This window comes from Xenopus laevis, chromosome 7S (assembly GCF_017654675.1).
Source record: "Xenopus laevis strain J_2021 chromosome 7S, Xenopus_laevis_v10.1, whole genome shotgun sequence".
Lineage (NCBI taxonomy): Eukaryota > Metazoa > Chordata > Amphibia > Anura > Pipidae > Xenopus > Xenopus laevis.
The window spans coordinates 8,669,339-8,741,427 of NC_054384.1; the positions used below are offsets into that span (position 1 = coordinate 8,669,339).

At 39.1% G+C, this 72,089-nt stretch overlaps 1 protein-coding gene across 1 annotated transcript; it reads right to left on the reverse strand.

Moving 5' to 3' along the window:
• Positions 1–21,480: 21,480 nt before the first annotated feature.
• Positions 21,481–46,409, reverse strand: tmem26.S (transmembrane protein 26 S homeolog). Its single transcript, NM_001094042.1, is given in 6 exon segments — positions 21,481–22,489; positions 26,692–26,768; positions 30,613–30,824; positions 31,066–31,155; positions 33,094–33,172; positions 46,118–46,409. Coding segments are annotated over 6 exon segments (1,077 nt in total). The 5' UTR covers positions 46,309–46,409; the 3' UTR covers positions 21,481–22,061.
• Positions 46,410–72,089: the final 25,680 nt, after the last annotated feature.

The following is a 72,089-nucleotide window of genomic DNA, read 5'->3' on the forward strand; positions in this document are numbered from 1 at the left end:
AGCTTTATTGAGGAAAATAATAAGGGATACATACTGCCACCTAGTGGCCACTGTTAATGACAGATAATTCCACAAATATACAAACAATAGAATGAGATTCTTATTTCACAGGAACAGCATTCTATCTATCATCTCTCTCTCTCTCTCTCTCTCTCTCTCTCTCTCTCTCTCTCTCTCTCTCTCTCTCTCCCCATCTATCTATCTGTCTGTCTGTCTATTATCTATCTATCTATCTATCTATCTATCTATAATCTCTCTCTCTCTCTCTCTCTCTCTGTCTCTGTCTCTCTCTGTCTCTGTCTCTCTGTCTCTCTCTCTATCTCTCTCTCGACCCATCTATCTGTCTGTCTGTCTATCTATCTATCTATCTATCTATCTATCTATCTATCTATCTATCTATCTATCTATCTATCTATCTCTATCTATCTATTTATCTATCTGTCTGTCTGTCTGTCTGTCTGTCTGTCTATCTGTCTGTCTATCTCTCTATCCATCTATCTAGTTCTCTCTCTCTCTCTCTCTCTCTCTCTCTCTATCATCTGTCTGTCTGTCTGTCTGTCTATCTGTCTGTCTATCTATAATCTCTCTCTCTCTCTCTCTCTCTCTCTCTCTCTCTCTCTCATCTATATCTATCTGTCTATCTATCATCTATCTATCTATCTATCTATCTATCTATCTATCTATCTATCTATTTATCATCTATCTATCTATCTATCTATCTATCTATCTATCTATCTATCTATCTATCTATCTATCATCTGTCTGTCTCTCTCTCTCTCTCTCTCTCTCTCTTTCTATCCATCTATCTAGTTCTCTCTCTCTCTCTCTCTCTATCTCTCTATCTCTCTATCTGTCTCTATCATCTGTCTGTCTTTCTGTCTGTCTATCTGTCTGTCTATCTAAAATCTCTCTCTCTCTCTCTCTCTCTCTCTCTCATCTATATCAATCTATCTATCTATCTATCTATCTATCTATCTATAAAAAAAACTTTTTCTTACATGCTGCTTGGCAATGACTATGTACCACTGGGACTTTAATGTGACATCGAAAGGTTTTTTATTTAAATTAAAGCAATTCCCCTTGTTTAAAGGAGAACCACAGACTAAAAATATTATGCTTGGAAATGCTGAACATGCTGTACAGAGTATCAGTAATAATCCATGAAGCCTTTAAGGTCGTCCACAGCAGCTTCCTTTCTTTGATCCTTTTAGACCATCTTTTGTGTGCCAGTGGCACTGCACATGCTCAGTAGGCAGCTGTTGAGAACTAAGCTTTGGGGGCCAATGGAAATCATCATGAGTCTTAGGAGCTGATGCTACAGGGCTGATTTCAACAATCGGGATGTTATAGAATGGCCAATTCTAAGCAACTTTTCAGTTGGTCTTCATTATAGTTCTTGAATTATTTACCTTCTTCTTCTCACTCTTTCTAACTTTCAAATAGAGGTCACTGACCCCCTCTGAAAAACAAATTCTCTGCAAGACTAAGGGCAGTGAAATACGTGGAGATTCGTGGAGTTTTAGTCGCCCAGCGACAAATCGTCTTCTTCGGGCGACTAATCTCTCCGAACTGCCTTAACGCCAGCTTCGTTTTCCAAAGTAACCCGAAGTTGCCTTACGAGGAAAGTTAGGGCGACTTTGGAAAATGAAGTGCTCTGATTGCCATCCCTCTGGCGATTTAGATTCTAGCTGACGGGAAGGCTTTTCGGGGAGATTAGTTACCCAAAGAAGATGCGATTTGTCGCTGTGACTAAATCTCCCCGAATCTCCATTTGTGTCTCTGCCCTAAGACTACAAAATTTATTGCTACTTTTTGTCACTCATGTTTCTATTCAGGCTCCTCTCTTATTCATATTCCAGTCTCTTATGCAAATCAAGGCATGGTTGCTAGGGGAATTTGGAGCCTAGCAACCAGATGGCTGAAACTGAAAAATGGAGAGTTGCCCAATATAAACCTAAATAACTCACAAACCACAAATAATAAAAAATTAAAACCAATTAAAAATTGTCTCAGAACATAACTCTATATACATCATACTACAAGTTAATTTAAAGGTGAACAACCCCTTTCATAAATGTGCCCGGATTATTTATTTAGGCATAGCGTGAAAGCTGAAAGAGGAATGACTGCTAAAACACGTGTGGATATTAAATTCAAGTATAGAAATCTCATGTGTTGTTACATCTTTACAGCAAATTATTGAATCATTTACAGGAAATATTCTTTTTATACAATCATTTGCTAATGATATTTGTTGGAAACTACAAGGTGCGCCTACTACTCATACATTTATATCAATAACCAGGAATAATTCCTTCTCTATCTCTCTTAATTCCCCATTATAAATACAGGGCGTTTGTATTATCCTTCCCCTGTCTGACTTGGCAGAACGCGTCTCAATTTTCCTGGCAGTTCAGGACGGTGAATGTAGATGTTCCTTTGATGGATTATCTAGAACGTTTACCTTAAGAAAACCAACAACAATTTATCTTTGTGCCGAGATATATTTCGCCTGAAAGCAATTTTAGGATGTAGCTGACATTCCATCTTTCCAGCGGGTTTAGATAATACACAAACATTTCGGCACCTGCTTTTTATGTCCCACAGCCGAGGACATCGCCGAGTTAATAGAACTGAACTTTTGTTTTAAATTCTTTGTTTAGGATTGGAGACTTTTTCTTTTTTTAAAATGTCCTGGTGGGTTTTTAGAATATTCCTGAAACACTAAAATAACCGAAAACACACAAAAGCCAGAATCAATAGCACTTAGTGATGTCATCAGGTGCATTCATGGCATAGTGATGTCATTTGTGTGACATCACTATGCATTTTAAAAATGAATGTTTTTGCTATAATTACGAATAATCATGTTTTCATGATACTTGGCTTCAACTTTAATTACTTAGAATGCTTCCACAGTTCCCTTTGTACTCTTGCATCACTCTAAAGTACAGGTATGAGATCCATTATCTGGAAACCTATCCAGAAAGCTCAGAATTACGAAATTGACTCCATAATAATCAAATAATCCAAATTTTTAAAAATGATTTCCTCTTTTTCTGCAATAATAAAACAGTACCTTGTACTTGATCCCAACTAAGATATAATTAATCCTTATTGGAAGCAAAAACAGCTTATTGGGCTTATTTAAAGTTTACATGGTTTATTAGTAGACGAATTTACGAAAATTTTTCGTCGTGTTGAAACGGGACAAATTCGCCCCATCACTGCTGAATATAATTTGGGTGAATACAGAGGATTTCTTGTCTTTATCAATACAATTTTTGTAGTCACTAGGACCGAACAAATATTTACACCGGGTAAAGTTTTGCAGTTAAATTCAGGGTTTCACTAGCGGTGAATATTTTCGTGAATCCACTCTAGAATATCACTATACATTTCATTTATTCGGGGAAAAAACATTTCATTTATTCTCCGACGTTATTAGAATTTCTCCATGGGATTTTTTTTGGGCTGGAGAAAAGGCAGCATTATTAGATGATTAGAATTTGTATTCCATTGTAAAATTTTGAATTTTTTTTTTGGTGAAGTGAAAGTAGACAGTTTTGCTCATCATAGTGGTCATACCCTCATTCTACACCTATATAAATAATTAATAATCAAATTGTTTTGTGGCAAGGACAACTTTCCCTTTTGCTTTCAAAGACATGACCAGTAAATGTGAACTCCTGATTTGTTGTTATAGTCCTCTGGATCTGTTGAGAACTTTTTCCCAAATCAGGGTGGTAGAAATTGCTTCAGAACTCCATGGCCTGGATCATGTGATCCAAAAGTGATCAAATGCCGGTCCCACTAGGTCAGGGGTCCCCAACCTTTTCCACCCATGTGCAATATTCAGATGTAAAAAGAGTTGGGGAGCAACACAAGCATCAAAAATGTTCCTGGGTGGTGCCAAATAAGGGCTGTGATTGGCTATTGGTAGTCCCTATGAGGACTGACAGCCTATAGGAGGGTCTGTTTGGCAGTGCACCTGGTTTGTATACAACTAAAACTTGTCTCCAAGTCTGGAATTCAAAAATAAGCCCATGCTTTGAGGCCACTGGGAGCAACATCCAAGGAGTTGGGGAGCAACATGTTACTCACGAGCTACTGGTTGGGGATCACTGCACTAGGTAATCCAAAGCAATGGCCGGAGGAAATGTAGTTTAGGTGTATTTTTAGGCAGAAATTGAAGGTGAGTTTTTCTTTATCACCCTGGAAATTGTTAGAAATGTACAAAGTACCTCAAATATGAACCCAAAAGTTTGGAAACCATTGATCGATCGAGGATGGGGATTGGAGTGCGATTGGCCCCTCTTAAGATTTTTTTGCAGGGGGGCCCTGGCACACTCTAGTTATGGAACTGTTTCCGAATGTGTCTATTTATAGGTGTGCGCCTGCCCCGCCCCCTTTTGTCAAATCACAGATGGGTGGGTTGGCCATGTTTTATTAGAAACACAAATATACACACCGTATATACCGTAGTCATATACACCAACTGAGTGGTCACTATATGCTCCAGGTTTCTTGATAGAATGCAGAGTTTAGTACAATACCCATCTCAGCACACATATCAGATATACTTATACTCATGCTATATTTATATATATCTATAAAGCCCATGATCAAATGTAGGAGTCTGCCCCTGGCCCCCTTGTCTACACCAGGGTGCATTCTCCACTCCAGATTTAATTAGTAGGAAGGATCCACTCCACTCCAGATTTTATTGATAGGGAGGATCCTCCAAGGATGCATCCTCCCTCCAGATTCTATTGATAGGAAGGATACCCTGAGGGTGCATCCTCCACCCCAGATTTGTAGAACTCTACTTTAGGGATGTTTCCATTTATTGGTAGGATCCTCAAAGGTTACAAGTTCCACCCCAGATTTTGTTTTATTGTAAAAATCTACCTATCAATCCATAACAGAAAGAGAAAAGAGAAATAGGGGGCATCTGCTGATAGGATCTAGTGCATCAGAAAATGTATTGTTGAACTATAACTAGCCACTTCTAATTTTATGAAATAGAAAATCAGTGTTGTTGTTTGTAGAAAATATTTCACAAGGGAAATCCTAAAATAAGTTGAGGTTTCAGGTATGTCCCATTTGTTACACTATCCAGACAACCTTGCCAATCTTTGTTTTTGTCTAAATTAATATTCGGGTTCTAGTCTTGTGTGTCTTAATGTGCATTATCATTATAATATCAGCACATGTTTATAAATCTAGGACACAATACATGTTTTGTTGTTTCTTCTTCATAAATGATTCACAGCTGCGCTATATATGCACAGTAAGGAAACTATTCTGGCCTATTTTTACAAGTAAGCAATAATTCTGCTGAATAATAGATCATATTGTAGCTTTCTTATTGTTCCAGATCCATGGGGGATGCAGTCATTTCTCAAGAATTTTCTGTACAATTTTGCTTTGCCCGAATGGTCTTAAAACAGCACAAAACACACAAATAACCAGAATTGTACTTTAGTCCGATTTTTCATTACTGCCTTAAAACTTGGTCAGTGTCGTCATAGGATAATATCCTCAGAGAGGGCAACATACATCCCAGATTTTATTGGCAGGAATTATCCTCTAAAGTGTTTATTCTCCACCTCAGGTTTTATTGGTAGGAAGGGTATTCTGAAGGTGCAACCTCTACCCCAAATTGATAGAAATTTTCTTTAATAATTGTTTTCATGAATGAGTTTCATTAAATTGCTTCTACATTTCGACTTAAAGAGATACTGTCATGGAAAAACAAATATTAATAGTGCTGCTCCAGCAGAATTCTGCACTGAAATACGTTTCTCAAGTGCAAACAGATTTTTTTATATTTCATTTTGAAATCTGACATGGGGCCAGACATATGATCCATTTCCCAGCTGCCCCCAGTCATGTGGCTTGTGCTCTTATAAACTTCAGTTACTCTTTACTCCTTTTTTCTGATCACACCTACTTCCGATCTACTTCTGATGATGTCGCTTCTGGTTTACAATGACAGCACTTCCCAATTCTTGATGGTCAGCGTGTCGCTAATCGGGTTGTGGATAAGGTACTTGCGGATCGGGTGGCGGGTCCAAGCAGGTAAGAAATCGGGTTGCGGGTCTGGTGCTCGTTGAGGATCCCAGGTTGGGTTCGGGTTTAACAAATTGGTTCTGCTCAGGATACTACATTGTGATGCAGGAAAGTTATTGCCACTTTCCTCTATTTTATGTTTTCAGCAGTAAGAATATACCACTGCTTCCTACAATGTCTGCAAAGGCTTAATCATTGGCACCCAGACTGGCCCTCTAAAGAATTAATTTTATTTTATCTTTCCATACTTAGGTATTCTTACATTTCTATTATCTGTGGGCACTGGACGCAGTCCTAAAGGGATACTGTCATGGGAAAAAAATGTTTTTTTCAAAATGAATCAGTTATTAGTGCTGCTCCAGCAGAATTCTGCACTGAAATCCATTTCTCAAAAGAGCAAACAGATTTTTTTATATTCAATTTTGAAATCTGACATGGGGCTAGACATATTGTCAATTTCCCAGCTGCCCCAAGTCAACTTCAATCACTCTTTACTGCTGTACTGCAAGTTGGAGTGATATCACCCCCCTCCCTTTCCCCCCCAGCAGCCAAACAAAAGAACAATGGGAAGGTAACCAGATAACAGCTCCCTAACACAAGATAACAGCTGCCTGGTAGATCTAAGAACAACACTCAATAGTAAAAACCCATGTCCCACTGAGACACATTCAGTTACATTGAGAAGGAAAAATAGCAGCCTGCCAGAAAGCATTTCTCTCCTAAAGTGCAGGCACAAGTCACATGACTGGGGGCAGCTGGGAAATTGACAAAATGTCTAGCCCCATGTCAGATTTTAAAATTGAATATAAAAAAATCTGTTTGCTCTTTTGAGAAATGGATTTCAGTGCAGAATTCTGCTGGAGCAGCACTATTAACTGATTCATTTTGAAAAAAAAATGTTTTTCCCATGACAGTATCCCTTAAGGTCTCATGGAGATGGTCACAGTGGGCAATAACTATTTAGTTGTATGAAACTTTAAGATTTCTCTTGGGGGCCTTGACTGTCTAACAGTCTACATGTAACAAGCCAGTTGTCTTCAAAGTTTAAAACTGCTAATATCTTTAAAAAATATTATTGCAAATTTTAAAAGTGCTTAGAAGCACACTCTGAACAATTATGTTTTCAAATTACTTTTAAGTTTTCGAAACAAACCAATTATGTAGCAAAACGTCAAAATGAATACCCATATTGATGCAACTCTATATTAAAGAAAGCTACATGGTTGTAAAGTTAATACAGTTTACAATAAGAACAAATAAATAATAAGGACTCAGCAATTTTGCATTCATTTGTTTTAAGTGTCTACATTTTCCTTTTTACAAATAGTCATTTTTATTTTTCTTAAGTTTTGAGATATAAAGAGTTTATTGGTAGTGAAGGTGAATTTGTGCGTTTCGCTTCGCTGGATAATTAGCGAAACTCTCGAATTTCCCGTGAAAAATTTGCGTAATGGCGAAAGCGCCTCATTTTTGATGCCAGCATCCGTTTTTTTGGACGCCAGCGCACATTCGCTGGGGAAAATGCGCTGGTGTAAAAAAAACAGCGAATTTTTGCGGCGGTTTCGCATATTTATTCGTCGGTGGCGAATCAGGGGAATTTGCCACAAATTTGCGCCTGGCGAATAAATTCACCCATCACTATTTATTGGTATGCTTCCTCAATGTTTTTTTCGACTGCAAACAACTGTTTGTTTTACTGTTTGTTAGTAGTAAACAGCAAACTGATGACTCAAGCTGGAATCCGCCAATTAAATCTTATGAAATCAGTCAGCGACTCACAGCATGAGTTTGTGCAGCCAGAAAAAAAATGATAGGTTGAGGAACACACAAATCGGTCGTTAAACTTAAACCACTTTTAGACAAAATGCTATTGCGAAATAGATCTATTAAACATCCAATACCGTGGATTTTTTTTTAAAAAAAGTGATAGTTTTCCTAAGCAGAAGAACATCAGAGCAGCCTCTTTCTTTCTCCTGACAACTTCCTTGACTACTTGGTGGTCAGACTGGTGGGAAACTGACCAGCAGGTGGCGCTGTTGGAACAAAAATGTATTCATATTAACAGATCATGTATCCCTTAATATCTTGGAATTAAAAATTAATAAATAATGAATGTAAATTACAAAAGTGCTTAAAATAGCCCCCTCATCAGTTTTACATTCACTTATTTTTAAGGTTTACTTATCCTTTAAAAGAATTCAAGCTTTCTGAAGAACTGTATGTAACCTTGCATAACGGAGAAACATAACTCTGAATTCCTGAGAAACGTATTATGGATTTTTCTGGTGAAATCGCATTTCTTTTGACCTTACTGCTAACGTTTTTTTTGTGAGCTGTCTGCTTTATATTATTTTATATTTTTTTTAAATGTAATAACTAGAGATAAATTGCCTTCCAGCAGTTACAGATGTTGATGTCATTCCAAAGTGAATAAATGGCTGTTCTTCTGAATGGCTTTATGTCAACCCCTGCCTCTGTGGTCTCAATTTGCCACATGTTAAACTATGGATATGCCAGATGTCCAAAAATGGCTGAATTACTGGAATTAACAAAGTAATGAGATATGAAGTCAAATATAAAATAATTCAATCATTTGGTAGCCAGTGTTCGTTTCCCTCCCTGCTGCCTGGCACGCTCTTAAATTATTAGCGCTAAGGGTACAATACTGAAGGTCCCTTTATCATCCTAGATAAAGTATTCTAGTCTACAAAAAAAAAATACGGCCCCTAAAAGGTACTTTATTGTCTTTCTAATAAGATTTTTTTTTTCTCACCGACTGTCAGCAGAAGGCTGAAGAAGATGAATTCGACATTGAAATCGGTTGAAATCAAAACTCGTCTTTGAAACACTGGTCTAATTAATCACAAGTCAAAGAGGTGCACTGACTATGTACAATTTTTATGCTTTAGCAAGAAGCCCTACGAGCCTTCCCATAGATTCTGCAGCTTGATTGATTGATGTCTGAAGGTTGAAGATTTAAATATGGCTCCTGGAGATATTTTTCTTTATGATAACAAAAAAAAAACCTCACTCCGCATTATATCTGAAAGCAAAGAAAGATCATAACACAAGTCACAAAACGGTGCTATTTTGGAATATAATTATAATGGGCTCCTGTATATCTTGTTAGCGGTCATCTCTGAAATCTCATTGATTTCCCTTACACATAATTATGAACACAATCTTCCCCCTCTATTATGTGAGTATTGCGGCCCACTGGATTATGTTGAGTTTGAAGTCAATATATTGAAATATTAGCTTAGGGTTAATCATCTAATGATCTAGATCCAAGATTCTTGTAGTCACTGGGGGGAACACGAAACTGCTGGTTATAGAGAATAATTAATCACATAGAAATAAGATATTGAGAATGATTTCTCAATATTTATTCCAACTTCTATTTCAACTTCCAGCTGTTATGGATTAGTGAAACTGGTCACACTGTTGCCATGCAGTGAACTCCCACTGATAAGCAAATTCTTAATCAGAATTAATACTGCTCATATGTTGTGCCTCATTATATAAATACTGTAATAGTTTAAAAATTAAATTAATGTCAACCCTATTAATATCCTAGGCAAGTGTCTTCCATAATGTTTGTGGTCCATGTGAATAGTTTTTCTCAGTCAAGGGGTCACAATTTTTTTATTTAATGGGTCAGACTCACCGTGCAGTATGAGGTGGGTCACCTAAATCCAGTGATTCCCCCCTTTTGGTGGTAGGTGGGTTAAGATGAAGGTCACTTGAGAAAGGGCACCAGTAGCCCGAAACATGTAGTGTTAAGCAGTGGGAATAATAAATAATTATCAGTAGTTAATCTGTGGGTGAGTGCTCTCCTTTCGTTCATCGATAAAGTGGAAGGTCAGTTAAGGTTCAATTTGCTGTCCTTGAGTTGAATTAGGGGGATTATTTACTAAACTCCAAATGCAAAAATCACAAAAAATTTGTGATTTTTTTTTTTATAAAATCATGAATTTTTCAGAATTTATTAAACAAAAGTCCAGATTAGAAAATCCGGCATCTCAGACCTGGGGAGGTTGCATATAAGTCAATGGGAAAAGTCCCAATGGTTTTTTGATGTGTGTTGGGTTTCGTGCAATACCCCAAAGTTTTCGGGCAAAAATCATAGTAATGTAATAATAAAAAAAATGTAATAATAAATAAGCGTAAATAAACAGAGAGGATTTGATCGGCGTTTGTAGCAGAAAACTTTGAGATAAATTCAGACTATGATAAATAACCCCCTAGGATTAGAGTTAGGGTGAAAACCTAATGATGCCTTATATATTCTTACGATATGTCTGAATGACTAATACATCAATGTTTTCCTATATCCACCACAGTAGCGTATACCCTTAATGGGACTGCACTAGGCAAATCCATTATGGAAAAGGATCTTGGAGTCCTTGTAGATGATAAACTTGGCTGTAGCAAGCAATGGCAGTCAGCAGCATCAAGGGCAAATAAGGTTTTGAGTTGTATTAAAAGGGGCATAGAGTCACGGGAGGAGGAGTCATACTTCCACTGTATAGAGCACTGGTAAGGCCCCATCTAGAATATGCCGTACAGTTTTGGTCTATAAACTATAGTAGTACTTATCTGTTATCTACTGTGTATCCTGTACTTGAATGGCTGCCCCCATGGCTACACAGCAGCTTCTTTATATAAACTATAGTAGTACTTATCTGATCTACTGTGTATCCTGTGCTTGAATGGCTGTCCCCATGGCTACACAGCAGCTTCTTTATATAAACTATAGTAGTACTTATCTGATCTACTGTGTATCCTGTGCTTGAATGGCTGCCCCCATGGCTACACAGCAGCTTGTTTATATAAACTATAGTAGTACTTATCTGATCTACTGTGTATCCTGTGCTTGAATGGCTGCCCCATGTCTACACAGCAGCTTGTTTATATAAACTATAGTAGTACTTATCTGTTATCTACTGTGTATCCTGTGCTTGAATGGCTGCCCCCATGGCTACACAGCAGCTTCTTTATATAAACTATAGTAGTACTTATCTGATCTACTGTGTATCCTGTGCTTGAATGGCTGCCCCATGGCTACACAGCAGCTTGTTTATATAAACTATAGTAGTACTTATTTGTTATCTACTGTGTATCCTGTGCTTGAATGGCTGCCCCCATGGCTACACAGCAGCTTGTTTATATAAACTATAGTAGTACTTATCTGTTATCTACTGTGTATCCTGTGCTTGAATGGCTGCCCCCATGGCTACACAGCAGCTCGTTTATATAAACTATAGTAGTACTTATCTGTTATCTACTGTGTATCCTGTGCTTGAATGGCTGCCCCCATGGCTACACAGCAGCTTGTTTATATAAACTATAGTAGTTCTTATCTGTTATCTACTGTGTATCCTGTGCTTGAATGGCTGCCCCCATGGCTACACAGCAGCTTCTTTATATAAACTTTAGTAGTACTTATCTGTTATCTACTGTGTATCCTGTGCTTGAATGGCTGCCCCCATGGCTACACAGCAGCTTGTTTATATAAACTATAGTAGTACTTATCTGTTATCTACTGTGTATCCTGTGCTTGAATGGCTGCCCCCATGGCTACACAGCAGCTTGTTTATATAAACTATAGTAGTTCTTATCTGTTATCTACTGTGTATCCTGTGCTTGAATGGCTGCCCCCATGGCTACACAGCAGCTTCTTTATATAAACTTTAGTAGTACTTATCTGTTATCTACTGTGTATCCTGTGCTTGAATGGCTGCCCCCATGGCTACACAGCAGCTTCTTTATATAAACTATAGTAGTACTTATCTGTTATCTACTGTGTATCCTGTGCTTGAATGGCTGCCCCCATGGCTACACAGCAGCTCGTTTATATAAACTATAGTAGTACTTATCTGTTATCTACTGTGTATCCTGTGCTTGAATGGCTGCCCCCATGGCTACACAGCAGCTTGTTTATATAAACTATAGTAGTACTTATCTGTTATCTACTGTGTATGCTATGTTTGAATGGCTGCCCCCATGTCTACACAGCAGCTTCTTTATATAAACTTTAGTTGTGTTTCTGAAGCAAATACCCCAGTTTTACCAGTGCAGAACAACACTAAATTACATTGTCTTTCCTTTAAAACAATTTAAGTTTTTGGTGTTACTGTTCCTTTAAGTTTTTGGGGATCCAGCAGCGTGGGAGTCATCTTTCTTTTGTCTGCATAATATTAAGATTCTGACTAAGGTCACAGGCTGTTGCAAGTGGATCCAGATGTTTCATCAGAAACTCATGAGCTCAGAATGAAAAAAAAAAGCTCTGAACTATGATTAAGCACTTTGGAGCTTGTATCCCAAGCTATTAACCAGAAACTGTCAATAAATACACAACTATTTAAAATAAATCAAATAAATAAATAAAAAATCATGTGTATATATATTAAACAAAAAAATAAACAATGGTGAAAGAAAAAATATAAACACAACAGTGTATTATACTATTGTAAACTATGTACTTCAGAGTTTGTATTACTGAGAATAACAAGAAACTGTTAATAGATCTATGACTGTTTCCTAATAAAAACATATAGAATATGTATACGTATAATAAAAAACCATAAAAATGTATGAAAGAAAAAATAATATAATATAAAACAGGTATGGGACCTGTTAGCCAGAATGTTGGGGGTTTTCTGGATAAGGGGTCTTTCTCTAATTAGGATCTCCATACTTTGTCTACTAAAAAAACTTTTAAACATTAAGGACTCTTAAACAAAGGCATTCTTTTCAGCATTTTTATATGTTTAACATGCATTAAAACGCAGGTTTGAGTGTGAAAAAACACATTCGCTTAGTAATTCTTTTATATTCTGCCTCGTTGTACTCATTGTATTTTACTCCATTTGCGTTTCAGTGCGTTTGTTTAGAAGCAGTTTGTTGCATTTTCTTAAACTTGATGGGCATTCAGCTATCGATAGAATAGAGGGTTATGTTTGGAATGGAAAAAAAACAACTTTTTTTGTTCTTTTTTGTGCAGAGAAAGGAGGAAATGATTGTTTGTATTACTGTTATCCTTAAAGGGCTATCAAGGCAAAAATCTAAAAATCCCAAACCTGACTGTATGCAGTGAAATTCTCCCTTCATTTACTGCTGTGGATAGGAATTGTCAGACAGTCCCTAACTGCTGAGCAGGGAAACAATCATACTTATGAACAGCAGGGGGAGCCCCCGCCTTACTTCCCAGCCATGCAGAACTCAAGCAGCTTTGGTTGTTTCCCTGTAGAGCAGTCGACGACTGTGTAGAGATTTGTATTGGATTTTATTTCTGCCTTTACATCCCCTTTACTGTTTCCAACTCCAGCTGCAGGGACAAAGATCATGGAGCCAGATTTAAACAGATAAACTGGGATTCTATTTGGAGGATTATTTTGCTGCAGCCACTGGCTCTGCAGAGTTGGAGAAAGTTTGTATTAAACAATACAAAAACTATAAAATCCACATTAGATTACATAACACAGGACCCAGTGCTGTCTGTGTATTCTGATTATTAATCAGTCTTGCTGTATCGGCTTCTGGCAGATATTATTTGACTTGTGCTGTTTTGATACTTTATGACGATCCCTAAGCAGCCGAGACCACACTGAGCATGTGCACAGTCTTGGTCTTGCAAAGATGTATAACAAAGTTACAAGATGGTGACCCCCTGTAGCCAACTTTGAAAGAATAAATTATTTGTTTGATTAGGCTTGTGGTACAGTAAGTTCATGTTTATGTTTAGTATACAAAATACAGCATTTCTAGCCTTATTTTATTTTAGACTTCCCCTTTAAAGACTTTTATTCTTAGTATAGACATTTGAAGCAGATTTTTATATATATAGGTATGGGATCCATTATGCGGAAACCCTTATCCAGAATGCCCCGAATTACGGAATGGGCATCTCCCACTTTTATCCAAATAATCCAGATTTGTAAAAACGATTTCCTTTTTCTGTGTAATAATAAAACAGTCGCTTGTACTTGATCCCAACTAAGATACAATTAATCCTTATTGAAATTAATACTCCCCTGTTGGGTTTATTTAATGTTATCTATGATGAAGTACTTTAGCGTTTGTATCATTGAAATTAACCAGAAATTGTTAATAGAAACATGGAGGGAAAAATATACCCCTATAAAAATAAAGTGCAATAATTACACATAATAAACACAGGAAACTATTAAATATAAGAGCCTTCCTAAATTCTGTCCAGTTTATTATCAGAGTATATCAAGAGTTCAATATGTTTTCCATGTTGGCGGATTCGTGTTGAACTTAACGACGTACATTTTTGTCTCCTGTCCAACCAGTAATAAAACTGGTGCTGATTAAAATGAAAATCCAGAAGTACAAACAATATGCCGTTATATGAGAGAATTTACACTGATGCTGAGTGGGAAATGTTCCGTAACAGGGCTGTGCACAAAATCATATTTTTTTATTGCCCGATATTTAATTTCTATTTTTATCTATGAACAGCTTGCCTTCCTAATCCGCGTACTGCTGAGAAAATGTATATGGAGGCCAAGTGTAAAGTGTAAAAATTGTGGATTATTACCGTGATGCAATTGTTTAATAAAACCAGATGGCGTAAATTAAACATTTTTCTATTCGTTGAGACATAACAATGTCCAGAGTAGTAATGATTATATTCATTTGGAACAATAGGAAATAATCTGCCTAGTAACAGGACTAATGAAAAGCTGATGGAGTACGTCTGGTGCTCATTAATTGATCCTAATTTATAGGGATGCGGCAAATCCAGGATTCGGCTTTTTTCAGCAGTTGTGTTGTGCCTGGCCCAACCGATTCAGAATTTGCATATGCAAATTAGGGGCAGGAAGGGAAATCACATGACTTTTCGTCACATAACAAGGAAATAAAAAAAATGTTGTCCACATTTTCCTTTCCTGCCTCTGATACTGTACATATTTGGCCGAATATTTCATGAATTATTTGAGGATTTGGCCGAATCCCAAATAATGGATTAGTGCATCCCATTTCATTTATCTTCATATTTTTGCGTTTTAAAGTAATTTTCTACGTTAGTGGTTTCAGAGATAGTTGCAGTTTTAGTAAATTTCCAGCTTTCGAGGCAATATGGCGACAAAGGATGGTAAGAAGGTAACAGTACAACACTATAAGGGCAGCAGGACGAGATGGTTTTCAGGCGGTTCTGGAAGTTCTGGGGGTTATAGTCTAAAATGAAGGTCTATGGGTTGGGCAGTCTTATTTTGCATAACTATGACTTGTAGTCCCACATTGTCTGATTTGGCCGAGGTCTTAACACAATTAAAGACATTAATTCCACTTTAAGGAAGTGTGTGTAGCATGAAAGCATCAGTTCCCCATCCTCTACACGGACAGTGATAGATATAAGGGAGTAGAGTAGGATGGTATTAAAGGTGAAGGAAAGCTATTGAAAATATACTGTATTAACCAGAATAGTGCAAGCTAGAATGCTATGTTTATTCTGTAGAATGCTTTACCATACCTGAGTAAACAGAACTAGAAGCTCTCTGTTTGTTTAGGATAGCAGCTGCCATATTAGTTTAGTGTGACATAATTTCCTGCCTGAGCCACTTCCTGCTCACTTATTGCTCTGGGCTCAGATTACAGCAAGGACGGGAGGGGGGAGGAGGAAAAGGGAAGAGGAGAGTGGAGCAAACTGAGCATGCTCAAGCCCTAGCCCTGGAGGTTTAAGCTGAAAACAGGAAGTCTGATACAGAAGCCCATGAGTACACAATAGAAGGAAAGAAATGTGGTGTTTCTTTTGACAGAGGACTCAGAGCAGCATTACTTTGAGGGTTTACTGGTGTATTTATATAGACCTTTTCTGATAAAGCTTACTTGGTTTTAACCTTTCCTTCTCCTCTAAAAAACTGATTTTGCTAAGTTTGGAGGAGGAAGTTTTCTTGCACAACATTGTGCACAACAGCCGCCGTCTGTGAGCTACAGCATTTCCTTAGGGCAGCCCATTGGACTGTTCATACCCCTTGGAGAGCTGGATCTGGCCCTTAGGTCTTCAGATGGCAACTCTTACCAAAACCATGCTTTCCATCTTAAAAGTGTTGTACAGTATCTCTACAGGCTTATTGAGAGTAAAATAAAATAGTTTATTTTCCCAATAGCAAATCTTTTGTTGTAATGAAAAGCTAAACCTTGTAATGTAGGCTCCTCATGTGCACAAACCCAAAGCTTAAACATTCCCACCAAATATTTCCCAGACCTCATTTTGGCCCATGTAAATAGAGAAACTTGTAAAAATTTTACACAATTGGAAGCTTCAAATAGCAAACATCTCTGCTTAAATGACAAGGACTGATTTAGGCATAAAACCTGCACTTTCAGCCAAACATCCTTTTATATTGTGTATAAGTAACTCATCATGCTCATTGGCTGGAATCCTATAGATATTGTTAAAAACTATGAGCCAACAAAGCAGCAGAAATCACATTGGATATATTTCCCATATGTTTCTCGATAGCCCAGCATGTAACGTGTATGTTGCTGAGTATTATTCCAGCCCAGGCACAGTTTTCCAACTGAGGAAATAACATCTGTGCGGGAAACTTGGCACACGCTCCCTAAAAAGAAAAGAAACCTGATTCCTCCCTTTGCCTTTTAGGTGTGAAGTATTCCAAAGTCAGCTTTAACTTTAATTAAAAATAACAATCCATTTAAACTGAAAGTGTAGCACGTTGTGAACTTCTACATTATTTATACCTGGGGTTTCCTTGGGTCTTAAAGAGGAAACTGGTGTTATTTAGGGGCATATGTTACAGAACTGGTCCATTTATAGATATTGTGCTTGGAAGCTTAGTATTTATATCGCTTGCATAGACTGAAGCAGGACAGCATCACAATCTCTTAGTTAACAGCAGATCATAAAGGGGAGAATATTGTAAGTAATGGATCAGTGTCTGCAAAATTATACAGCCCAATTCTATCCACGATGTTCAATGTTGATAAATGTAAAGTCAACGCACCTGGGATGTAAAAATATCCACTCATACCCTTAATGGGACTGCACTAGGCAAATCCATCATGAAAAAGGACCTTGGAGTCCCTGTAGATCAGGGATCCCCAACCTTTTGAATCTGTGAGCAACATTCAGAAGTAAAAGGAGTTGGGGAGCAACACTAGCATGAAAAATGTTCTTGGGGTGCCAAATAACTGCTGTGATTGGCCATTTGGTAGCCCCTATGTGGATTGTCAACCTGCATTGAGGCTCTCTTTGACGGTACACCTGGTTTTTATACAACCAAAAATTGCCTCCAAGCCTGGAATTCAAAAATAAGCTCCTGCTTTGAGGCCACTGAGAGCAACATCCAAGGGGGTTGGAGAGTAACATGTTGCTCACGAGCTACTGGTTGGGGATCACTGATGTAGATGATAAACTTGTAAGTTTTGTAGCAAATCTATGGGCGTTTTTTTCTTGGCACCTTTTTTCTGCTTTGGGGCTACCAATAAAAATTGGGAGGGCAAAATCACATGCATTTTCACTACTACTACTACTACACTATGTTGCTTTTTAAGGAAACAGTACCATCTATAGATTAAATCTTACTACTAGCCAGGGCCGTATTTATATTTAGGCACCCCTAGGGCGGCAGGTTTTGGGGGACAGCCCTCGTGCCCAGGGCTGGATTTACATAGTGGGCACCCCTAGGCCCACTGCCGTGCGTCGCCCCTGTCCCCTCTCCTTTATTCATGCAAATTTTCATCATCTGGACTGGAGCATTGGGGATTGGCGCACAGGAAATTTAAAAAATGATTGTATCTCCAGTGTATCCCCGATGTTTTTGAACCAATGTGGGTGTGGTTGGGCAGCATGTCGCCCCCCTAAAATCCTGCTGCCCTAGGCCCGGGCCTAGATGGCCTTTCCACAAATCCGGCCTTGCTCGTGCCTATAAATGTATTTTTTCATCTAAAAAAGAAAAAAGAAAAATTGCCCAGCCTCTGGGGGGGTGAAGGGTAGGGGGCCGGCTGGTTTGCGGAGTTACGTCACTTCCACGCAGAACATAACGTCACCTCTGACGTCACTTCTGCGATGTCCCTGAGTGTGACATCACGTGCTGTGCATAGGGGCATGTTTAGGTCCACTGCCTAGGGCAGCATCGGATCTAAATACAGTCCTGCTATGAGCTCATTTTTTTTGTCGTGTGTGGCGAATTTTTGACTCAGGGCTGGATTTACATAGTGAGTGCACCTAGGCCTGCTGTTTTTACAAAGCTAATCATTGTAAATGAAACCAGGGACACTCTCCAAATGCCTTAAGTAGTGATAGGTGAATTTGGGGCATTTCGATTCTCCGAAAAATTCACGAATTTCCAGTGAAATTCATGAAACACTGAAAAATTTTCATTCCATTTTTTTTGACGCCGGCAAATTTTCACTGGCGAATTTTTGCTGCGGTTTTGCGAATTTATTCGTCACCTGACGAAGGGGGAACATTGTGTGACGCAATAAACACACCAGGAGTAGGACCCTGGTTTAATTTGCTCTGTGTGCCAGCCTGTTTTATCTTCATATAGGGTCGGAATGGGGCAATGAGGCCCACCCGGGACTGTGACTTCAAGAGGCCCTTTGTGTGAACTGAAGGGCCCTACTCTCAGTTTATTTTAACATGCTGTGCCCACACACTGTTTCTTTTGTGCTAACCAATTGGTGTGCAAGAGATGGCTATGAAATGCTTGTGTTCTTCAGGTATGATACAGATGCAACTATAGGATTTATAAACACAAGGATCATGTCTATATCAGTACACTAACCCCCATATACCACTAACCACACTGGTTTTAGGGCACCACTTCTTCACACTTAAAGCACAGACTACTATTTCTTTACCTATTTCTTAACAAATGTTAAGTGGTAACTGATTTACAATAAGTTCTCTCTTGCCAACAAGGTTCCGGCCAGGTCTTCTTGAGACCTTTCCCCTTATAGTAACCATTCTCACAAACATGGATGCCACAAATGGTGCTTCTTCTTCTGGATTCTGTCACGACCGGCACCCAATACCAGAACAAGTGCTAAGCACCCTGGTCTCAGCTCGGCGTCACCAGTAGTGTGACCACCGTTGGGCTTCGGTAGGAGCCCTCAGCTTACTTGGGTGCCACCTGGACTTAACGAGGGGTACAAGGCGAGATGTTCTGGCTGGCAAAGGGGCACGGCTGTTAGCAGAGTCTTTTGGGCCAAAGGTCACGGTACAAATGGAGCAGGCAAGAGAATCGTCAGATAGGCTGGGTCGAGGCGGGCAGATATCAAGTATCGTCAGGCAGGCAAGGGTCAAAACCGGGTAATCAAACAGATGGGATCAGGCAAGAGAGTGGTCAAAGTTCAGGCTGGGTCAGGATACAGAGTTCAGAGTAGTCAGGATACAGGCAGGGTCAAACACGGATACACAAGATAATCAGAATAACAGGATCAGATGCACTAGGCTCAGAAACCACTAGAAACAGAGTTCTATCACGGGCCAAGGGCTATACACAGAATGGCCCTTAAATAGTTTTCAAAATTCGCGCCAAACGTGCGCCAAAACGGGCTGGCGCAAACATGCCAGCGTGCCTGCGCCTTTAAGAGGCGCGCAGGCTCGCCGCGCGCGCCCTAGAAGCCAACATGGCGCCGGCTCTAAGGACCATGCGGCGGGCGACCCTGCCGCACAGGTATTTCTCTTACAGATTCTCTTAATTAATAATGCTTGCTTATATTTTGTTAGGAATCTCTGTCTGGTAATCATAAGCATATTTGTCCTTGTTATTTATACAGAGCAAAATGGAATCACAGTTCTCCATGATGATGCAGAGCACTCAGAAATGATTCTGCCAGCTCGCTAGCTGAGACAACGGACACCTTGTCCCTATCAGAGACTCGCTACCAGCAGGATGCCGAGACATAGCAGATACCATTATCCAAGTCTCTGATGTCAATTCTAGATTCCTATTTCCTGGGTTTAGGAAATATTCCAAAGTTCTGATTTCACCCAAAACAAAAGTACCTCAATAAACAATAGCAGCAACATGTAAATGATAATTTCTCAAAGAACAATGATCAGAGCTTCAGTCCTCAACACAAGTGCGCCTTTCTCATAATGCCTTAAACTCTCTAACAATAAGATCTCTTCATCATTATTCAGAGCACTTGAAGATTAAATTATGATATAATAAAGCATTAGTAATAGGCATTTTAATGAAAGACTGCCAGCATGCCCCCCCATTGTGATTGAAACGGTGCTAACAATAACTCAATGTTATTAAACACAATGGAACACTGTTGCAATGGCTAATGAAATCCTTGTTCATAAGATACGATGGAGTAAACAAGACAAATATGAATGGCTGAAGACCGCATATCTGATCTCACTCGAGGATCTTTTGTTGTTTTCTTTCTTTTAATTAGAGATACTTATCAATATCTTAAATTATAGATAAAGTATCTAGTAGGTGTCTTAAAGACACCTACTACACTCTGTGGGGAAGACATATCTGGGTGAACAATTGTTAAGCAACATTCGCAATGACATGGGTCGTATAGAGTGGTATAAAGGTCCTACTGTTGGAGCAGTGGAAACATGTTCTGGAACTATGACTCATGGGTCAACATCAACTGGACAGGAGACTATTGGTTTGGGAGTAGTGATGGGCGAATTTCTCCCATTTCGATTCGCTGAAAAATTTGTGAATTTCCTGAAAATTTGCAAAACAGCAAAAAATTTGCAAAGAATTCGAAACTCGAAATTTGATGCCTGCATCCATTTTGAAGCTGGCTTTAAAGTCAATGGGTGTCCGAACAGTGTTGACGGACAACAATAGTGACGTGAGCAACTTTTCAGACGAGCGTCCAAAAGTTCGCGAATTTGCTCACCGGTGGCTAAACGTGGAAATTTGCTGCAAATTCGCACCAGGCGAATTTATTATTTGCTTACTTTGGCCTAGGACCCTAGGAAATCTTAATGCTACAATGTACAAAATCATTCTTGAAAATTCAATACATACTATTTTTGGCAAGAGTTTGGGCAGTGGGGGTAACTAGATATTACTGGGCAAATTATTTTTCAGAGGTTGTTAAGAGGTCGACTTTGTTTAACAATATTTATGGAAATTGTATATTTATTAGGGTCTCTCATGGGGCCCCTATACCCAGTAACGTAATCTATCTGATATCTGCCTTTGTGGGCTATGCTCACAAACCCCCTAACCAGATCCAGGATCCAGAGGCTATTTGCTGTTCTTCCGCTTTTACTTTTCAGATAAGTGTCTGAATATAAAATAAAATTATACGAAATCGAATATCCTTTTATAGATTCAAATTGTGTTTTTCATTTTAATAGTTCCTTGTATGTATATGTAACACACAAACACTCAAAACTACAACCGATTCAAAAACAACATTTTATTCTTTTTAAAATTACGCAGTACTTTATTTTTCATGTTTTTGTAACCTTTTATCTAACAATAATGGCAAATGATGTCCGTTGTATAAGCCAAATATAAGGGGATACACAAAGCCTTTTTGTTCTTGGGTTGGACTTTTTTTTTTTACTGTTGACCCACTGTATTTGGTAATAGGTAAAATAATGGTTTCTTGCGCTGCTCAGGGTCACAGTTACACATGTAGGTGCCCAAATTTAAGAAAACAATACATGTGTATGTCTTTCAATGAGCCATCAACCATTGGAGAACCCCAAGTTGGACATCCTTTTCAGACAGGTTGACCAGTGGCTCACTATCCTGGACTCCGCTCTCACAATTAGATATGGCTAGTGTTAAATGTTATAGGTGTTAAATAGTTCTAAAGGCCTATGAGAAAAGGGCTGATGGGATTTTCCTTTCCTTGAGCCCACTACGAAGTTCAGTTGATCTTCTAGTTCTCTGCAGGCCAGTCCATCCCTGACCAAAAATCTAATATCCCTTTGGTATTCAAGCAAAGTCAGAATGTGCCATCCCAAAATGTGAAAGTGTCACACAGTGTTGGGTTCATAGACTTCCACCTTCAGAATCTTCAAGGGCAACCACAGTGCTGCTGTTTTCCAAACTCTTTGTTTCTACATCAGCATTGCTCACGGTTAAATTCCCCTCTTCATTGCTTGATGCACATGGACGATAGCTTTCTCCTCCTTTCCTATTGTCTTTTTGCTTTTCCAAGGATGAACGGAAGTCAATCACCAGGACTACGAGACGGTAAAGCTGTAACATCACTACCAAAATATTCTTGGCAGTGAAAAACACCAACATCTGGTTGATGACATTGAAGTAAGCCATGAGTATCAATCTGGAGACAAGGAAAGGGCCGTCCTGAATCAACAGGCTTATTCCTATATTCCAAAGGTCAGCGCTGTATCTGCAGACCAGCATGTGCAGACGGTTCTTCATTAAAGTAGCTGGTTGGCATGCAATGTTTTGCACTGAGAATAAAAATAGGAAATGTTATAAAATATCTATGGTTTAAACATTAAGGAGGTTATTTAGGGGCAGATTTATTAAATGTCAAATTTCGAAGAAATGGGAGTTTTTTTTAACTTTTTTGAAATTCGAATAAAAAAAGACCAACCAAAATTTATTTAAAAAATCAAAGTTTTTTTTGCTGTTGAATAAGGCTGTATTCGATCGTTCGAATCGAAGTAAGATCGTATTCGCTCGAATTCGTTTCGAAGTATTTTTTTTTAAAAATACTTTGCTTTTTCAGTGTCCATCAGTTGACTCCACATAAGCTCTAGGAGGTCCCCCATAGGCTAAAACAGCAATTCGGCAGGTTTTAGATGGCGAATGGTTGAAGTCAAAGTTTTAAAGAGACCGTACATGATAGATTTTGATATTTGAATTATTTGGACTATTCCCTAGTCGAAGTACTCAAAAAAATAGCTTGAAATTCGAAATTTTTTTACTTTGAATTTTCACTTCGACCCTTGATAAATCTGTTCCTTAGTAAAGTCCGAATGCTAAAAACTTTAAAAATATGGTTTTCTTTCACTATAAAATCAGAATTTCTAGTGGGGGAAAAAAACCCCTAAATTTTCAGGATTTATAAAAGCAAGATGCTGCAAAAAAGGGGTGGAGGAACCAACTTTAAAGGGCATGTAAAGGCAAAAAAATAAAACCCCATTTTTACTTTCTTTAATGAAAAAGAAACCTATCTCCAATATACTTTAATTAAAAAATGTGTATGGTTTTCATAAGAAACCTGACTGTATGCAGTGAAATTCTCCCTTCATTTACTGCTGTGGATAGGAATTGTCAGACGGTCCCTAACTGCTCAGCAGGGAAACAATCATACTTATGAACAGCAGGGGGAGCCCCCGCCTTACTTCCCAGCCATGCAGAACTCAAGCAGCTTTGTTTATGAGGATCCCTAAGCAGCCCAGACCACACTGAGCATGTGCACAGTCTTAGTCTTGCAAAGATGTTTAACAAAGTTACAAGATGGTGACTCCCTGTAGCCAACTTTGAAAGCATAAATTATTTGTTTGATTAGGCTTGTGGTGCAGTAAGTTCATGTTTATGTTTAGTATACAAAATACAGCTTTTCTAACCGTATTCTATTTTACACATTACATGCCCTTTAAAGGGGTTATTTATTAAAGTCCAAATACCATGAAATCCAAATTTTTAGTGGAAAAAAAACCTTGAATTTCTCTGGGATTTATTGAAGCCCGATGCTGCAAAAAGTTTGAATCCGAAAATCTGCCATCACAGACCTGCCTAGGTTGTAAATCAGTCAATAGGAGAAGCACCTATCCTGTTTGGAAGTTTCTGTGGTCTGTGCTAGAATTAGCCTGAAAATTCAACTATTTCAGGCTTTTCGAGCAAAAAAACAAAAAATTCGGGCTTTTCAGGAAAAAGCCTAAAAAAATGTTATGATTCAGGGTTTCGCTCAATTTTATTGTGTTTTCCCCCGATCTGATTAAATTGTGCTTTTTAAATAATAAATAAGGTAAAATCGTGGATTCTAGTTTGGTCTGACTTTTTTATTTAAATCTGATTTTGATAAATAACCCCATAAATATTCATAAACAGAAACTATTTGCAGAAATATAAATATATTTAATGATTTTCATATTAGGTCTGTAAAGCCTATCTAACAAGCTGCCCAGACTGACTTTTTTAGTCCATGACATCACTTGGAGGTGTAGCCAACTTATTTGACTTTCCCTCTAAAGTCACAATATTATCACGGGAGCTTTCTTCGTATTCTTGGCGTCATCACTGTGTCTCAGACCTTATATAGGCAGTTCCCAACCAAAGCTAGCTACATAGCTATTATATGTTGAGTGACATAGTCACATGTGATGCCCTAGCCGAAAACCAAAATGAGATTTATACCCCCTTGTTCAACATAAGTTCAATGAATAGGGCTTGTGCTGAACACATACAACTGAAGCTATATCATATGTGGTCCTTGTCAGGTAGGTAATTAGATTACCAGCAGGGCCGCCATCAGGGGGGGACAGGCTGGAGAGTTGTAGGGGGCCCGAGGGTAAGGGCCCGGCCACACCGCACTTACTTGATTAGCCGGGCCCCTCTGCTTTCTGAGAGCTGCCGACTTCGGGAAGGCAGGGCAGGAGCATAGGGGGAGGTATCTTCTGTCCATTACTTTCCCTCATTGGTCACAGTCCCGGCTGAACTGCTCAGGGATTGGATAGCTGAGGTTTGAACTTCCCCTCCAGCTCATCCAATCCCCATGCAGCTTTATCGGGACTTGAAATTCTGTGACCAATAAGGGAAGAAAATGCTGTCACTGGAAGAAGATGCAGCCACCTGTGCTCCCCTCCTCCCTTCTGTAGTTGGCAGCTCACTGACAGCAGGTGGACCACACTAATGAAGTAAGTGTAACATGGCAGGGCCCCCCTAATGGTAACCCTTTGTGGTCCCTGTTGTGTGGTGGGGCCCTGGGCACCAATTTTTTTTTAAACTTCTGGGGGGGGCAAGTTTTTTTTTACATGGACATTTAAGGGGGGCCCTGGCCACCAATGTTTTTTTATGGGGGCCCTGACCTCAAATGTTTTTTTTATGGGGGGGCCCTGATCACAAATGTTTTTTTTATGGGGGGCCCTGACCGCAAATGCTTTTTTTAATGGGGGGCCCTTACCGCAAATATTTTTTATGGGGGCCAATTTTTTTTAATTTTTTTACTGTGTGGTGGGGGTGGACCTGTGGGGTGGGGAGGGCGGACTTGTAGGTGGGGCTTGCAGTGGGTGCAGCCCAGGGGGCTAGGAAATTTTGTCGTATGGGGCCCTGTGATTTCTGATGGCAGCCCTGATTACCAGTATACAACCCCTTCCCTTCACCCTTTTGTTGTGACCGTTTTGTTAGCAAGTGTCTGCAGAGAATTTATCTGTACACGGGGAATCTACAGACCAAATACGGAGTAGCTTCAATTTCCCTGTTTGCCATGTTCAGCTCAAGAAATTACAAAAAACATAGTTTTTTTTGTGATTAAAACAATGGCCAGAAAGTATGTTCAGCACAAGCCCTCTTCTTTGTACTTATGGTATACTACCCCTGTTAGGCGAAAAAAGGGAGTAGCGTCTCTGCACTTCACATTGAATCTATCACCCACAGGACACAGGCATTTTGGCTTCAGAGATTTCAGGCACCTTAAGGTAAGGGCACACGTGAAGATTCAGGGAGATTAAGTTGCCTGCCGATAAATCGTCTCTTCTTCGGGGCGACTTATCTCCCTGAATTGCCTCCCACCAGCTAGAATGTAAATCGCCGGCGGGATGGCACTCGGAGTGCTTTGTTTTCCAAAGTCGTCCAAAGTTGCCTCACGAGGTAACTTCGGGTGACTGCGGCGAGAGGCAGTTTGGGGAGATTAGTTGCCCCGAAGAAGAGAAGATTTGTCGCTGGGCGACTAATTTCCTTGAATCTGAGCGTGTGTCTCTACCCTTGGGGCCAGATTTATCAAAGGTCGAGGTGAATTTTCGAATGAAAAAAAAATTCAAATTTCAAGTTATTTTTTGTCTGCTTTGAGTAGGGAATAGTTCAAATTTAAATTTGAAAAAAATTAGAAAATTCTAATTTATCATGTACTGTCTCCGACCATTCGCCATCTAAAACCTGCCTAACTTCTGTTTTAGCCTATGGGGGACCTCCTAGAACCCATTTGGAATCAATTGGTGGACATTGAAAAATCTAAGGTTTTTTTGGGAAAAACTTCTAATCGAATGCGTTATTCTTACGATTCTTACGATTTGAATTCGGCCAAATACGAACCTATTCGATCAAAAACGGACCTATTTGACCAAAAAAAAGCTTCAACTTGAGTTCGCGTTCGATTCGAATACAAGTCGTTCGACCATTCGACCATTCGAATTCCTTCGACCGCTAAAATCGAACGATTTCCATTCGTTCGAACGATTGTAAGCATTCGATCGAATGAAAAGCATTCGATCGAATGGCTTCGATCGTTCGATTCGAATGAAAATCCTTCGATCGAATGATTAAAATCCTTTGATCGTTCGAATCGAACGATTTTAGCGGGTGTTCGAAGTTCGCGAACTGTTCGCGAACGTTCGCATTTTTTGCCGGTGTTCGCGAACGGCGTTCGCGAACACCAAATCGGCAGTTCGCTACATCCCTATTAGGGGGCAATTTAAAGAGAGATTACCAGCAAGGTCAAGAGGGAACTGCAGCATACTCCATGTCCAGACAGCAAGGATAGAATAAACCAGAATCATATTATTTCTGAAAGAGAAATAACTTGTGTTAAAGAAAATGAAAATTGTACAGTGATACAGTAAGCTCAATTGTACAACAAATTTCCAACTCTTGAACAAACCCCTTAATGCTCTACACCTCTTCACTTCATTAGACGATCGCTTCTTTTTTTACCAATACTGTTTTCAGCATCAAAATGGACACTGCAAAAAAAATTGCGCCTTAATAAATAGCACCCTATGGGGCAGATTTATCAAGGGTCGAATTGAAATTTTGAATTTTTAAATTTGAATTTCGAGTTTATTGTAGTGTAATTCAACTAGGGAATAGTCCGAATTTGATTCAAGTTTAAAAAAAAAAATCGAAATTCAAATTTCATAATTTATCATGTATAAAACCTGCAGAATTTATGTTTTAGCCTATGGGGGACCTCCTACAATCAATTTTGGTAAAAAGAAAAGTTTGAGTTTGCCGTTTGATCCTATTGTGTTTTTTTAAATAAATTTTGGTTGTGTTCGATTTCAATGTTTAAATTTTGGTTGTTTTCGATTTTGGTTGAAATTCGATCCTTGATAAATCTGCCCCTATGTGTGTGGCCTCTCATACAATATGGGGGTTATTAAATAAAGTCCAAATTATTCTGGTCGGACTTTTAAAGGGGAAAATACAAATCCATAGGAAAAAAACCCCTAAAATCTTTCGGGTATTATTAAAGTCCGATAGTGTTAAAAGTCTGATGAAAAAAGTACTCCAGCTCAGACCTGCCAAGAACATGTAAAAGTCAATGGCAGATGTCCCGTTAACAATTGGAAGATTTTCTGAGTTGCCAGAATAATTGTAGCTTTCAGGTGATTTTCACAAAAAAAAACGTGATTTTCTAGAGCAAAATTCCGAAAAAATCATAGGATTTCAATTTTATTATGATTTTTCATGCACAAGAAAAATTCATGAAAATGTATTGATAAATCGGAGGAGGGAGCCAGTGCGGATTTGGTTGGAGTGGTTTTCAGAAAATAGTGAGAAAATTTCAGATTTTGACAGATAACCTTCTATTAGGGTTGGCACCTTCCCACACGACAGAGACCGGGCAGGGGGATGGCGCCATGACATCAGGGGTGATGCCGTGACGTAGATGAGAATGGTTGTGACGTCAGGGGCTGGGTTATGATGGTGATGGCCGATTGCTGTGTCAAACAAGGGAATCCTGCCCGGTTTTCCTGATTTGGAAAACCGGGCATGAAGTTTTGATCCCGGCAGTCCTTCAAAATACCGGGCTGTCCGGGTCAAAACCGGACAGGTGGCAACCCTACCCCCTATCTGTGTAGTATTTTGGGCACATTTATCAAAGTTCGCAATTCGAGTTTATGGGAGTTTCTAAAAACTCGCATCAACTCCCATAAACTCAACATTCGAAAAAAAAAAACAGAAATCAAAATTTATTAAAAAAAATTGAAAACGGGTGTATAGGATCAAAGTGCAAATTCTAATTGAATTCAAATCAGATTCGATTGAATTTGATTCGAGTTTTTTCACAAAAAAAAAAAGTCCACCAAACTACTCCAAATTGATTGTAGGAGGACCCCATAGCCTAAAACACCAATTTGGCAGGTTTTAGATGGCGAATAGTCAAATTCAAATTCTTAAATGGACAGTACATGATAAATCGTAAAATTTGAATGCCGAATTTTCTTAAATTCAGATTGAATTTGGACTATTCCCTAGTCGAATTACACTAAAATGAACTCGAAATTCTAATTAAATTAAAAATTCAAATTTTCAATTCAACCCTTGATAAATCTGCCCCTTAAACATTAAATGAACCCAATAGGATTGCTTTGCTTTTAGGGATGCACTGAATCCAGGATTTGGTTCGGGATTCGGCCAGGATTCAGCCTTTTTCATAAGGATTCGGATTCGTCCGAATCCTTCTGCCCGGCCGAACCGAGTCCGAATCCTAATTTGCATATGCAAATTAGGGGCAGGGAGGGAAATTGCGTGACTTTTTGTCAAAAAACAAGGAAGTAAAAATTGTTTTCCCCTTCCCACCCTAATTTGCATAAGCAAATTAAGATTCGGATTCAATTTGTTAATTGGCCAAAACTTTCGCAAAGGATTCGGGGGTTTGGCCGAATCCAAAATAGTGGATTCGGTGCATTTGCTTTAGATCATTAGCCTTTAGATCAAAAACGGTAATAACATCAATCATGAGAAACCTCAGCCTGCTGTTTTCCAAGTGAATCTACAAGACCCTGAACCCAACAAGAATCCATTTGCAAATCTACTAAGCTTTCTTTCACTGTGGACCCTTTTAATATTGAACAGAAGATTGAACGGAAACTAAAGTTTGATGGATTAGATATTTCCTCCAGATTTTGGATATCATTTTAGCATCGTCCTCCCTCCATGCTGAAAGGGATGGGGAAACCAACTTTAAGGGGGTTTTTACTATAAAATCCGAATTTTTAGTGGAAAAAAAACTTGAATTATTCAGGATTTAGCCTGATGCTGCAAATAGCCAAATCCGAAAATCCAGCATCTCAGACCTGCCAAGTTGTAAATAAGTCAATGGTAGAGTTCCCTATACTATTTTGGAAGTTTTTTGTGGTCTGTGCTGGAATTAGACGAAAAATCCAACTATTTCGGACTTTACAGGCAAAAATCTGAAAAATTTTGGCTTTTCTGGGAAAAGCCCGAAAAATTGTATGATTCAGGAAAAAACCTCGTACAGTTGGATTTTCATTTGATTTTTGGTGTTTGCCCCTGATCTGATTAAATTGTGCTTTTAATTAATTAAATAAAGTCCAATCGTGGATTCTAGTTTGGTCTGACTTTTTTTTTTATTAAAATAATAAATATGGCCTCCCCATTTAGAAAAATCCTCCCGCATCCCAGTGGATACTGGTGTAGTGTAGTACCTCTACCTCTACCTCAAGCTGAACAAAATAGTTCTTTACAAATGTCAATCCTACAGATTGCTAGTGATTTGGTACAGGTATGGGATCTGTTATCCGGAAAACCATTATCAAGAAAGCTCTGAATTATGGAAAGGCTGTCTCCCATAGACAGCCTTTCCTTGAATTTTTAAGAATTCTCTGTAATAATAAAACACTACATTGTACTTGATCCCAACTAAGATATAATTAATCCTTATTGGAGGCAAAACCAGCCTATTGGGTTTATTTAATGTTTACATGATTTTCTAGTAGACTTAATCAATGAAGATCCAAATTGAGGAAAGATCCATTTTCCTGAAAACCCCCGGTTCCGAGCATTCTGGATAACAGATCTCATACAGGTATGGGACCTGTTATCCAGAATGCTCGGGACCTGGGGTTTTCCGGATCTTTCTGTAATTTGGTTCTTCACACCTTGTCTACTAGGAATTAATTTAAACATTAAATAAACCCAATAGGCTGGTTTTGCTTCCAATAAGGATTAATTATATCTTAGTTGGGATCAAGTACAAGCTACTCTTTTATTATTACGGAGAAAAAGGAAATCATTTATTTGGATAAAATGGAGTCTATAGGAGCAGAATTCGGAGCTTTCTGGATATCGGGTTTCCGGATAAGGGATCCTATATCCCCTTTATTTTTTGTTTTTGGCTGACTGGTCAGCTCAAAATGGATTTTGTTTAAAAAAGAAAACTTTGCTCCGCTTAGAATATGAAGAATTAATTAAGACTTTCTTTTCCTCAATAAGTTAATTTTCGGCTGACTGTAGCCAGTCAAATGAAATGAGCAGTATGTAGAGTTCAGTACCTTTAAATTGCAAAAGTTCCCAGTTGAGCACCCGGATCAATTTTACGTTAATTCGTTTTGAGGGTTTCAAATTTTTGTGATAATTTCAAACTATACAAAATATTTTGTACCTTACATTGTCTTGTTCAAGGGTCTCGCTGGTGAATTCCAAGATGTCGGCTGCAGTTCCCACAAACATGAGAAGCAACTGAGAAAGCTGCTCCCGTGTTGTTCCTGTCCCTATTGGAAGGAGCCATTTACCAATGATCAGAAGCAGGAGGAATGTTTGGTGGAGACCAAGAGTCCAAACTGTTTCACAAATGGCGCTAACAAACGCCACGGCCTGTGATTTAAGAGACAAAATAAGCATAAATACATCAGGTGCACCAAGGATTTGCCACTTCTCGTGATCAATGCACAGAAAACGGAACCAGAATCATTTCCGGATGAAAGGGTGTTTTCTTCTACGTGTAGGTTAAAAACATCATCAATAAATTAGGAGAGAGAGAGGAATATAATGATATCACCTGTCTATAAAATAGAATTCAGCCAAGTGTTAAAAAGCAGAGCAGTTACACACTTACCGTTTTAACAACAGTCACTGGGTCTCCGTTCAGATTTAAGTTGTTCTGTAACATTGGGAGACTGTCCAAAGATCTGTTTTTACTACACGGCTAAAATAAGTTAAAGTAAAAAAATACTGTTAATAGCATCACTGGGTGATCTTTATTAGCGCTGGTCACATTCATTTTACAAATTAGCTATTTTACCAAGGCCCTTCAGCCATAATCCCTTGTATTTTGTATATTATCCCACTGCTACTATAGACAATATCTCTCCGTACTATACCCGCTATCCCACATTCACACTCCCTTCCCAGAGACTATTATCCACTGTTACTATAGGCACCATCTCTCATTACTATACCTGCTATCCCACAGCCACACTCCCTTCCCAGAGACTATTATCCACTGTTACTATAGACACCATCTCTCCCTACTATACCTGCTATCCCACAGCCACACTCCCTTCCCAGAGACTATTATCCACTGTTACTATAGGCACCATCTCTCCCTACTATACCTGCTATCCCACAGTCACACTCCCTTCCCAGAGACTATTATCCTACTGTTACTATAGGCACCATCTCTCCCTACTATACCCACTATCCCACAGTCACACTCCCTTCCCAGAGACTATTATCCACTGTTACTATAGACACCATCTCTCCCTACTATACCTGCTATCACACAGCCACACTCCCTTCCCAGAGACTATTATCCACTGTTACTATAGACACCATCTCTCCCTACTATACCTGCTATCCCACAGTCACACTCCTTTCCCAGAGACTATTATCCACTGTTTCTATAGGCACCATCTATCCCTACTATACCTGCTATCCCACAGTCACACTCCCTTCCCAGAGACTATTATCCACTGTTACTATAGGCACCATCTCTCCCTACTATACCTGCTATCCCACAGTCACACTCCCTTCCCAGAGACTATTATCCCACTGTTACTATAGGCACCATCTCTCCCTACTATACCTGCTATCCCACAGTCATACTCCCTTCCCAGAGACTATTATCCCACTGTTACTATAGACACCATCTCTCCCTACTATACCTGCTATCCCACAGTCACACTCCCTTCCCAGAGACTATTATCCACTGTTACTATAGGCACCATCTCTCCCTACTATACCTGCTATCTCACAGTCACACTCCCTTCCCAGAGACTATTATCCCACTGTTACTATAGGCACCATCTCTCCCTACTATACCTGCTATCCCACAGTCACACTCCCTTCCCAGAGACTATTATCCCACTGTTACTATAGGCACCATCTCTCCCTACTATACCTGCTATCCCACAGTCACACTCCCTTCCCAGAGACTATTATCCACTGTTACTATAGGCACCATCTCTCCCTACTATACCTGCTATCCCACAGTCACACTCCCTTCCCAGAGACTATTATCCCACTGTTACTATAGACACCATCTCTCCCTACTATACCTGCTATCCCACAGTCACACTCCCTTCCCAGAGACTATTATCCCACTGTTACTATAGACACCATCTCTCCCTACTATACCTGCTATCCCACAGTCACACTCCCTTCCCAGAGACTATTATCCCACTGTTACTATAGGCACCATCTCTCCCTACTATACCTGCTATCTCACAGTCACACTCCCTTCCCAGAGACTATTATCCCACTGTTACTATAGGCACCATCTCTCCCTACTATACCTGCTATCCCACAGTCACACTCCCTTCCCAGAGACTATTATCCCACTGTTACTATAGGCACCATCTCTCCCTACTATACCTGCTATCCCACAGTCACACTCCCTTCCCAGAGACTATTATCCACTGTTACTATAGGCACCATCTCTCCCTACTATACCTGCTATCCCACAGTCACACTCCCTTCCCAGAGACTATTATCCCACTGCTACTATAGGCACCATCTCTCCCTAGTATATATATATCAGAAGAAAAACCCAATGTGCAAGCAGGATATATATCATGTCTTTCTAAATATTTTACACATAATGCATACAGTATGTAAGAAGATCATTATTTGTTAAACACTTTACCTCAAAATCATAGTTTATTTCAAGAAGCCAAAGAGATGGGACAATACTTATCAGGTAGCAGAATATTGGTGGGGAAAACCTGTGAAAATACAAGTGTCATATGTCAAACCCACAGATTAATGGCTGAGGAAATGAAAGATCAAGTACCCCTTTAAGTCAGTAATTGCTAAACAGTTTAGAAAATAATGAAATATAATAGAATATTGGTCATGGCTGATGAAGCTTATCAAAGCTTTCAATCGGGGGGACCATGTGGATACACTTTTTGTGCAGACCAAGCCATTACACTAACGTTGGCCATTCATATAAAGATCTATGCCATTTGGTCAGTCCATCAAACATGGAGTTTATGAGAATGATGAACACATTCTACCCTTGAGCCAATGCTCATCCTTTCAGCCTGATTAATAGATTTAAGAACTCTGATTGGATATCACCTTGCAAGGTCATAATATCAGTTCAATCCATGGTCTAATGATCTGCTGATTTGGCCAAGAATGACCCACTGACTCATGTGTGGGCACGTTTAATGAAGTTTTATGAATAAGTTCAATAAGTAAAATATATTTTGTGATTTATGGTTTGTCTGAAATGTACTGGAACATTTCCATGACTAAATGCAACTTGCAGCCTAATTCATGTGAATGAGATAATACCTGAATTCATATTTAGTCAAAACAATGACATGGTTTCTAAGCCCCTATCAGTCAAGTCACTTTGGAATTGTACATTTCATGCAAAAATCTGTTTTTTTGTTTTTTTTTCCTTTTCGCCGAGCAAGCATTTTTCATTAGAATGAATCTTAGTGAATTAATTTCCCACTTGGAAAGATGAATTGGAACATTTACTGCAAATATTTATAAAGGAAGTCAGCGGATGAATAAATATGAAATCTTATATTAAAAGGCTGGCTTTCAAGTTCCCATGCTGAAAAACTGTCACTTATAAGGCATAACTGGAAAAAAGAAATAAAATTAATGATAATAAATTCATAATGTAATAGCTGGCATCAAAGATGAATAGAAGCATTGAAATGGATATAATAAGTGGCAGTTCTGCCATGATATTTCTGTTTATTATAGTGGGGGTCATTTAATAGTGAGACACGTGCCTGGATCCCAGTGCTACAGTCTTTTCCCCACTAACCTACTACTATTCTTTATGAAGCACACACTGCATAGAGATTAGGGTAGACGTATTCTGTGTGTGGTTTGGGGGCAAACCATTTGAATAATTCCAGGTACACTTGTTGTACCCATTTCAGTCCATTATGGCACTATGGAACTGGTATTTGATTTATATTATACAGTGACCCTATCTGTGACATATTGTATGCATAACTGTAGGGAATTAGTGCAAAACCCTTGCACATATCTCTGTAAGGGCCCAGGCATAGAGCCTGTGTCTGTGTGCTGTAAGCTGTTACCTAGCAACCAGCTGTTCAGTGATCTCAGTACAGCAGGAAGTGACACAGCAGCTAGTGAGTGGCTTGCAGGAAGAGGAAGTCGCAGATGCTGGCAGAAGAGAAAAGCCTGGCAGAAATAACCACATGGTGGACAGAAAGAGAGACCAGATTTGGCTATGTCTTTCATGGCTATGTGCAATTGCTGTAATGTTTCTTTTTTGCCTGACAAAAAAAGATTTTAAAAAAAAAAAAAAGAAAGAGAGACCAGAGAGCTGCCAGTAGGCCCAGAGAGCTAAGAGGCTTCACCAAAAACAGACATTCGGACCAGGCTGGAACAGGGAAGCCACATACTGGGGGCCATTTATCAACACTGGGCAAATTTGCCCATGGGCAGTTACCCATGGCAACCAATCAAATTGCTGCATTCATTGTTCTACTCGCAGCTGGCTTTAAAAAGCTAATCTCTGATTGGTTGCTATAGGTAACTGCCCACGGGCAAATTTGCCCAGTGTTGATAAATGAGCCCCTACTGTGCCTGGAGGGACAGAGTGTGTGAAAGGAATCCAGACTAAAGGAGAAACCAGCAGGAGATTCCTATTTGAGCATCCAAAGGGGCTGGTAGTCTCACTGTATGTCTGAATGTGCTGGACTCGCCTGAAGAGAGCTCTGTAAAGCATCCGAAGAGCATTTGGAGTGAGTATCCCGTTTAAAGGGACAGTACCCTAAAGTACCGGAAGGACATTCAAGGAGAAATCAACCTGTAGGGAAAAAACCCTGTACCCCCCACCCCAGGTAGACCTCCCTCCCTCCTCCCCCAGGCTAACTACCTCCCCGGGGAGATGCCCCATACTCCATACTTACCCCTCGCTGCAGATTCTTCCAGCGAAGTTCCACGCGTCCATCTTCTGCGTAGACCCCCTCCCTCCTCCCCCCCAGCCTAGCTGCCCCCCCTGGGGAAATGCGACAACTGCGCAAGCGCCCAAATGGACGGAAATTGCCAAATCGTCAGAAGAAGACCTGGAAGATGGCTGCGTTGAACTCTGATGCTGTTACTCTGTAAAAAGTTAGGGGCATTTCTCCTACTTTGGTGTCTTTAGGTAAATGTAATTCATGGGTACTAGCCCTAAAAGTCGCTCACATCAATTTTGACGGTGGCGTTAAAGTCAATGGGTGTTCGAAAAGTGTGGATGCGCAGGGATTTTGAAGCGAACGACTTTTCGGACGTGCGCCAACATTTTTGGACTTGGGAGTTTCACATATTTACCGGTGGCGTAACGCTGAGTTTTGCCGCGAATTTGCGACAGGCAAATTTATTGGCCCATCACTACTGCTGAATAAAAAGTAAAATAATTCAAAAACCACAATTAATAAAAAATGAAGACCAATTGCAAATTATCTCAGAATTTCCCTCTCTACGTCACACTTAGGGGCACATTTACTAAGCTCGAGTGAAGGATTCGAAGTAAAAAAACCTCGAATTTCGAAGGTTTTTTTTGGGTACTTCGACCATCGAATAGGCTACTTCGACCTTCGACTACAACTTCGAATCGAACGATTTGAACTAAAAATCGTTCGACTTCGACCATTCTATAGTCGAAGTACTGTCTCTTTAAAAAAAACTTTGACTAACTTCTTCGGCACTTTAAACCTACCGAGCATCAATGTTAGCCTATGGGGACCTTCCCCATAAGCTTTCTATGCTTTTTTTGATCGAAGGAAAATCCTTCGATCGATGGATTAAAATCCTTTGAATCATCAGTTTTGAAGGATTTAATCGTTCCATCGAACGATTTTTCCTTCGATCGTTCGATCTAAGTATTTGCGGTAAATCCTTCCACTTCGATATTCGAAGTCGAAGGATTTTACTCCGTTGGTCGAATATCGAGGGTTAATTAACCCTCAATATTCGACCCTTAGTAAATGTGCCCCTAACAATTAATTTAAAGGTGAACAATCCCTCTAACATAGAGAGGAAATGTTAGGGAGCTGGGTAAACTTTCATTCTATGGACCAGATCGGCAAACAGGTCAGGCATGAAATGCACAACGTTACAATGATTATGAGTTGAAATGAACTGATTGGAATTATTTTCACATGGAAAAGGTGCAATGTGTCTAAAAGCATGAGAATTCCAGGGATACATGGAGGCATCTCCGTGGAAAGGTATATAACATATTTTAGGAGCAGAGGGTACATTTATGGCAGTACTGAATGAATCAAACACCATCAATATATCCAGTTGCATTCATTATCAACCAAGAATAAATTGCATTAATTACCAGTTCATGCACATTCTTACTAGATTTTCAAGGTAACTGACCAAGTATGTTAGTTAAATGTGTATATCTCAGGTTATAATTCAACAAAGAGTTCTTCTAAATCCATTCTTTCATTCACTCATGCTGGTTTTTTTTTTTTTTTTTTTTTTTTAGAAAAGACCATTAGTTTCTTCAATTTCTAAAAATTTCTCCTGGTTGTGGACTAAAGTGTAAAGTATAGGGGCAAATTCACTAAGTGCCGAACGCTAGGGTTAATTCGCTAGCGTTTGGCATTTTCGTTACTGCGCAAATTCACTAACGAACGCTGGCGTAGTTTCGCTAGTGTTACTTCGCAACCTTACGCCTGGCGAATTTTCGCTAGCGATGTAACTACGCAAATTTACTAACTTGCGCAGTGTACTGAACGCTACCTTTTACGCTAGACTTCCTTCGCCACCTCAGACCTGGCGAAGCGCAATAGAGTAGATAGGGATTGTTTCAAAAAAAGTCAAAATTTTTCCCCCAATTTTAGTCCCAAAAAACGCTGGCGTGTTTTCTACATTATGGGTGATAGGCTGAAAAAGATCGAAATTTTTTTTGGGGCTCCCCTCCTTCCCCCCTACATTTCCTGACTCATGGCAACTTACCTAGACAGTGGGCACATGTGTAGGGCAAAATAAAATTTTTATTTGATGATTTGAAGGTTTCCCAGGCATTTGTAATGCTGCTACATATTCCTCCATTGAAATTTGAATTTCGCGCCGTATGCAAATTAGCCTTCGCTAGCGTAACTTCGCTTTACATAGCGAATCAACGCTAGCGCAACTTCGCAACCTTACGCTACCCCTGTGCGCAACTTCGGATTTTAGCGAATTTGCAGAGCGCTGGCGAAACTACGCCTGGCGAAGTGCGGCGAAGTGCGGTGAAGTACGGCGAAGTTGCGCCTGGCGCAACTTCGCATCTTAGTGAATTTGCCCCATAGGATCTATTATCCAGAATGCCTGGGACCTGGCATTTTTTCAGGGATATGCAAGGTATAGTACAAGGTATTGTTTTTTTATTAGAGAGAAAATTGTAATTATTTGCTTAAAATGCAAAATATTTAAAATGATTTTCTCTGTATGTTGCCTTGGGGTTGAAAATTACCCCTTATGTATTATACTAGTTCAATGCAATGGTATAATTTCCATTTATACAAATCATTTTACTGGTTTTTACTAGTGATGGACGAATTTGGGGAGTTTCGCTTCGCCGAAAAATTAGCAAAATGGCGAAAAATTTGCGAAACGGCGTCTCATTTTTGATGCCAGAGTCCATTTTTGATGCCGGTGTCCATTTTTTTGGACGCCGGTGCACATTCGCCGGCGAAAATGCTCCGGCGTCCAATAAAACGGACGCCGCGGCTGTTTCGCGAGTGTATTTGCCGGAGGCGAATCGCGGGAATTCACAGCGAATTCACGCCTGGTGAATAAATTCGCCCATCAATGGTTTTTTCCTTGAAATTCTGTCTAGAAATGTTTTTTCTCTTCACCGATTAAGCTTTATAGAGGTTGAGAGCGTGCATCTGGAATATGTCAGAATATGTCACAAAAACAAAGACCCTACACAGAGAATTCTAATTGCTCCTTTCACTTGACCTTGTAAGAATGGAAAATTTGTTCAGACTCTGGAAACCTATAACAACAATATCATGTAGTCTTCTACTTATGGACACACAGTGACAGCCTCCTCTTATTAACGTGCTCTGTTCACTAAAGAAATATTTTATAATTGCTGCTTGAAAGTTGTTTTCATGTCGAATGAAGGCCAATTATTTCTTTCCATAGTGCGGCAAGTTTTTTTTCCCGGACTTAGGAAATCCCAAATGACAAGCACTTGGGACTGGTCTGTATCAATGACATCTCCAATGATGCTCCAGTAGCTACTGCAAGGCTGTTAAACATCAACGACTAGCAGGAATAATTTTAGAACATTAGTGACGATTGATTTGTGCACCTCACACAAAATCCCCCAACATACTGATAAAGGATACTCGTTATACTTTATTTAGCTGCACATTGTTAAATAAGTGAGAGCAGCATTTGAGAGAGAGCTGAACTCACCCCAAGAATAAAGTGCCCTGTTATGGCAGACACTTTTTCAGACTTTTTCTTGACTTTACAAAGCAATAGATATTGAGCAAAGTGTCCCTCTGACGTGTCACTTCAGCAGTGGGCGGGATGCTCCCAGGTCCCAGTTGCAGGTCAACAAAAGCTGGATAGCTGTTAGTTTAGATGGAAAGTGTCTAAAGAACACAGGAATCATTTACCAATGGTACAGTTGCAAGTGCTTGAGAACTAAGGTGCACCATTGGTCCCATACATGGAGCACTTGCTCCCAAACCACTGATCCCTTTAAAGGGGAAGGAAACCTAGTCGGCGCAAACCCCCCACCCCCCCCTCCCGTGTATTGCCCACCCTCCCTCCTCCCCCTGGCCTACCCGTCCCGCTGGGCAAATGCCCTAACTTGTTACTTACCCTTCTGCGCAGGTCCAGTCCAGGGAGGTCACAGACGACATCTTCTTCCACGCGATCTTCTTCCTGCTTTGAATGGCGCATGCGCAGTAGGAGCATTTCGCTGGTACGATCTACTGCGCATGCGTGTGACTTTTGCCGCATGCGCAGTAGATACGTACCGGCGAAATGCTCCTGCTGCGCATGCGCCAAAACGCCGTTCAAAGCAGGAAGAAGATCGCGTGGAAGAAGATGTCGTCTGTGACCTCCCTGGACTGGACCTGCGCAGAAGGGTAAGTAACAAGTTAGGGGCATTTGCCCAGCGGGACGGGTAGGCCAGGGGGGAGGAGGTTTCCTTCCCCTTTAAGGAATTGTTCAGTATAAAAATGAAAACTGGGTAAATAGATAGGGTGTGCAAAATAAACAATGTTTCTGATATAGTTAGTTAGGCAAAAATTTAATGTATAAAGGCTGGAGTGACTGGATGTGTAACATAATAGCCAGTACACTACTTCCTGCTTTTCAGCTATCTTGATTGGTTGTCAGGCAGTAACCAATCAGATACTTGAGGGGGGGACATGGGTCATAACTGTTGCTTTTGAATCTGAGCTGAATGCTGAGGATCAATTACAAACTCACTGAACAGTTATGTCCCATGTGGCCCCCCTTATAGTCACTGACTAACTCAGAGTCAGAGATCACAAGCGGGAAGTAGAGTTCTGGCTATTATGTTACACATCCAGTCACCCCAGCCTTTATACATTACATTTTTTCCTAACTAACTATATAAGAAAATGTTTTATCTTGCACAACCTGTCTATTTACCCAGTTTTTATTTTTATACTGAACTGTTCCTTTAAGGGATAATGGCCCCTAGCAGTGTCGGATTGGCCCACCAGGGTACCAGGAAAAACCCAGATCGGCCCTGGTCTTTGTGGTCTAATCCAGCTAAAATTCTCATCATTTAACCCAAGAGCTGCCGGGTTTTATATATCTATGGTCGCCCTGCTCCTGCTGATGTCAGACATGAATGGGTCAGGCACTGCTATAATGCAGCATGCTGATTCAAGTGGGTTCTGTGTTGGTAGTGGGTTCGCTAGGGTTTCAACATGCATACACGTGTCTGGTTGGTTGGTCAGGCGGGCAGCATTGTTGGTGCCAATGGGCCAAAGTTAATCCCAGGCTTTTTAGAGCTCTTTTAACCCTATACATCTACAGATACACAACGAAACATTGGATAAACAGCTGGTAGAATTAAGTTGACTTGCTGATTATTCCAGTTGCTCTAAAACGATTTCTACTAGATACACCACGACCTGGATAAATTAAAACCTTCACAAACACTAGAGAAACAATGGTTTAGTTCCAAGTTACTAGGACAGTAAATACATTCGACAATTTGTCATCAATATCACATGTTCTGTAGAAGATTCCAAATGTGATTATCATAGCAGATTTCTCACACTGCGCCCCTACTATAAAGCCCGTGAGTCACTTGGTTGTAAGACTTCCCTAACTGTTCTCTATTCTCTAAAACTTCTGATGCCTGAAACACACACAGTGGCATTAATCCACTTCTTCAAAGCCACAAGGAAGCAAAATCAGATTTCAACAGTGGCGTATGCTGGTGCAGAACATCTTTTCTGCTGCCGGGACGTAAAAGGGATGACAAAAAATGAATGTAAATTACTAGAATTGTGTATTTTAACATATATGAGTTAAAACACTCAGTCTACCATATTTTAGTAATTTCACTGAAGAGAGGTCGGTTACATAAACCTGGTTTGTTTGCAGAATGAATCCTGCAAGGCACAGTAGTAATATATATATATATATATATATATATATATATATATATATATATATATATATATATATATATATATATATATATATATATATATATATATATATATAGACAAATACAAGATTCCTCTGCACTCAACCCATTATCAATTTATTTAAGACAGAGACATTTTGCGCATACTGCTACTGAAAAATGCCTTACCCTTTAAACAAAACAGGGATTGTTTGTCCATATATTGCAATATATTTAAGCTGGCCAACTACGTCAAAGTCATCCCATATCTGGCCAGTCCTATGCTCAATTTTCATCTGATTCATTAAGAATTCTATTGCTTCATTATACATTTTATAAAAGGGACGAATACGTTTTACCTGCAACTTACTTGCTGCTTTCAAAGTAAAACTCCCAAACTTGGCTGCCCTTTTATTAGACACCAGTGGGATCACCTGACTATAGTTGGAGGGGGTGGGAGCTACAACATGGAGCTGGTCACTGCTCTTGTAGAACTATAACAAACAAGGGAAAGTTGTGCTCACCACTAGTTTTTAAAATCATTAGGCGGGGGTGCAATGAGGGTGTGACCACAAAATACATATAGACAAATACAAGATTCCTCTGCACTCAACCCATTATCAATATATTTAAGACATATTTGTCTATATGTATTTTGTGGTCACAGCCTCATTGTGTTTACCAAAAAACAACCCTCGTAAAGCAGTCATACACACGTTCTCCCTGTGTAAAGACTGTGTAAGTTTCAATTATATTAATACATATATTTTGAAATATGAACATTCTCATTCCAGTGATTATGTGGTGTATACGGAATATTCTAATAGAAACAGCAAGGGGCTTATGCAGTCATGAATAATGTGTCATTTGACCTAGTCCATTCCACAGCAACCAATCTGTGATAGTTTTGAATGGTGAAAGGAAACAACTGATTGGCTGGTTGAGTTACTGGGCTTTGGCATTTACTAACCCACATGCAAAGCACAAAAATTATAAGAACCATCTTTGTGGCAAATAATTCTGGCAAGATTGAAGAACCTGGCATCATTCATCTCACAATAATCTCAATGTCCCAAACTGATATATATATAAGGGACAAAATAAACCCATTGAGCTTACTATAAACATTTAATTCTCATTTTTCAAAATCGAAATTGCCAGAACCCAACTCTGACAGATATCATTTGATAGAAAGAAACGTTGTCCTGTCAATCGGCCCGGGAAGCAAAAGGTATATTGACCCAAGGCTTAGATTTCCATATTTACACTAAACCACCAGTGATTAAAGGGACACAAACAGTCTAATTATTGACTTGAAAAAATTACAGTAATTGTCTGTGATTTTCACCCCTCTGAGAATTGTGTAGATACTGTGGGATAGCAGGTATAGTAGGGAGAGACTGGGGAGAGACTGTGCCTATAGTAGCAGTGGGATAATAGTCTCTGGGAAGGGTGTGTGACTGTGGGATAGCAGGTATAGTAGGGAGAGATGGTGCCTATAGTAACAGTGGGATAATAGTCTCTGGGAAGGGAGTGTGACTGTGGGATAGCAGGTATAGTAGGGAGAGATGGTGTCTATAGTAACAGTGGATAATAGTCTCTGGGAAGGGAGTGTGACTGTGGGATAACAGGTATAGTAGGGAGAGATGGTACCTATAGTAACAGTGGATAATAGTCTCTGGGAAGGGAGTGTGACTGTGGGATATCGGGTATAGTAGGGAGAGATGGTGCCTAGAGTAACAGTGGGATAATAGTCTCTGGGAAGGGAGTGTGACTGTGAGATAGCAGATATAGTAGGGAGAGATGGTGTCTATAGTAACAGTGGGATAATAGTCTCTGGGAAGGGAGTGTGACTGTGAGATAGCAGATATAGTAGGGAGAGATGGTGTCTATAGTAACAGTGGGATAATAGTCTCTGGGAAGGGAGTGTGACTGTGGGATAGCAGGTATAGTAGGGAGAGATGGTGCCTATAGTAACAGTGGGATAATAGTCTCTGGGAAGGGAGTGTGACTGTGGGATAGCAGGTATAGTAGGGAGAGATGGTGTCTATAGTAACAGTGGATAATAGTCTCTGGGAAGGGAGTGTGACTGTGGGATAGCAGGTATAGTAGGGAGAGATGGTGTCTATAGTAACAGTGGATAATAATCTCTGGGAAGGGAGTGTGACTGTGGGATAGCAGGTATAGTAGGGAGAGATGGTGTCTATAGTAGCAGTGGGATAATAGTCTCTGGGAAGGGAGTGTGACTGTGGGATAGCAGGTATAGTAGGGAGAGATGGTGTCTATAGTAACAGTGGATAATAGTCTCTGGGAAGGGAGTGTGACTGTGGGATAGCAGGTATAGTAGGGAGAGATGGTGTCTATAGTAGCAGTGGGATAATAGTCTCTGGGAAGGGAGTGTGACTGTGGGATAGCAGGTATAGTAGGGAGAGATGGTGTCTATAGTAACAGTGGATAATAGTCTCTGGGAAGGGAGTGTGACTGTGGGATAGCAGGTATAGTAGGGGAGAGATGGTGTCTATAGTAACAGTGGATAATAGTCTCTGGGAAGGGACTGTGACTGTGGGATAGCAGGTATAGTAGGGAGAGATGGTGCCTATAGTAACAGTGGATAATAGTCTCTGGGAAGGGAGTGTGACTGTGGGATAGCAGGTATAGTAGGGAGAGATGGTGTCTATAGTAACAGTGGATAATAGTCTCTAGGAAGGGAGTGTGACTGTGGGATAGCAGGTATAGTAGGGAGAGATGGTGCCTATAGTAACAGTGGATAATAGTCTCTGGGAAGGGAGTGTGACTGTGGGATAGCAGGTATAGTAGGGAGAGATGGTGTCTATAGTAGCAGTGGGATAATAGTCTCTGGGAAGGGAGTGTGACTGTGGGATAGCAGGTATAGTAGGGAGAGATGGTGCCTATAGTAACAGTGGTTGTGGGATAGCAGGTAAACATCCATTCTGCTTGCTCTGCTGATATCTGTATACATAGTGAACAGTATATTGTCAGTAAAATTGTGGTTCTAGTTTACAGCTTGTTGACAGAAGGGGTTAATAACTGATTTATTTTTTCAAAGAAATGAATAATCAACGAAAGACAACGTGGCTACATATTTGCACAATGCTCTGCATTGATAGGTTTAAAAAGGGACCCAGACTGATGTGTTAGAATGAAGACCTACATTTTTATTTATGAATAACTTCTTCAAAATGTATTATTATGGGATGGATATGGGTTGTTTATGTATAATCACTCTATAAACCTAAAGAAATTAGCTTTAAAAGGTCAACTTTGAATGGCTGCTCACATCACAGGACACTTGATTTCTGTTCCCCAGCGACAGAGCTATGGTATATGAATCAGCCATTTATGATTTAGAACAAAGTGCTACTGAGTCTGGACTCACTTCTTGAGAAGATGAATTGATTCGCTAATTGCGTCACTTGTTTTCTTTACTGTCTTGTGTTTTTCCTCTTAGTTTATAATTGTTTCAATGTTTTGACGCAGATGCGGCAGGAGAAGGTCGACCTGTTGGTTCTCTTGGCTTCTCTATGCCTTGGAATGTTTTTATCTACCAACTGTAGTGAAACTATGTAGCATTGGACTGGAGAGGTGTGGGCCAACACCAGGGGCCTGCAACCCCACCAAGACCCCCTCTTTGTGTGTCTTTGGGCTGTGGCTGGGTAGGGGGAGGCCAGGAAGGAAGTGGTCCTGCCAGCTGCACTGGAACAAATCCCGGTGTCCCATTGGCCCAGTCTCATGTTTTTTTTGGGGGGGGAGCAGGAGGGTTTTGTAATAAATGTAACTCAAGGCCTGGTCCCAAATGCATATTTGTTTTCAAACAGGTGTTGAGTAAATCTTGCCTGCCAGGGTCGGACTGGATTATTGGGAGACCATGAGGGATGAGGCCCACCGTTTTTTTTTCCAAGTCCGACCCTTGATAGCCCATGATTAAGTGCCCTGGTGGTTACGAAACACGTAGTGCGGATTGAGATGCAAGTATACATTTTTAACTTTGTAAAATAAAGATAAATTTTTCAACTTAAAGGGATACTGTCATGGGGAAAAATTTTTTTTCAAAATTAATCAGTTAATAGTGCTGCTCCAGCAGAATACTGCACTGAAATCCATTTCTCAAAAGAGAAAACAGATTTTTTTATATTCAATTTTGAAATCTGACATGGGGCTAGACATATTGTCAATTTCCCAGCTGCCCCAAGTCATGTGACTTGTGCTCTGATAAACTTCAATCACTCTTTACTGCTGTACTTCAATTTGGAGTGATATCAACCCCCTCCCTTTCCCCTCCCAGCAGCCAAAAAAAAGAACAATTGGAAGGTAACCAGATAACAGCTCCCTACCTGGTAGGTATAACAACAACACTTAATAGTAAAAACCCATGTCTCACTGAGACACATTCAGTTACATTGAAAAGGAAAAACAGCAGCCTGCCAGAAAGCATTTCTCTCCTAAAGTGCAGGCACAAGTCACATGACCAGGGGCAGCTGGGAAAATGACAAAATGTCTAGCCCCATGTCAGATTTCAAAATTGAATATAAAAAAATCTGTTTGCTCTTTTGAGAAATGGATTCAGTGCAGAATTCTGCTGGAGTAGGACTAATAACTGATGCGTATTGAAAAAAACATGTTTTCCCATGACAGTATCCCTTTAATTATAGAGCACTGACATATTCTGCAGCACTTTACAGAGACCACACATCATTCACATCAGTCTCTACCCTAGCAGAGCTTTTACTCGTCACCCGTTTCCCCTGTCAACCTGTTGGTTACAAAGATGCATGAAATATGACCATCCCTTCAATTGTGAAATGAAGTATTGTAATAAGTAAGTAAATAAAGTACATTCCTCAGTATAAATCACCCATTTATGGCTTATTCCATAACACATTATATATTACAGGTGGCAAAAGAATGGGACAATTTGGATATATTGATGACTATTTTCCATAGGCAAGGGGAAAAAAGATGTTCCAACAAAAGCAGAAACGTAAGAAGAGAGAAAGTATTCATTCAGCAGTTCAGTGCAAGGGTTTCTTACCATTTCAAGCCTCTGCCTTTCTTAAATTTTAGTGTAAGCACCATCTCAAGGCACAAAAGGAGGTTGACAAGAGCCAAAAGCCAATACATGTTGTCCTTTTTAATGACCGTGACTCTCCAAACTCCCACCAAAGAGTGGAGCATGAAAAGGAGTCTCGTGATGACTGCATTGAGAAATACCATTAGCTCCATCGTGTAAATGTGATCTTCTTTGCACTGTCTCTCTATCAGCTCTCTTTCCCCGTCTTCCTTGCTGAGTGTAGGAAAGTTCTTCTTGGGATATGGGATGTGTGTGTGAATGCGGTGACTTTTTTTTCCTCTTCTCTCACAACAAAGAATCTTACAGCAACTCTTTCTATAAACGCCCCTCCTCCAGACTTCCTGAAATCCGTCTGCTTTAGAATGTGTCCCACAGTATATTGGGTTAAGGCTGCCTAAACACATGTGAGGGACTTCACCAAAAATGCACGTCCTGGGTTAATAACAGAAATACAACTTTTTTTTAAAAAACCTGTTTATTCAGTCTATCCAGCTCAAAGGAATTCTATATCTCCCTTCCCAAACATTCTGGTTTTCTCAAGGCTACAATTACAAAGCTATTATCTAGCCATTTGTATTCCCCAGCCTCAGCAATTGACAGAGTACTCCAATATATATGTATATATAATTTTTTTTTCATTGTAAATTATTAACACAATCAGACGGATCCTAATGCCAATTTCTAGTGGCAACTGATATCTGCTAAGTGGTATGAAAGTTCTTCATACTGAAGTGTCTGTATAAATGGGGTTCAGATTAAATTTGCTCAGCATTATATAGTATAAGCTGCCCAAGTTTGAGTGCAATGTGTTATTTTCTATAAATATACAGGTATGGGAACTGTTATCCAGAATGCTCGGGACCTGGGGTTTTCCAGATAACGGATCTTTCCGTAATTTGGATCTTCATACCTCAAGTCTACTAGAAAATCATTTAAACATTAAATAAACACAATAGGCTGGTTCTGATCAATTATATCTTAGTTGGTACAAGCTACTGTTTTATTATTACAGAGAAAAAGGAAATCCTTTTTAAAAATGTGGCTTATTTGATTATAATGGAGTCTATGAGAGATGTTCATTCCATAATTAGGGACTTTCTGGATAACGGGTTTCCGGATAACGGATCCCATACCTGTATTTCATGCAAATATTTATATTCCAACGTAAAGTCACAATTATTATCCTGCATAGTCAATTCCCTTGTTAAGTGATATGTAAGCGCATGATATGGAATAACCTACTCTGTTCATATGGGTATATGGTTTAATTACCCATAAACAACATATCATTTTAGCTATAACATTTATTAATCCAACAGAATAGTCCGGGATTTATAATCAATACTCCTTATCCAGATGCTTTATATATAGGCTGTTTCCCACATTTGATTTGCTGATACTATGATATGACACAATGCCATGCAATTAGGAATTGAGAGTAGGAAACTTAAACATAGATCTATGGAGATGCCAAAATTTATATATATATATAATATATTTATATTAGGCAATGTGTAGAGTCCCTAATGCCCATTTCTGGAGGGGAAATGAAAATTGAGGAGACAGTAACACTTTCCTATTTATTATTTTTATTTTTATTATTATTATTATTATTATTAGAGGCAGACTGATAGAGTAGGTAATGAGGTCTCTACCAGAAGAACATAAAATCCATTGGGGTGAGGATAGGTGAGACACAATTCCCTTTGCCTCTGATCCTATAGGGTTTGCTAGCTTACACATGGGCAGTGTGCAAAGTGCCAAAACAATTTTTTTTTTATCCATAATACAGTAGTTTTTGCAATACTTGAGCCATTGTGTTGGAAGCGCAGAGACCCATGGCCATTCATATAAGCCAAAAGGCAAAGGGCACATTGCACCAGGTTTTTGTACTTTTCACCCAACCTTCTAGTCTGTAAATGAGCCCTTGTGCCTTTAAACACATTCAGCAGGGCTGGATTTGTGGCAAGACCACAAAGGCTCAGGTCTAGGGTGGCAAAATTTTAAGGACAACATGTCACCACAAGGTGCACAGGCGGGCGCTAGGACCATGGGGCACCCGTGAAGGAAGTCTGGGCCTGACATTCTGCCCAGTGAATCCCTGTTTATTTAATTTGAGTGTAACAAATACATTTCCTGATCAGCTATAAGAAAAAAGGCCTTTAATTATTAATGGCACATTAACTATACGGCTGCCCCACCCAAGTCCCTTTATGCTGAGCCTAAGTGGCGATTAAGGGATGTGGAAGTGTATTATATAAAAGTCTAATCTCCAGGAAATGTCCAGCATTTATTTTTGTGGTGTTGAGAAATAGAACAATAAAATAGAGAAGAGTTAAAGGAAAAGGGTTCTGTTCAGTCCATTAGATATGTACTGCCATGCTACAAATGTAAAGTTCAGACCCAAAATGCAAATTAGCATTTATTTTAGAGAAACATACACTTTTGACCAAGCCCATTTTTGTGGCCACACCCCCTAATTCCCATGTTCATTTTACAGAATTTGTCAGGTTATGAAAGTCTGAACACATTTCTGTGGTTTTTATGTGTTATTACAGCTTTGCTAATGAAGGTGAATTGCCCTTTAAGCTGCGAGTCACAGTTTCCCCAAGAGACCTGCTTATCATGAATTGTTACAATTGTTTCATTGCTTATCTTAAATTTTTACAAATGTATCTAAGTGCACCTGCCACGTATTCTGGGCTCTTTGCCAATTAGGTTTCAGAAACTTTGTATCTTTTTCTGGCTGTTCAGTGCAGGAAATAAAAGAAAAAGTCGGGACATTTCAGTAACAACCCGGGACTGCGGGTTGAGCTGTCAAAATCAGGACTGTCCCGTGAAAAACGGGACAGTTGGGAGGTATGCATGATGGCACCACTTCCACTGAATCATGGAATCTGCCGCCAGTTCTCTTGCCATGAATATTAATTCCAGGGGTTCCCTCGCATCTAAACAAAACTGCATGCAATCCATCAGAGCAGGATGAGCTACAAGTTACTAAAGGATTGTGTACACTTACATTTGTAAATGAACTCATGCCCAACCCCATTAAATTATTCATTTTGTTGAAATGTACAATGCAGCGCTGACTGTTTGGCTATAGAACTCCTTTGCCTGGCAATTGCCTGGAGCATATGGTGTTAAATGTTAAATGTAATGAATCAGATAAAAGTTCAGTGTAGGACTGTCTTTACCAGGGATGACTTTGACGTAATTGGCCAGCTTAAATATATTGCAATATATGGAAAAACAATCCCTGTTTTGTTTAAAGGGTAAGGCATTTTTTACCTCAACCAAACCAAAGGACCGCTCCAAGGTCACCATAAAGCTGTTCCTATGTTTCTTATCGGGTGCTCCGTCCACAGCGTCCCCACTGCTCATGCACACATCAAACCAGAGAAAGGACGGCAATGTGGTCAAAGAAAGAGCAGGTTTATTGCATTATCCTGCAGGAATCATACACCTTATGCGTTTCGGGAATTAATCCCTTAATCCAGGGATCCCCAACCTTTAGAACCCGTGAGCAACATTCAGAAGTAAAAGGAGTTGGGGAGCAACACTAGCATGAAAAACGTTCCTGGGGTGCCAAATAAAGGCTGTGATTGGCCATTTAGTAGCCCATATGCAGATTGTCAACCCACATTGAGGCTCTGTTTGGCAGTACACCTGTTTTTATACAACCAAAACTTGCCTCCAAGCCTGAAATTCAAAAATAAGCTCCTGCTTTGATGCCACTGGGAGCAACATCCAAGGGGTTGGAGAGCAACATGTTGCTCGCGAGCTACTGGTTGGGGATCACTGCCTTAATCATAGGCATCATGATTAAGGGATTGATTCCTGAAACACGTAAGGTGTATGATTCCTGCAGGATAATGCAATAAACCTGCTCTTTCTTTGAGTGGAGTGCCATCCTTTCTTTGGTTTGATAAGGCAATTTTAGTAGCTTAAAGGGATCCTGTCATGGGAAAACAAGTTTTTTTCAAAACGCATCAGTTAATAGTGCTACTCCAGCAGACTTTTGCACTGAAATCCATTTCTCGAAAGAGCAAACAGATTTTTTTATATTCAATTTTAAATCTGACATGGGGCTAGACATTTTGTCGATTTCCGAGCTGCCCCTGGTCATGTGACTTGTGCCTGCACTTTAGGAGAGAAATGCTTTCTGGCAGGCTGCTGTTTTTCCTTCTCAATGTAACTGAATGTGTCTCAGTGAGACATGGATTTTACTATTGAGTGTTGTTCTTAGATCTACCAGGCAGCTGTTATCTTGTGTTAGGGAGCTGTTATCTGGTTACCTTCCCATTGTTCTTTTGTTTGGCTGCTGGGGGAGGGGGAGGGAGGGGGTGATATCACTCCAGCTTGCAGTGATTGAAGTTTATCAGAGCACAAGTCACATGACTTGGGGCAGCTCGGAAATTCACAATATGTCTAGCCCCATGTCAGATTTCAAAATTGAATATAAAAAAATCTGTTTGCTCTTTTGAGAAATGGATTTTAGTGCAGAATTCTGCTGGAACAGTACTATTTACTGTTTAATTTTGAAAAATTTTCCCATGACAGTATCCCTTTAAGTCACCAAATGTCTCAATGTCCTAACTATATTGATAATGGGTTGAGTGCATTGAGTCTATATGTATTTTATGGTCACAGCCTCATTGCACTCCCTCTTAATGGTTTTAGAAATTAGTGGTGAACACAACTTTCCCTTGTTTGTTATAGTTTATACAGGAGCAGTGGCCAGCTCCATGTTGTAGCTCCCACCCTTTCCAACTATAATCAGGGGATTCCAGTGGTGAATCGCAGACACAGGGACAATATAGAGACACCTTGCTGATAATGCCTAGATTGGATCTGAACTCAGAATCCCAGCGCAAGACAGCAGTATTAACCTGTGAGCAACCGTGCCAAGTATAAAAATACTACTGCCAGTACTGGAGATTGGCTACAAGAGTCATGTCATTTGCAGTATTAAAGCTGTACAGGCCCGGATTTGCGGCAAGGCGCATAGGCTCGGGCCTAGGGTGGCAAAAAATAGGGGCGGCATGCCGCCCAGCCGCATTATGGGGCCTAGGGGCGGCCGGAAAAGAAATCCGGTGCTGAAGCTGTACTATAAGAGACAATGGTGTCAGGTGGGTTTCCTGCTTCACCCTACTCACCCAATAATGCACAACTGGGTCAGACTCGGCCACTGCAAAACATAGAGAAATACTGGTAAACCTTCACCCTGGTGGGCCCTGCCTACACTAGATCCCATCACAGACGTTGTTGTAGGTTTGTGCATTGCAAATGTTTTGGGGCATGGCCGATGTCATGGGTGAGTTAGGTGGTCAGTTTTTATCAGGGATCGGAGCCCTTGAACCAAGGTCCTGAGGGTCCCCAGTATGCCGTTATTGTCAGCTCCCAAATAGAGTTAAATGACCTTAGATGAGAGAGATGGTTTGTATAAGTATGGGTGGAAGGAGAAGTATTTATGACCTTTATTTTACATATTGAAAAAAAAATACATGATCAACTCATCCTGCTCGGCATCCAGTGAATTCCTTATCTCTTTAAATTGACATTATCATCCAAAATACGTTTGCTTTTGATCCAAAACACAATCGTTTTTAGTAAAGTAAAATACACATAGTGCCAAAAAACTAGCATTTATGTAAACAATAATCTGCATAAATTGGACATTTCCTTTCAAAATCCCTCAAGCGGTTAAATGATTTCTTTTTTTTTAGGGATGCACCGAATCCAGGATTCAGTTCGGGATTCGGCCACGATTTCGGCCTTTTTCAGCAGGATTTGGATTTGGCCAAATCCTTCTGCCCAGCCGAAACGAATCCAGGTCCTAATTTACATATGCAAATTAGGTTCAGGGAGGGAAATCAGGTGACTTTTTGTCACAAAACAAGGAAGAAGGAAATGTTTTCCCTTTCCCACTCCTAATTTGCATATACAAATATATGAATATACAAATTAGGATTCGGTTTGGTATTCGGCTAAATCTTTTGCGAAGGATCGGGAGGTTTGGCCGAATCCAAAATAGTGGATTCGGTGCATCCCTAATTTTTTTTGAAGGGTTCTGGAATGTATCTTTGTTTAGCCATTATTAGTTCTTTTTCTGCCCCTTTATTACATCCAATAATGTTTAAACATTAGGCACAACAGAGTAATCTAGAAGATAAGCAAGTCTATGATTTGTCCTTTATTGTTCCAGGGGATGTGCCAAACACATTTCCTTGATATAAGAGAGAAAAAGGAAATTGAAAAAAGGGAGTAGGGAAATGAGAAGTCGCAGGAACTGTCTCTACTGTATACGTTTAGCTTTTATTATTGGGATAATATTTCGGTAACTGTTTCTGAGTCTTTAGGATATTTACAGTCCAATAACGATTCATTGCTCATTTGAGACGATTACATTATCGAGATTCACCTCAAAGACAAGAAAAAACTACAGATGAATTATGATGTCACAGATCCAGTTGATTTGTTAGTCTCTGAGCTTTATTTCCGATAATGCGATGGAAATCGCTGACCGCATCCATCTAAGCTCCCCATAGACGCGACGATTTTAGCGAAGTCCGACCGATCCTTCGAAATTATCGTGCGGTTAGTGGGATTCGAACAATCGTACATCTTACGATTTTTCGGCCAACATCTGTCAGGAAATTGATCGGCCAGGTCAAAAAATCTTTGTCGGTCCCAGCGCAATCTATCTATGTTTGCAGGGCCAATCAGGCAGCTCCCCTTTGTTTTCCTGGCAAATTGGTCTTTTTAGTTGATGGTAAATTCGTACGATCGTACGATCGTTCCGCGAAGATCGTGGTCTCACGATCAGGATCTGATCTTTTAAAAATCTCAACATCTATGGCCAGCTTTACAGTAAATTTTTTCACAATAAAATAAATGTACATGAAAAAAAATCAGTGTATTAAAACACATTTTGTGGTTTTATTTTCAAAATGTCATTTTCTTTTTCTTATTATAAAGCCAGAACCAAGAGCTCCCCACAAAGGAGGATGTGTTTATGTTTCAGCCGAAAGAGTTAGTAGTTCTGCGGGGAGACGGGAACACAGATAATAATGGGCCAGAATAATGGGCTGATGGAGCTAAAACCGGAATAACGCAGCTTCAAGGGAACTTCAATCAGACAAACCTTGATGCAGTTTCTTTAGGAGAGAACTGAGAAAAAGCAGGAGACAGAGCTGAATCTTGTTTCTACAGATTCCAGTAATTCAGTAAAAAAAAGCAATTATTTCTAACTCAGTGATAAAAAATGGTTAGTAAAGTAGAAAAACAGTAGAAAGCAGTAGTGATGGGCGAATTTATTCGCCAGGCGCAAATTTGCCCGATTCGCAGCCAGCGAATAAATTCGCGAAACGCCCGGGAAAATTCGCGGCAAAAAAAAGGACACCGGCGTCAAAAACGGGCGCCGGCGTAAAATAAACGGGAGCCGGCATCAAAAACGGGCGCCGGCGTCAAAAACGAGACCGTTTCGCGAATTTCGCAAGAAATTCGCTAATTTTTCGGCGAAGCGAAACGGCGCAAATTCGCCCATCACTAGAAAGCAGAAAAAAGAAAGAGGGAGAAGCACAAAACCCAGACATATATGTGTTTTAATGGCAACTGGGGGGATCATTGGTCCATGGAGTTCAGAAAAGATGGTTAGTGCCATTGTTTTCCCCCACAATGCATAGTTTTTTCCCCCCCAAAATTCACTTGCCATGTGAATGACATCTGCAGATTTTTTTTTGGCGGAAAACATGATTTCAAATTCTATTCGAATTTTCAGGTCATGCATATTGTGAGTACATTCGAATTAATTAGAGTTAAAAAAAAAATTCACATACCTTCGAAATTTAATTGATAAATAATCCCTACTTTTTATTACTCATGTTTCTATTCAGATCTCTCCTATTTATATTCCAGTCTCTTACTCAAAGCAATGTATGGTTGCTAGGCTACTTTAGACCATAGCAACCAGATGGCTGAGATTGCAAACTGGAGAGCTGCTGAATAAAAAGCTAAATAACGCAAAAAACGCAAATAATAAAAAGTTCAAATCAATTTCAAATTATCTCAGAATATCCATCTCTACTTCATACTAAAAGTGAATTTAGAGGTGAACAGCTACCGAGGCAGTTTATTCCCAATAGATTAAGCACAATAGTGCAAATCAGAATGCTATATTTATTCTGTAGAATGCTTTATCATACCTTAGTAAACAGCTCTAAAACTCTCTTGTTTGTTTAGGATAGCAGCTGCCATATTAGCTTGCTGTGACATCACTTCCTGGCTGAGTCTCGCCAAGCTCACTCACTTGATTCGGTGCATCCCTAGTTTCTCAGAATAAGAAAAACAAGGGAGGGTACAGGTAAACCCACTGTCTCCATTAGTGCAGGATTCTGAGCCCTTAATGATGATTAATGAGGCCAGTGATGAAGATACTGAGATAGAAAAGCTACGCAAAGCAGGGGATGAAGCAACTTGACAGCTGTTACACATTATTACATCATTTTATGTCACTGAATAGAGTTGTAGGAATCCACGTGGCACAGAATGGCAGCAACAGATTCGAACTTATTACTAGTGATGGGCGAATTTGTCCCGTTTCGCTTCGACACAATTTTCGCGAATTTCATGAAACGAGTGAAAAATTCGAGAAACGCCGGTTTTGACACCGGCACCCATTAAAGTCAAAAACATGTTGATAGTCAACAATCATCGCTTATCGTTAAAAGGGTTAATCTTAGTCAGGTCTAGATCTGAGGGGTGATGTTAAATGTTAACCATCTCCTCTTTCGCCCAACTCCAGTACAATACCAATTGCTGTGGGTGCAGAACCCTAATGTGATAGAAACTTTATTTCTAGGGGATCTCTAATAATAGGAGGCAGTCATGTGATGTTTATTCTGCCTACTCAGCAATAAATGACACTATATAGTGCCAGAACAAAGCACAAGGCCAAGTCAGCCTCAGGTTGTATCACTTGTACCAGTTTAGGCCAAACAATCACTTGGTTCCATAGGGTTGGGCTTCTCTACAATGTTCTGGTTTTGCAGAGTAAGAATAGATTTTGTTGCTGAAAAGGCACCTAATATAAAAGATGCAGCATAAGTTCCCTCTATTTTGCATTAGGAAAGGGGGACAAGTATATTAAACAAACTTAATGGGCCCAACTCAAGCTCATGATATATAGCCTATAGGAGGGCTACAATACAACAGTCGGATCTGTATGAAGTAATTTGGATTAAAGAACCTTCACAGAAGATCAGAGTTCAGTGGCTAAGGGTTAGTTCACACGAGGAGATTCGGGGAGATTTTGTCGCATGGCGACTAATCGCCTCGTTTTCTGAGCGACTATCACCCCGAACTGCCTCAGCGTGTTTTCCCATAGGCTATAATGAAAAGTCGCCTGCGCTAATGCACACGTGACGATGCGTTTTCCATAGTTGCTCAGAAGACGAGGCGATTAGTCGCCAGACGACAAAATCTCCCTTAATCTCCCCGTGATGCAGGGGACCCCATCCAATGTTTTTTTAAATCCATGAACGACCTTCAAAAGAAAAAATGTTGGGGAACACAAACATAACATCGCTATAGTAATAGTGATGGGCGAATTTCTCCCATTTTGCTTCGCTTAAAAATTCACGAATTACCCGAAAAATTTGCGAAACGGTGAAAAATGCACAAAATGCTAATTTTGATGCCGGTGTCCAAATATTTTTGACGCTGGCGACAATTCCGACGCTGGCGACAATTAAAGTCAATGGGCGCCTAGAATTGTCGCCGGCGTCAGAAAAATATTTTTCACTGGCGAATCTTTGCAGCAATTTTGTGAATTTATTCGCCGGCGGTGAAACGCGGAAATTCTCCGCAAATTCGTGTCTGGCAAATAAATTCGCTCATCACTAGCCAGTAAAGGATCTGTGGACTAGAGAGTAGAAACCCCTAAAAGTAGTGTCATAATAAAGTCCCCCCAGCAAAAAAAAACTTCAGAGGGGCTCAGCTCACTGCAGCTCTGGCCCAGCACTCCCTCCGCCCACTCGTTGCGCTCCCCGTTTCCCCAGCCGCTCGCATCAGACGGGGGGATTTCCTTATCTATAGTGGAATCAGATCCGCAGTCCTGCTCTTCTCTATCGCTACGCCAGTGTATATGAAGAGTTATAACCGTTGATACAGTATGTGGAGGGCTAGTTATTCATTTTCAAACATGAGATTCTTCAAAACTTGATCACTTTTTAACCGAGATTATTTTTCTCGATTGCTGGCATATATACTTTTTATTATAAAACGTGAGTCAGAAAAACACCCCAGGAAAACAACATCATTCCATTTGGTTGAACGTTAAAAAAAATTAAATTGCTTGAATATTTAAAAAATACACCTCCCACTGACTTCTCCAGGGGGCATATTTATCAAGGGTCGAATTTTGAATTGAAAAATTCAAAAATACCAACAGAAATAAGCCGAACTTTTTTTTTTTTTTGGTTGAATAGGTCCGTTTCGAATCATATGAATCGAAGATATAGCGCATTTGATCGGAATTTATTCCCAAAAAAAAACGAATGAAATAGGGAATGACCATGAAATAGGTCTAATGGCTATAAGTACGAGTCCCACTGTCACCTGGGCCCACCAGGAGTTTTCCTGGTATCTCGTTGGGCCAGTCCAACACTGCACACAACCCTGCCAACTGGAGCCTTTGGCCAAAACACAACCCAACCAAAAAGATGACTTATATCCACACACTCAGGCAGTATGGTGAAAATTGCTCAATCTGCCCAATCAAATTTGGTCATGTAACTGTAGCCCTAACCACATATTAGTATTTCTAAAGTGTATGTTTCACATCAAGCCACCAGGGCCATTAATAAATAAGCATCCATCGGTAAATTAACATAATGTCTTGTTTTCCAAACACCACAAGATCTGATAGTTCTGCACTTATTCTGTATCTCTCCAAAAGTAATTTGCAGGTCACTTCAGGTTTATACAGCCTGTAAGTGAAGACACTTCATTTGTCTTCTTTTGCAAATTGGTATTTTTTGTGCAGAGATTTGCAAGAAGGAAATGCTTGTTTGTTTTCCAGAAAGGAACAAAGACAGCTGTTATCCTTAAAGGGCATGTAAAGGCAAACAAATAAAATCCCATTTTTACTTTCTTTAATGTAAAAGAAACCTATCTCCAATATACTATAATTAAAAAATGTGTACAGTTTTTATAAGAAACCTGATTGTATGCAGTGAAATTCTCCCTTCATTTACTGCTGTGGATAGGAATTGTCAGACGGTCCCTAACTGCTGAGCAGGGAAACAATCATACTTATGAACAGCAGGGGGAGCCCCCGCCTTACTTCCCAGCCATGCAGAACTCAAGCAGCTTTGTTTATGATGATCCCTAAGCAGCCCAGACCACACTAAGCATGTGCACAGTCTTATTCTTGCAAAGATGTTTTACAAAGTTACAAGATGGTGACCCCCTGTAGCCAACTTTGAAAGCATAAATTATTTGATTAGGCTTGTGGTGCAGTAAGTTCATGTTTATATTTAGTATACAAAATACAGCATTTCTAGCCTTATTCTATTTTACACTTTACATGCCCTTTAAAGACTTTTATTCTTAATATAGATTAATATACATTTGAGGTAGGTTTTTTTATATACAGGTATGGGATCCATTATCCGGGAACCCGCTATCCAGAAAGCTACGAATTATGCAAAGGCTGTCTCCCATAGACTTCATTTTATCCAAATAATCCAAATATTTAATAGTGATGGACGAATAAATTCGCCAGGCACAAATTCGCAACGAATTCCTGTGTTTCGCCGCCGGCGACTAAATTCACGAATCTCTCGCGAAAATTCGCTGGTGAAAATTCGCCTGCGCAATTTTTGAATTTCATGATTTTTTCATGAAAACGTTTGAAATGCTCGATTTTTTCGTGAAAAGGTTTGAATTTCACAAATTTTTCGTGAAAACAACCGAATTTCACAAATTTTTTCGTGAACTTTCCGTTTTCACGATTTTTCGCGAATCCCAATTTAGATACAGTATAATTAATCCTTATGATTTTCTAGTAGACTTTAGGTATGAAGATCCAAATTACGGAAAAGTCCATTATCCAAAAGGCTCCATGTCCCGAGCATACTTTCTACCTGAGACTGAGAAACTGGTAGGACAGAAAAAACATTTAAAGGATAAGTAAACCTTTAAAATAAGTGAATGTAAAATTGATGAGGGGGCTATTCTAAGAACTTTTGCAATTTATATTCTTTATTCATTTTCTTTTTATTCCAAGATATTAAGGGATACATGTACTGTTAATATGAATGAATTTTGTTACAACAGCGCCACCTGCTGGTCAGTTTCCCACCAGTCTGACCACCAAGTAGTCAAGGAAGTTGTCAGGAGAAAGAAAGAGGCTGCTCTGATGTTCTTCTGTTTAGGAATAAAATTAGAAACCTTTCTCACACCTTTCCTAAGCAGAAGAACATCAGAGCAGCCTCTTTCTTTCTCCTGACAACTTCCTTGACTACTTGGTGGTCAGACTGGTTAGAAACTGACCAGCAGGTGGCGCTGTTGTAACAAAAATGTATTCATATTAACAGTACATGTATCCTTTAATCTCTTGGAATTAAAAATGAATAAATAATGAATGTAAATTACAAAAGTGCTTAAAATAGCCCCCTCATCAGTTTTACATTCACTTATTTTTAAGGTTTACTTATACTTTAAATACAATTGTTTCCACTAAAGAGGAAGCTGTTGGACTGCATCCTGTGCGGTGAATATAATATCTCACCAATATGCAAGGGGTCATGGCAAACAAACCTTGAGGGACCTTGTAGACAAGTTCATAGAACAACAGGTCAACTCTCTTTAATAAGAAGCCGTGTGTTTCCACCTTCAGCAACACAAACATTCCTTGGCAAAGACAGACAAATATTCAGGCTATGTCAATCATTTTGCTTAAAAGAAGATGCCGGTTAATGCAGAAAATTGCACACAGTCATTTTTGGATGGAACCACTAGAGGTCTCATTAGACCGGAGGGTTACATGGAAAAGCTAGTTTGTAGGAACTGATGAAATCGTCCTCATTTTAATGGCTATTATTGGTATTATCTGATTATGTGCTACAAGCATCTTGAGGTTGCACCTAATTGGAAGTCAATGCTTTCTGTCTGAACAGCCTATGAGTGAAGGTATGAGCCTGTTCCTGTTAATCTTCAATTGGTTCACTTGGCTTCACCCGTGTTAGGTATAAGGGATGTGAAGGAGGCTGTAGCCAGTCTGAAATAATGGCATCTAAGAATTACTCAAGGTGAAGTAATATCTTCATATTTTCCAGGCCAAATAGGGAAATAATTATGCAGGTATGGGACCTGTTATCCAGAATGTTTGGGACATGGGGTTTTCCGGATAACGGATCTTTCCGTAATTTGGGTCTTCATACCTTAAGTCTACTAGAAATTTATTTAAACATTAAATAAACCCAATAGGCTGGTTTCGCTTCCAATAAGGATTAATTATACAGATATAGGATCCCTTATCCGGAAACCCGATATCCAGAAAGCTCCGAATTACGGAATGGTTGTCTCCCATAGACTCCATTTTATCCAATTAATCCAAATTTTTAAAAATGATTTCCTTTTTCTCTGTAATAATAAAACAGTAGCTTGTACTTGGTCCCAACTAAGATATAATTAATCCTTATTGGAAGCAAAACCAGCCTATTGGGTTTATTTAATGTTTAGATTAATTTCTAGTAGACTTAAGGCATGACGACCCAAATTACGCAAAGATCCGTTATCCGGAAAACCCCAGGTCCCGAGCATTCTGGATAACAGGTCCCATACCTGTATCTTAGTTGGGATCAAGTACAAGCTACTGTTTTATTATTACACAGAAAAAGGAAATCATTTTTTAAAAATTTGGATTTTTTGGATAAAATGGAGTCTATGGGAGACAGCTATTCCGTAATTCGGTGCTTTCTGGATATCGGGTTTCCGGATAAGGGATCCTATACCTGTACCGTCAACTATTAAAACTTTCATTAGACAAATGCAAATAGAAAATACAAGCTGAATATATAAATGCCCTTGGAACAAAGGCAGCCATTCTCACAATTTTACGGGCAGGTTATTTAAGCAGATATTAGATGCGATGCAGACAATAATCTTTGGAAAAGTGAGGTTACTAATGGGCAACGAGAGTATAATCTATTATTTATTCCTCTAGAATATGCTTCATATTGGCTTTATCTCACTGAAATATGAAACAGCTCAGGGTCACTGAACAAGTGAATAGTGGTTGATATTGACATGCTATTGAATCCAGCCTTGTTTTAGAGTCAACGACACATTGTAATGAGAAGTAGATGAGAGCTGTGCTAATGTTTATTAAAATCGTTCTGCTGAAAGACATTGAATGTAGAGGTTTCAGCTCCCATGCAGGTGAATATTGCATGCACGGTTAATTGAAGAATCTGATGGAGTGGAATATTCTTGGACTTAGATTATAACACTCACAAGCAGGGCCGGCCTTAGGCCTATTGGACCAATTGGGCCCAATAGGGCCCCGCACCTCTGGGGGCCCCGCACCACAGGGCAGCACAGATAATATTTCCCTCAGCACATGATGCTGCCTGGCCTGCCCCCAACTTTGAGAGTCCAGCCCATCCCCAAATCCATAGGTCCAGCCCACCCCCAACTCTGATAAGCCAGCCTATCCCCCAACTCCATAGGTCTAGCCTGCCCCCAACTCTCATAGGCCCAGCTTTCCTCTAACCTTGATAGGCCCTGCCTGCCCCCAATCCAACCAAGCCTGCTCCAAAGCTGAATCGGCCCAGCCTGCCCCAAACTAATTGGCCCAGTCCACTCTCCTATTTCCTCCCTCTCTCTCTCTTACCCTGTGTGCCCCTATTATGTGCCCCTATTATGTGCCCCTATTTCATCCCTCTCACTCTCTTACCTTGTCTGCCCCTTTCCTTTCTATTTTGTGCCTGTATGCCCTTATTTTCCTAAATACTTGGTGTGTCAGTAGCCAGCAACACTTTGTCTAGGGGCCCCGCCAACATGGTCCCAATTGGACCCCACATTTGATAGGATCAGCCCTGCCCACAAGAGAAACGTTTCCATGTCAATGTATTTGTGCAACAGGATCTTTATAAATAAATGATCATCTACAAACTCAGAATTAAAATGTTAGTTGAATGGTTAAACATCCACTGAGTCCCTTTGCTTTGATCTCCTCGATCTTTCTAGTAAATAATGAAAACCCTGATTGATTGAGATGATCAAAAGGGGGGATAGAATCAAGTGGACTCATTGTTGGTTAATATTCCATCACTGAATAAGCACAAAAAGCCAGAGAACAGTCATACTTGAAATACTTTTTATACTTAAATTGCTATGAAAGGGGCAAGGGGGTAGTCGAAATGCCTCCATTCCCACTGGTACAACTGAGAAAAGAAAAAGAATATAAACTGCAATGATAAAAATGCCGGGGTGTCATAAATAAATAAATGCTAAGAACATGACAGAGAAAAGAAAATAAAGAAAATAATAAAAGGGCTTCATCAATATGAGATGATTCTGTCTTTGGGTTATAAAAGGCAAAGCTTGCGCTTAATGTGAAGGGCAAGGAGATTGAAATGAAATTGGATGATACTGATGATGAAGATGACAAGTAAATGAAAGTGAAGATTAAGGTTTATAGACTTGCTATGGCCTCTCTGTGAAATTCTCCACCTTTAGGATACTCAATACAAACCAAGGGTTTTTTACGTAATAAAAGAGGCAAAGTTTGGTAGCCCACAGCAACTAATCAATGTTTTGTATGGGTAAAGTATTGAAACAAAACAACTGTTATGATTGCGCTTTATCTAACGTTGTGTTCTAGTGCATTTTCCATACTCAGCGTGACCCTCCACGGTGATCAGTAGATGACATTTGGGTGCTGCAGAAGGGATCCACGTCTCAGATGACATCATTGGTGGGATAGTGTTCCCCAGAACCAAGAGTGGTTCAGGCTCCGATTGTCAAGTCTCTTCTTAACCTCAGACTTGGATTTGGTCTGGGTTAAAAGGGGTTTGTGGTGGGTCCAGGTAAGGATAGCAGCAGAATATTGAGCTTCCCTAAAAATATCTGTTTTTAGGGACAGCTTCAGAGTCTTAAGGTTGGAGGGGAATTTAATAATATATAATATTACAGGGTGAATTGAGAGATAAGAGAGAGGAGAGATAGGTAGGTGCTGGTGTGATGGAAGAATGGAAGGTCTCTCTCAGAATGTTGAGTAGGATCTAAACTTTTACTATAAGGTGGTATTATAATAGATCAGAATCAAACTGGTCTTTTTCTAACCAAAAAATTATAATAAAGAGCATTTTTTGACTGTTAAAAAAAACAAAACAAAACTATTTTGAAACCCTTCTTTCTCTTCAATTATTCAGGCACCCTCATTGCTTTAATCATTATCAGATTTGGTCTTTCTTTTGTCAACTTTGGTTCTGCTCATAGAGAGAAAGGGATACAAATTCTTCTGTTCTGATTAAATGTAACATTTTTACCTATATAAAGTGTCTATTTTTAAGTTTCTAAACATGTCTAAACATGATTTTCTCAAGCAATATTTTATGCTCTTTTTTTTAAACAAAGCCCGTCCATAATGGTATTGGCTAAGGTAGCCATGCCAGAAATGATTCGACTGGGTCATCTGACAACCTCATAAATAGCGATGGGTGAATTTGTCTTGAAAAACGTTAAAAAACTTGCGAAACGCGACAATTTGAAGCTCAAATTCAATGGGTGTTCCTTCAATTGTCGTAGGCGTCGGAATTGTCACAGGTGACTAGCGTAAAAAAATGGCATCAACAAAAACGTTTTTTTGACACCGGTGAATTTTAGCAGCAATTTAGCAAACACTTTATGGTTTTCTCACAAGGAAATTTATGGACACTAAAGAAATAAGGACACTTTATTGCACAAAGGTAGAGAGAAATATTTATGTATTATATAGCAAAATTTAAATTGATACAAATGTGGTGCTTTGTAAATGTGAAACATTGTATTCTGAAAAAGAATAGGGGTCACTGTGTTATTATGTATAAATAACTGAGCACAGGTGTTGTCGAGGTGGCTTGATAAAAGACCAATGGCGGTCTGAAACGTTGCCAGTGAATCGGGGTCTGAGTCCATGTCTTAATAAAGGCATTTAAAGCAAAGAAATCCATGACTGGTGCTGTTAACATTTGAAAATTGTGAGAGAACTTTAACTAAAGAAGAACTTAATATTTTAGATAAAGGTCTTACTTATTGTCCTACAAAATAATTTTGACTTGTTTGATACAGTCATTTATATCAATAGATTTGTTTGAAAGATTTTGTTGGAAAAAAAATTTTTTGGTGAAGATATGGGAGAACCTACAAATCAGAGAATTGAATCTAATTTTGAATTTAAACAATCTAACTTTCAAAACTTTAAGGAATTTAAAACAATTATTCATCTAGAGATACTGATCCAGACTCAGGCAGAGTGGGGTTCAAGATTGTTGAAAATAAATTCAAACCTAAATCAGGCTTTTACCCAGTTTATTTAAGAGATCATATAATAAACATGTTACAGAAAAATATAGAAAAGGAACTTACAAATTTACATAATGAGGTAAACGCTGTTAATAATTGTTCATTACATAGAGATAACCTTATATTTACAGAAAGACAAGCATTAAATAAACTTTAAAAGGACCAAACCATTGTCATCAGAAAAGCCGATAAAGGATGCCAATTTATTATTCTAAATAAAGATGATTATCTAACAGAAGCAAATAGACAATTAGCTATATCTTCTTATAAAAAGTTAAATAAAAATCCAACTGAAAATTTTAAATTAGAATTAGAAAATCTAATATTAAATGCTTTGCAATAATAATAATATCATAGATGAAACCACTGCTACTTTCCTTAAAGTTGAAAATCCGAAAACTGCATTCATTCATTCATTATTATCCATAAACTCACAAAACCAATAGACCACCGGTAGGTTGCCCAATTATAGCTGGTACTGGTTCTTTAGGAGAAAATTTATGTGAATTTATAGATTGTTTTTTGCAACCCTTAGTATTTAGACTACCCAGTTATTTGAAAGACAGGGTTACGTTATACATGCTTAAAGTACGTTTCATTGGGACACTTCTTACAAAATGGGCATCTATTGATGTGGTCTCCCTATATTCATACATTCCACATAATGTGGATTTAACTGCACTTCAACATCATCTTAAACATTATAGCACATATAATGCTAATCTAATGTCTTTCATATTACAAGCCATCCATTTCTTACTGACACACTATCTTTTCCTTTTTAATGATGGATATTATTTAAAATGCTGTGGCACAGCTATGGGTGCAAAATTCGCATCTTCTATGCTAAGCTTTTTTTAGGATGGTGGGAAGAAATGTATATCTTTCAAGATGATAATCTTTATTCTGGATATATACAATACTATGGTCGTTTCATTGATGATATTATAATAATTTGGTCAGGTACACAAGAACTATTCACAGAATTTCTTTCTTATCTTAATCACAATGATCTGAAGTTAAAATTGACGAATGAAATGAATACAGAGTCCATTAATTTTTTGGACATCTTTACACTGAAAATTTTCATAAAAAGGATAATACTGGAACTTTTTCATGCATACTGACATATAGCCCTCAATTAGAAACATTATCCAGAGGAACCTGGCGATTCTAGAAACTGATCCTATTTTAAAACATAGTCTCCAATGAGAGAACAGAAACTTTAGGGAATAAACTCACACCTAGTTTCATTAGGTTAAAAGAACAAAAAAATACGTGGTTACAAACAAAAGGTTGTTTTTAATGTGGTGCGAGTAGATGTATTACATGCAAATACCAAAAGAAAACATCAGTTTTTACTTCCTCCATCACAAACAAGATTTACAAAATATAACATTACATCAATTGTAATACAAACAGTTTATTTTTTAACATGCAACAAATGCAAAAAATGCAAAAACAATATGTAGGTCAAACTGGTCGTAAATTGAAAGATAGGATCAGGGAACACATACTTAATATTTCAAAAGAAACTTGTGTAACTGCTATAGCAAAACACTTTGCAGAAATGTGTCCTTAAGTGTAATAGCCATATATAAAATTCTCCCAAATATTCAAGGAGGTAATAGAACCTCAGACCTCCTAAAAAAAGAAGCCAAATGGATTTTTCACCTAGCGACCAGACAACCACTGGGGTTAAATTATGAATGTGATATCTCTTGCTTTATCTAATGAAACTCGTTTATACATATATTTATATCTATGTCTTTTATTTATTTATATAATCATAAACTAATCATATTGTGTATTTTACATATCAGCCACTAGAGACAACTATGTTTTAGGCAATTTTACTAATGCTGCCTAAGTAATTTCCTATTGGCTCTTTTTCCTTCAAATACCTTGTTTGTACCTAGAGAAAGTTAGCCTATGATTAAGTGTACGCGGATGACACGAGACACGTAAGGCGTTTATCTTTTAGACTTAATGTAAAATAAAAAATTTTGGTATTATTTGAACTTTGGCTCTTGGATTCTACTACTTCTACGATTGGTGTTCCTCTCTGACATGTCATGCTTTGTACTTGAATTGAATTAACTGGTTGAATTAATAGTTTGTTTTCTCGCTATGTTTAAAAAATTACGACAAAACACTGCAATAATTCAGAGCACACTTAGCTTTATTGATGCATGCACGGTTTAGATTTATGCTAGTGAAATCCCAGGGAATACCAGTTTTGGGTAAGTGGGATCAAAAGGAAATCAAACATGGATCAATACGGCACATCTATAAACAGGCATTCTGAAGACATACAACAAAACAAGAGAGACATTTCACAAGAAATAGCCCTTGAGTGGTAAATGTATACATGTATGGAATCCGTTATCCAGAAACCCATTATCCAGAAAGCTCAGAATTATGGAAAGGCCATCTGTAATAATAAAACAGTACATTGTTCTTGATCCCAACTAAGATATAATTAATCCTTATTGGAAGCAAAACAATCCTATTGGGTTTGTTGAAAATTTACATGATTTTCTAGTATGAAATGTGGTAAGCAATACGTGGGCTGTACTATTAGATCATTAAAAGAGAACACATTAATCAAGTGAGTAACACTAAACTAAGCAGCAAAACCAATGTCACTAGACATTTCCAAGAATGTAATGATAGTAATTTACAGTACTTTTCTATACAAGGAATTGAACAAATTAAGACAGGTATTAGATGGGGAGACCTCTTGATGAAATTGAAGAAAAGGGAGGTTTACTGGATTTTCCATCTACAAACCAGGTTGCCACTTGGACTTAATTACGTTTGATGTTACTTGTTATATTTCATTAAATGTATATTATTTTATATTGTGTAAATTATACTTCTTTAAATGCCCCGTAACATGGATTATTTAACACATAGATCATTTGAAGCTTAACAAAGCCATTAGCCCTGTGGATGATATATGGCAGTTGTAACACATGTGCTAGATTGTAATTGGTTTTATCGAGGGGAGGGACTATGAGAGCTAGTATTTAAGGAACAAAAGAAAAGAGACTAGTTGGCTTTTGCCTATGACTAAGTGCTAGGTAAGCATGAAACGCGTTAGGCGCTAAAAGGGGTTATTTTCTAATGTGTTTTAATACTTTGATGTAATAAACTCTATTTTTTAACTTGCAAGCATGCCTTGGAGAATTTGTTAAGTATATGGTTGTACCTCTGTTTGGTCACTAGAGGACTCTGGCATGCTTAAGATTAATGTTTACTGGCTTCTACTTCTAGTTTGATTAAAATAGTTCATGATTTTCTAGTAGACTTAAGGTATGAAGATCCAAGTTACTTAAGATTCGTTATCTGGAAAGCCCCAGGTCCCAAGCATTCTGGATAACAGGTCCCATACCTGTACCTTCCCTTGGGGAAGGGAGGAGAAAAGAGGAAGGCAATAAAAAGTTTACAGAGCTAAAGACAAAAGAGAATTACAAGTTGAATGTTTTTGTATAAAGAGCTGCTGTTCAAGGTTACATTTTATCTTCCCAAGCAGAGATAATTAAAGCAAAAGAGAATAAGAAAGAAAACGTCAAGAACTTCATCCGTTGCTATTTTAATGGGGTGGTTCACTTGTATGTTAACGTTTAGTATCTTATATATTGACCAGTTCTAAAATCTGCACTTTATCACTTTTCTTATTTATTAATCAGCTGGTTAAGTATGTTTAAAATTAAATTGATTACATTTTTGTAATGATATATTAATTTATGTTTGATTGAATAATGAACTGGATGATCTTTAACTAAATAGATTATTAAAATTGAAGTGAAATTACCGTGTGCAGATTGAGAGATACTTTTTGCTAAATGGTTTGTTCTAAATTATGGTGATCTCCTGCATCACCCAATATTAAGGGTAGTGTAAGTCTTATATAAATATACTAGTAAAATGCTCTGCCAACAAATTTAATCTAAGCAACTTTTCAATTGGCCTTCATTTTTTATCGTTTTTAAAGTATTTGCCTTCTTCTAAATCTTTCCAGCTTTCAAATGGGGGTCACTGACCCCATCTAAAAAACAAATGCTCTGTAAGGCTACAAATGTATTGTTATTGCTACTTTTTATTACTCCTCTTTCTATTCAGGCCTCTCCTATGGTTGTAAGGGGAATTTAGAGATAAAGGAACCATCACCTATGACAGAAGAAGCACCCGCACCTCAGAATATTTATAACAGCAGAATTCTAACATTCTATAACATTCTAATTGTAACAATATATTCTGTTTGTATCAACAGTTTGTTTGTTTATTTAAATACAGACAGGATTAGTTACGCAGTGTGTTAGTGTTTGATACAAGCCGGTTAGACTTTCACTAAATTAGTGTCACTAATATATATTTTAATTAACAAGATAATGGACCAAGGACATCGTTCGATTGAAAGATTTTTACTTCGATTGATCGATCGCAGAAATGTGGTCGAAGTCGAAGTATTTGCTGAAAATCCTTCAACTTCGATATTTGAAGTCGAAGGATTTTATTTCGACCCTTAGTAAATGTGCCCCTAAAAGGTTAATTTTGACTGATTTGCTTTTTTTCTCTAAAAATAATAAGCCGGCATGTCGCACTGCTATAAGAGCAAGGGAAATGAATCAAACACGGGGAGAAAAGGAATTTCCTTGAAACATCAACTATAATATTCTGCCAGCAAATCATCCCATATCATCAATAAGCGTGTTTGTGTCATTATGTGAATGTGTCAGTATGGCCTATAAAGAGTTAACTCCAATTTAATGTCTTTGTTGCTAAGGAAAGTGCCCTAGATTCAGAAAGTACCAAGATGTATTTTTTCATTTGGCACCTATTTTTGGCTTCTTAATTCTATTTGTCTTTCCATGTGTTGCCCAATCAGATCAGGCTGTGTTGTTCTTGTATTTGCTGTGTGATATCCTGTGTCTAACCACAATGGCACATGTGTAATTATTTATCTTATGAACAACTAAATCCTGGTATGTTGTTACTTCTTATGTATATGAATAAACCTCCTAAATAATTGATGTATTTATTTCAGTGATCATATTATCATTGTATTTCAGTGTCAATTTATCCTTGCTCATGTTATTGTTTGCAACAGGGGAGACTTTCTTCAACACATTTATACCCTCCGGACACTGGTAATATTATGCCATCATTTTTACCAAGTAATAAGAAAGAACCCACTGCTACTGTTTTAGGGACCCTGCCATTTTTCATGATCACAGGTTCATTGGATCTATCAGGCAAAAACCTTCACTTCTCAGGTTTTTCTTCAATTCTCTCAATCTACCCCACTCACCATTCCTCCTATTGGCACTACAGCGCTCCCCAGCTATTTGGACAGCTTTAACTAAACACAGGATTTAAGTTGTTAACTAGGACCAGTCTATTAATTTTTCAAGATTTATGTTATCTCGGGGCAGACCCAAACAATGAATTCTCTCAGTTCTTATATTAGGAAGTCTATATGAAGCATCAGCGGGATGGTTTTTGTAGCAAGTGTAATTAACTCAGTATTGTAAGACTCTGGGATTCCAATGAACCTCAAATTGTTTCTTCTCGCTCTGTTCTCCAAATCATCAACTTTAAGCTGCAAATCAAAAACTTTCTCAATATCTTTTAAGTGTTTGGAAGAACAGTAGAAGTAGAATCCTCCTGAACTTCAGATACAATTTCTTGAAGATCCTCATGTGAGGAGAGAGTTTCTGTGATACTCTGTTGGTTATACTGTAGACTTCCAATAGCTTTGTTAATTGAAGATTTAATTGAGGCTTCAATTGTAGGATTAACCAGCTTTGCTACTTCCTTAGCAATAGAAGTATAGTCATTACTAGTGTAGAGTTTCCATTAAGCAAATCAACATTGGAACTTTTCAAGGTCTTGTTTTTTATCAGAGACTCTACCATTAGTTTTCTCTATGTCGAAAACCAATAGATCAGCAGTAAAAGATATCCCCAACTCTTTTGTTTGTTTTTTGTTTTTTTTTCCTCTTTTTTCCCCTTTATTTCTTTTTATTTCAAAGTACTAAAAACATTGTATGTCAGAAAATGTGAGCAAGAGTTCAAAGAGAGGACAAGAAATTGCTTGAGCTTGTGAGGGGAATTGTATTCAGGGCTATTTTAGACCATATATACTAAGTTCAGTGAGAGTGGAAATGGTGTCCAACAACAAGGAAGGAGAAATTCAGGTTAAGGCTCCCAAATCTGAATAAGATAGCTCGCAAATCCCTTGAAGCAATATTAACAGTTTTTCCTCACAGCAGAGGTAGAGATAATGCCCAGCACTAAGCCTAAGGGCAAAATGGCCGCCGCACCTCACCAGTCACTAGCAGCAAATACTGCATTAGTTAGCTTCATTAGCGTAGGGTTCCAGACAAAGGGCAAAACAAAACAAACCGCAGGAGACATGCAGGAGACCCAGGAAAGTCAGCAAACCAGTCTAGGTAGGTTTCCAGATTATGTTTGCAGGGGAAAGCTGGCAATATAATGGAGCTCTAGTTTAGGTGCTCCTTCCTCCTCAGCGACATACCCGGAAGTCCGCAAGTACTAATCTTAAAGTACTACAATTATTCTGAAACTACTAGTCTTTGCTTTTTACACCAAACATAAAATGAGATACTATTATTTTAACTGTTATCCCGGTGTTCTACATACAAACTTGAGCTTCTGATGCAATAACAACATTAGCAGACATATAATAAGATGAAGGTACCTTGGAAGAATAAGGTGAGAATAAGGCAGAGGGAGGACACAAGTAGAACATGTGTTATGCATGTACTTGAATTAAATATTTAGTTTATGTGCCATGTGTGGCTGCTGATAACTAAGGGTTAAAATTGACAGTGTCATTTGCTTACTGTGGGACTTTCCCGGTTTTGGATAGCGTGATGTTTGGTGACATAAACAAGGAAAAACAAGTTTTTTTGTCTGAATCGAAACTTACCTTAACTGGTTACCTTGCTTAAATCATATAACAAAAATCTAAGAAACCTCACTTGTTCTATGATACATTAGAAAAGTATGATGGATATGTATGCAGAATTCATGAAAAATATTTTTGCAGGTATGGGTTGGTATACAAAAAGCTTTGAAAAAAAGGTTATTACAATTGTCATAGTGCTCTATTTAAAGAATTTATTTATTTTATTACAACAATTTCCTCCTTTGCCTCTATAATAGCAAGGCAATACCTTGTACTTGACTGTAACTAAGCTGTATAAATCTATTTAGGTGACAACATTTCAAATATTTGAATGTTTTTTAATAAAGTATGATGATCTATATTATGGAAAAAATCTGGAAAACACCAGGTCCCAAACATTTAGAATATCAGATCCTATAGCTGCTCACTTATCAGCTACCACAGTATTCATTGGGATATTTTTGCCTGTGTATGTTTTTTCACAATGTTAATGTGTTGCAGAACTAGTCATCAATATATAGTTGTCACGTTCGGCACCCTATATCCAGAACCCAAGCTAAGCTCCCTGGTCTCGGCTCTCATTTCTGCCTTTAACTGCCGTCTTTCACCTCGGGAGGAGCCCTCGGCTAATTAGATGCGGCCAGTTCTTAATAGAGAGAGGAGCAAAGCTAACGGTTCTGGACGAGCAAAGGGGCACGATCGTCTCACCAGTATACTGGAAGGAAGAAGAACACCACCAGGAACAGGCAGGCCGGGCCAGCAGAGAATCGTCACACAGGCCAGAATCAGGATTGGAGAATGTAGAATAGTCACTGGACAGGCAAGGAATCAGGATTGGAGAGGTCAGAAGAGTCAAACAGGCAGGCAAGGGTCAAAACACAGTAGATCAATAGAATACAAGTTATAAAGCACCCAGGAACAAGGCAAATTGAACCTAACAACGGGCAATCATCTGTTGCCCAAATGAGCCTTTTATACTCTTTGAATTTCGTGCCAATGCGCGCTGGCGTCATCACGCCAGCGCTCCTGCGCCTTTAAGAAACTAACGCACGCTCCGCGCACGCCCCAAGAGGGAGGCAGAAAGCAGCGCATCAGACGTCCACACTGCTGCCCACTAGACCCCCAGGGAAGAGGTCATTTTATTACAATAGTTTTGTGACCATTGTCTCAGTGCTGATTCACACAATTATATCTACTCTCTACTCCTACAGGAATAGAAACTTTCATAAAAGTTCAAACAAAAAAGGGAAAGCTGTGCTCCTCAATAATTTCTAAAACGTTAAGGGGGGGTGCAGTGATGCGGTGACCACAAAATTCGTACAGACAAATACAAGAGACCCATCTGCTAAAGAAGTAGGGCAGAAATGTTGTACATGATGTTTTATGCTTCTGCACCAGCCCAAGGCAACCACAGCCCTTT